This window comes from Tenrec ecaudatus, chromosome 3 (genome assembly GCF_050624435.1).
Source record: "Tenrec ecaudatus isolate mTenEca1 chromosome 3, mTenEca1.hap1, whole genome shotgun sequence".
Classification (NCBI taxonomy): domain Eukaryota; kingdom Metazoa; phylum Chordata; class Mammalia; order Afrosoricida; family Tenrecidae; genus Tenrec; species Tenrec ecaudatus.
In genome coordinates, this window is record NC_134532.1 from 122,612,337 (window position 1) to 122,673,284 (window position 60,948).

Genomic DNA, 60,948 nt, shown 5'->3' on the forward strand with positions numbered 1-60,948 from the left:
GTAATGACTCAGTAAACAAAGGACTGCACTTGAAGTATTTAGAAGCAAATTAGACTCATCCAAAAGGAGCTGAGAATTGCTGATGGGGTTAGACACCAATGAAAGGCAGAGGAGGCTGTGAAGACTGACCATAGGTTTCCATTCAATGACTAGTGCTTCTTTTTGGAATCTTCCCAAATTCCACCAACCCTCCTTCTGTTATTACAACCCCCACATGGGCTTCAGGTTTGGAGATCATTAGTCTGCCAGATACAAGTTCAAAACAGCATCTGTTTACCTCTGTATTTTTATTAAAAGCTCACATTACCACCCAGCTTCGGATCATCATGAGATACTAAGGATACCACACAACGTTTATACTGTCCAGTCACAAGGAAAGCAATTTGATAGGGAAGGAGGTGGTGGGGGTAAAGGCGAGCTGAGACCAAGGAGTTCAAGAAGGAAGAGAATGTGTGGAAACTGATTGTGGTAGCAATTGTGCAACACTGCTTGATGTAATTGAACTATGGGATGATATGATATCTGTATTAGCTCAAAATAAAATTGTTTTGAGAAAAAGAAAAGAAGCTCAACCTTTCATTTAGCGTCTATGTTCTAGTCAAGAAAAAAAGCACATGTTTGCTTACTACTTAACTGGGTTGGCTAGGGGAAGGTTAGCAATCTCTTTCCAAGCACACTTGGCCTGAAGTATGCACATTGCTGGTTAATACCAAAAAACTCAACTGCCCTCGAATCCATTCTCACTCATAGCAAACCTACATAGTCAGTAAGAACTCCAGGGAGGCTAAAGCATCTTTGTGGGAACTCAAAAATGCATGTAGGGCTTCCACTGTAAATGGTAACCTTTCACAAACGTAGTGCTGAGTTTACACTCTACTACATAACTCACGAATGGGAGAAGCATGCATCACACCCACCACTGGCAGCCTGGCTGTTTCTGTCTTCCCGTCTGACACAATTTCTTTTCTTCGAAATGAAAATCCTTGCTCTTAAAGAATCAAGGTTGACATTTTATGTTGTGTGTGTGTGTGTTTTGCTGCTACTTTGCAAGTCAGTTTCAGGGTAGCTATTTTATACAATGCTTTTCAGATTCTGGGGAGACATGAAAACTATATCCGTTTATCAGGGTTGTATAGTTTATTAAAAGATCGGTGTTAGGTGACAGATTGAATTTGCAGTCTACTTCTGGTCTGGTATTGACTGGTTTCTCTCTTGAACTTTGTCTCCAAAGTCCAGTTTAGAGAGAATGGAAAGTACAAGTATTCTCAGTTAACCTTTAGTTTCGAAAGTATAATTAACCCTGAGTATAATTACCCTGACTTTCATCTATACTGATTTCAGAAATATGGTGAAAGGGAACCAAACAGGCTTGTCCGGTTTTGATAAGTATAACCACTCAATACCTGCCATCAGGGATCCTTTGAAAGAAAGGTATTTCTCTGTAAGCTGGATACAACTCCCTTGTGGAAGGTGTAGGATCTACGGAAAGCTGTGGCTAGCTTCATTACAAGTCCTAGGGCAGAAGAAAGGTTGCAGTTCTAGAGTACTGAAAGTAGTGTTTGAAAAAAAACTGCTATTTTCTCCGTTGACTTGGCATAAATTATAAGAGGGCACAAGGGGCACCCCTGCCTTGGTCACAATGGAAGACTGGTAGGTCCTGATTGTATGTTGTTCATTTCAACTGTTATAATGTCTCTCTGAGTCAAAATTTACTTGACAACAATGGAACTTGCCACACGGTAAAAATGAACTGTGATGTAAATTTAACGTGCATCTAGTTTGGGTTACAATATTGTGTACAACGTAAGAGTTTCACAAGTTCTCCTAGCTGGGAAAGGAAACTGGACTAAGGGAAGAGAAATTTCTTGGGATTAGAGTGGTTGAGAGTAGAAGACAGAATGGAAGACAGGGCTCTTCTGAAAACACAGAGGCCAAGCAGGAAATCCAGCCTGAGAATCTAGCAGCTCCCTGTCTGTCTGTATGCTGCTGCAGGCATTGCTGAACAGTCTTAAGTGAAATGGAGAAAAAAAGGCCTTGACGCGGGGCTCTCATCACTGATGTCAGATGGGTCTGGGCTCAAAGCCGAGAATCCCAGAAAGATGTCTACTTGTGTTTATTGACTATACAAAGGCATTCCATTGTGTGGACCATAATAAACTCTGGAAGCCCTTGAGAAGAAGGGGAATTCCAGAACACTGCCTTGTGCTCATTCGGAAATTGTACATGGATCAAGCGGCAGTTGTGGGAACAGAACAAGGAAACACTAGATGGTTTAAAATCAGGACAGGTGTGTGTCAATGCTGTATCCTCCCACCATATTTGTTGAGAAAATCATCAGAGAAGCTGGATTATATAAAGAAGAGGGTGGCATCAGGACTTTAGGAAGGCCTATTATCTTCAGTATGCAGATGACACAACATTGCTTGCTTAAAGTAAGGAGAGATTGAAGCACTTGCTGATGACTAGCAAGGACTGTAGCCTTCAGGGTGGATTGCAACTCAGTGTAAAAGAAGACCAAAATCCTTACAACTGGACCAATAAATAACATCATGATAAATGGAGAAAAGGTTGAATTTGTCAAGGATTTTTTTCTTACTTGAATCCACAATCAATTCTCATGGAAGCAGCAGTCAGAGAGCAAAAGACATTGCATTAGGTAAATCTTCTGCACAAGGCTTCTCTGGAGTATTGGAGAGGAAGGATATTACTTTGAAGATTAAGGTGTGGCTGAATCAAGCCATAGTATTCCCCGTTGGGTCATCTGCATATGAACGTTGGCGGCTGAATAAGGAAGACGGCACACAAACAGATGCATTTGAATTGCGGTGCTGGAGAAGAATAGTGAAAGTGCCACGGACTGCTAAAGGACAAACCATTCTGTCTGGGAAGAAGTAAGGCCTGTGTATTCCTTAGAGGCAAGAATATTACGACCCTGTCTTACATACTTCGGACATATTGTCAGTAGAGACCAGTGCCTCAAGGTGAACATCATGCTTGGTAAAGTGGAGAGGCAGTGAATAAGAGAAAGTCCCTCGGCAAGATGGATCGACACAGTGGCTGCATCTGTGAGCTTGGGCCTAGGAACATTTGTGAGGCTGGTGCAGCACCGTGCGGTGTTTCATTCTGCCATGCCTAGGGCGACTATGGGTTGGAGCTGACTCTACGGCACCTAACAACGACATGCAGGAAATATGCCCACATACTTTCAGTGTGTGCAACACTTTCTATTGGCTTCTGGGCCTCTGAATGCCTCTTCTCCAGATTGAGTACCCCCGGTGGCACAGGGGGGTTATGCATCGGGTTCCAGGTCAGCGTTTCAAACCACCAGCCACTCCACAGGAAAAAGATGAGGCTTTCTGCTTGAGTAAAGATTTACATGCTTAGAAACCCATGAGAGCAGCTCTCTGCTTGATGGCAGTGCGTTCTGTTTCCATGCGTCTGAGGCACTGGGGGCGTGGGGAGTGCAGAGGTCCGACCTCCTGGGATTGTCAGCATTTCTTCCTGCTGCTCTGCTAACTGATGCTCCCATTTCTAAGTGGGAGGTTCCGGTGCTCACAATCTAGTCAGCAGCAGTGAGAATGCCATCCTTCCCTCCTTTAGGCCCGGGCCTAGCGCAATGCTGTGTCCACTGCTACTGGGCTTTTCAAGCTGCCCACGAGATAGCCAGTTGCTCTAAAGGCAGCCACCAGCAATGAAGTTCCCAACACCGTGTGAGTGCTTGCTTATTCTGTGTTTGGGTGGGGCCTCTAGAGTCCTCAGGTCCTAAAGGCACCTCGGGTGAAGAACCATTGCCAGGGGTCCTCCTACCTTAGTCCAATCTAGGAAGTATGCCCAGTTCCTTACCACAGTTCTTAGACTACATGGCTTCTAGCATAGACCCCGAGAGGAAAACGGCTTTGGGTATGTGTAGGAACGGTCGGCTGGTCCAGTGTTTCTTGGCGGGTGACTAATTAGTCCCCTGTGCCTCTGTTGTCTTTGCAGCTAAAAGCATTGTGAGATAACTCAGTTCTTTATGACTTCTTTAAGACTCTCTTGAACCCTGCATGTCCTTGTGCTTATCTTAGAATATAGTGCTTTTAGTATTCAAGTGTTTAGACAGTGGGCCGAGTTCAGTAATGTTTGCACAGATCAAAGGTTCAGAATGTTTTTTAGAGCAAGTGCTTTCATGTTTGTTTTGTAACCATTCCCTTGAAAGAAGAGGATAAAAACCAAGCTTTGAATATGCTCGGTGCTTCCTTCCATCTGACTGTTGTCCTCCCAATCCCATGCTTTGTACATGTCTCTTTTTCCTTTCATCCGCACACCTCATTTCAGATGCAGCTTGATGTGGGATAGCTGGTCTATCACCCGCAGGTATGTCAGGCCAGATCCCTCCGCACTTAACCCCTAGCGTCTTGGAGGTGGGAACATTGGAAGGAAAAGAAGTTCAGAAATTCATGGTAGCAGATAGCGTCATAGCCTCCCTTCGGCTGCCAGGCCTGCGAGTCTCCTCAAGGTTCCCTCACTTCCCGTCTTGCAGGCTCCCTTGGTGCTGACAAAAGGCCCAGGGGCCACCGTTGGAAGCTGCTCCACAACTCGCGTCCACTTTATCTGCTAGTAAAGACGCTCCATCCCTGGGATCTGCCCCATTCCTTCCATAGATAAGTGTAGTCTGTCTGCCCGAAATCCCATCAGCTCAGAGTTGGGCGACCACCGCTCTGAACGCGGATGCTTCTGTGCTCGCAGTGGGTGGAATGGGCAGGAAAGAACCACAGACACATGGAAGTTTCCAAGAAGAAAAGAGGGACCATCAGAGCTAGTATCCTTCTTAAAGGGTGACACTCAACCTCAACTTCCTAGTTGCACAATGAAGATAACTTCGTGCCTCTCTCCTCTTACTGGGCGATGGTGGAAAAGAGTAAAGACAGGGAAGATCATTGGACTCTGAGTGACCTTGATGGGCATTTGCTGGGCGCTGATGCCAGGGCCAGACAACAGAGAAGCCGAAGAAGCACTGCGAAGAAGCTGACGAGGATACTGTTAGGAGGTGAAGGATGAACTTTAAAATGGAAGAACTTTAAAACTCCTTCAGTGCTCCACCTTCAGAATTTTGTTGGTCTATTAATCTCGCCACTGAAGTGGTGACCTCAGTTGGATCAAGGGCTCCAATTGGGGCTGAGTGGTTGAGGGACAGGGTTGTTTTCACACCCATCCTGTGAGTTTAATAGGGCGAGGGAGAAGCGAAAATCGGTGTCGCAGACTTGAATGCTGCGCTCACGAAGTCTGTCCGCATGCTTGATTTCCATCTGACAACTCGCTCTGTGAAGCTCATTTCTCAAAGAAGAAAATCTTCTCATCTCGACATCTCCCGACACTTCCACTACCCCAAAACTCCTCTGTGGGATCCTTTCATAGAAAATACTGAGCTACTGCCTTTAGCAAACAAGTCTGAATTACACACTTAAACTAGAATGCCCAGGGTTTTATGGGAAAGGAATTGAACTGAAAACATGGGGTGAGCAGAAGCCAGATTTCCCCTAACAAAAGCAGGATCCTGTCATGAGCTGTGAGCATTGGAAATGACCTTGGATTTCTCAAGATACATCTTTCTGATACTCTCTGTGGGGAGTCCCTGGGTGAATAACATGCTTGGTACTGACCAAAAGCCTGAGGTCTGAGTCCCTCAAGAGGCTGCGTGGAAGAAAGACCTGCCTACTGCTGAAAACATGGCCGCTGAAAACCCCCTGGAGTGCAGTTCTACCCTGACACACAGGGTGCTGGCCACGAGTTAGAGTACACTCAAGGTCAACTGTAAAAAATATATAGATGAGGGGTATGGAAGATAATTGCTAATTATGTCTTCTTACTATAACCTCTCTGCTCTTCTCATCAGATGCTCCACTCTGCAGCAGCAGATGTGTCTTTTTACTACAAAGCCTCCTAACAGAAGGAATTGTGCCCTGCCATTGTGGTAGAAAAGCCGGAAAGCACTGTGTACACCAAGAACCAGAGGTGTTTCATCTCTGGTTTGGAAGAGATTTAATGGGGACCGTGTCTCCCATCTGGCATTTGACTTCTTTCCATTTGGATCTGCCAGGGGTTACATGACCTCTGCCAACACATCTCCAAGTCTCAGGAAGCACGAACAGTGCCGATCAATGTGTCCCACAGCAGGAATCTAGGGCAGGTGTTCACCAGATGAGCCTCAACATGGCCTCCTTCCAATGTGGAGTCTTCACTCTGACTGTGGAATGGAGCTGATCGTTTCTTTTTTGCTTCCCACCTGCAAACCCTGCTTCTTAGACGACAACCGTCATTCTCCACCTTCATCCCCAGTCTCTTTCGCTCCAGAGAATATGCCTCAGATCTCTGAAGGTCTTTGGGCGTCCAGAAAAGTCTATGTCCTGTGAGAACACTACTGTCTACGATGGAAAATACACTTAGAGACAAGCAGAACATTGAGAAATTCAATTTTATAACAGTTACTATAAGTTTGAATGGGTTTTTTTTTTTAAACAATTTATTAGGGGCTCATACAACTCTTATCACAGTCCATGCATATACATACATCAATTGTATAAAGCACATCTGTACATTCTTTGCCCTAATCATTTTCTCTTGTTTTCTCCTCTTTTCTTTCTTTTTTTTTTTTTTACATTTTTTTTTCTTCTTTTACATTTTATTAGGGACTCCAACAACTCTTACCACAATCCATACATATACATACATCAATTGTACAAAGCACACCCATACACTCCCTGTCCCAATCACTCTCAAGGCATTTGCTCTTCACCTAAGCCCCTTGCATCAGGTCCTCCTTTTTTTCCCCCCCTCCCTCCCTTTTCCCCCCTCCCTCATATGCCCTTGGTAATTTATACCTCGTTATTTTGTCATATCTTGCCCTATTCGGGGTCTCCCTTCCCCCCTTCTCTGCTGTCCCTCTCCCAGGGAAGAGGTCACATGTGGCTCCTTGTAATCAGTTCCCCCTTTCCAACCCACTCACCCTCCACTCTCCCAGCATCGTCCCTCACGCCCTTGGTCCTGGAGGTATCATCCACCCTGGATTCCCTGTATCTCCAACCCTCCTATGTACCAGTGTACAGCCTCTGTCCTATCCAACCCTGCAAGGTAGAATTCGGATCATGGTAGTTGGGGGGAGGAAGCATCCAGGATCTGGGGGAAAGCTGTGTTCTTCATCGATATTACCTCACGCCCTAATTAACCCATCTCCTCTCCTAAGCCCCTCTGTGAGGGGATCTCCATTGGCTGACACTTGGGCCTTGGGTCTCCACTCTGCACTTCCCCCTTCATTTAATATAATATATATATACACATACATATATACATATACACATAAATACACATAAATACACACACTTATATCTTTTTTTTTTTTGCATGATGCCTTATATCTGGTCCCTTGGGCACCTCGTGATCGCACTGGCCGGTGTGCTTCTTCCATGTGGGCTTATTTGTTTCTGAGCGAGATGGCCGCTTGTTCACCTTCAAGCCTTTAAGACCCCAGACACTATCTCTTTTGATAGCCGGGCACCATCAGCTTTCTTCACCACATTCGCTTATGCACCCATTTGTCTTCAGCGATCCTATCATGGAGGTGTGCAGTCAATGATATGATTTTTTGTTCTTTGATGCCTGGTAACTGATCCCTTTGGGACCACTCGATCACACAGGCTGGTGTGTTCTTCCATGTGGACTTTGTTGCTTCTGAGCTAGATGGCCGCTTGTTTATCTTCAAGCCTTTAAGACCCCAGTCACTATCTCTTTTGATAGCCGGGCACCATCAGCTTTCTTCACCACATTTACTTGTTCACCCATGTTGGCTCCAGCTGTTGTGTCGGGAGAGTGAGCATCATAGAGTTCCAATTTAATAAAAGAAGGTATTCATGCATAGAGGGAGTGTTTGAGTAGAGGCCCAAGGTCCTTCTGCCACCTTAATACTTGACCTATAAATATAGACACAAAGATCTATTTCCCCAACCTCCTATATATATTTGCATGTACATGTCGTTGTCTAGACCTCCATGAATGCCCTTTGACTTCTAGCTCTTTCCTCCATCTCCCTTGACCTTCCTCCTGCCCTACTACCATGCTTCATTGCCACCTGGGCTAGAGTATACCTCTTCTCTAAGCAACCTTACCCTTGATCATTTCCCACCAGGCCTGCCACTCCCCCTTCTCTACCCTTTGGGGTCCCATGTTTTTCACTTGTCCCTGGGTTTGTTAACACCACTTCCTTACCCCCCCCTACCCCCCACCCCAAGTCCCCCCGGAACTGTCGGTCCCGTTGTTTTTCCTCCAGATAGTTCATCCAGCCTGTCCTATTCAGACAGACCTGTGGAGTCACTAACATGCACGAAAACTAGACAGAGGAACACAAAGCAACAGTATATAACCAGACAACAAAACAACCAAAACAAACCACTGAAAAAGAACAGAACAAAACAGTTCGCAAGAGAAAAGCTTGTAGTTAGTTCAGGGATCTTTGCTGGCCCTTAGGAGCGTTTTCCAGTCCAGTCTGTTGGGGCACCACGCCCTGGCCCCAAAGTCCACTTTCAGCATTCCCTGGGGACCTTGCCACTCCATTCCCTTGCTGTTCCGCTGCACTCCCCCAGTGCATTGCCTCGGTGTGGTGGGATCAGGTCAGGTGCAATTCCCACACTGTGTCTCCGGTTCTGTCCCCTGTATCGCCCTTAGTCACTGAGGGGCATCATGTCTCATAGTAGGGCCAGCCATGTTGTTCTCTCTGTGGACTGGCTGCTCTACTCAGGAACATCATCCTCACGGCCTGGTGGGCCAGGCTGTGCTCCACTCTCTCCTCCTGCCCCTTCATCTGCTCCCGTGTGCTCTGATCAAATATGTCCATCTCCCATAGCTGCAGGGTCAATGTCGTCCTTTGGAACAAGTTCTTTTCGGGGGAGGGGCAGGAATCCACTTAATTTATGGTGCTGGGGCCTGCCTCCCAGACCTCTCCACCGGTTCCGTCCTCCACGCCGGGATAATGCATTCACACCTTGCGACACTGGGTTGAAGTCTGGTCCCACTTTCCCTGTGGAGATATAAACAATACCCTCCCCTTGGGTGGATTAATGCCCCATTTCTGTCATGCTGATTGTACTTACCTCAGGGGACTCATGTTGTACCTGTCCCTTTGGGACTGGCTTACCTCGCTTAGCATAATTCCTTCCAGCTCTTCCCATGAAATAACGTGTTTCATGTGCTCATCGGTGCTTTTCAGTGCTGCATAATACTCCATTGTGTGTATGTGCCAAAGTTTGCTAATCCACTCGTCTATCGATGGAAACTTAGGCTGTTTCCAAGTCTTTGCTATTGTGAATTGTGCCGCAATAAACATTGGAGCGCATATGACTGGTCGTGTTTTATTTGCTGCTTCAACCGGGTATATGCCCAGTAGAGGGATGGCTGGGTCGTAAGGTAGATCAATTTCCATTTTCTTTAGGTATCGCCAGATTGCTTTCCACAGTGTCTGTACAAATCTGCACGACCACCAGCAGTGGAGGAGGGTTCCTATTTCACCACAGCCCCTCCAACACTTGTTGCTCTCTGATTTACTGATCTGGGCTAGCCTCAGGGGTGTTAGGTGGTATCTCATGGTTGTTTTGATTTGCATTTCTCTTATGGCAAGGGACTTCGAGCACTTTCTCATATATTTATTGGCCATATTGATCTCCTCTCTAGTGAAAGTTCTTCTCATTTCTTTTGCCCACTTCCTTAGGGGGTTAACTGTTTTCCTCTTTTTGCAGGTCATGATGGTGTTGTAGATTTTAGTAATGAGCCCTTTGTCTGACGTGTCATTACTAAAAATCTTCTCCCAGTCTGTGGGTTGCCTTGTCACCCTCTTGGCAAAGTCTTTCGAGGTGCACAGGTGTTTTATTCTTATTAGATCCCATTTGTCGATTTCCAGATCACCTGTGTGTGTCCCCTTCCCTGTTGCAGTGAGCCTATGTGCTCCCTGGGCCAGTGCTCTGAGATTAGTCCCGATTCCTTCCTTAATGGTCCTGATGGTTTGGGGTTTGACTTCTAGATCTGTGATCCACCTTGAGTGTATTCTTGTGCATGGGGTGAGGTAGACGTCTTGTTTCAACTTTCTACATGTGGATATCCATTGTTTCCAGCACCACTTATTAAAGAGGGCATCTGCTTCCCACTTGACGTTTTTGGGACCCTTGTCGAAGATCAGTTGTCTATATGCTGATGATTTTACTCCTGGGCTTTCTATTCTTTTCCACTGGTCTGAGTGTCTATCATTGTGCCAGTACCATGCTGTTTTGACCACTGTAGCTGTGTAGTAGGCATTAAAATCAGGCAGGGCGAGTCCTCCAATTGTGTCCTTCTTCTTGAGGAGTTCTCTGCTAATTCTGGGTTTCTTCCCTCTCCATATGAAGTTGGTGGTCAGTTTTTCCAATTCTTTGAAGAAGGTTGATGGTAATTGGATTGGTATAGCATTGAACTTGTAGAGTGCTTTAGGAAGAACTGTCATCTTTACTATGTTCAGCCTACCTAACCATGAGCAGGGGAGCTTCATCCATTTGTGAAGGTCACTTTTGGTTTCCTGTAATAGGGTTTTATAATTATGCTTATATAGGTCTTTAGTATTTTTTGTTAAGTATATTCCTAGGTATTTCAGTTTGTTCTTGGCTACTGTGAAGGGTACTTCCCTCTTAATCGCCTCTTCCATGGCCCTGTCCGATGTGTATAGAAACCCTACCGACTTCTGTTTATTGATCTTGTATCCTGCTACCCTTCCGTATTCCTCTATTGCTGTAAGTATTCCAACTGTGGAGTTTTGGGGGTCTTCAATGTATAGGATCATGTCATCTGCAAATAACGATAGTTTCACCTCCTCCTCTCCCAACTGGATCCCTTTGATGTCCTTCCGCTGTCTTATGTTGTTAGCCAGAACCTCCAAAACGATATTGAATAGAAGAGGGGACAGGGGGCATCCTTGTCTTGTACCCTTTTTCAGTGGTATTGTTTGAATGGGTTTTTTTTACTGTCAAGCATTGCAATGATTTCCTAATATAAGAGGGCATTCTAATGATCTATGTTTTCTATTTTTATAATACCTATTGAGCCTTCATATAGCTGAAGGTCCTCATCTGAAAAAGGGAATGGTGATAGTTATTTGTCTTAAATGTCTCTACTTGATCACTAGGATCTAATATCCATTGCAATAGCTACACAGAACTCACAGGGGGAAATGATGAGAAATCCCTTGGGCAGTTATAGTCTGTCCTGTAGGCTCACTACGAATCTTCATCAACCCAAGGGCCGTGGGTTTGGTCTGGGTCCGATTCAATAACAATAGATGCTTGTGTGAATTGACAGTATTATCTCATGGAGTACAAGGAAGGATAAAAACCCAATGGCCAGGTCAGAAAGATGCCTGGACCTTGGCAACACTTGGACCAGGACTGGAACCCGGTCTTAGTGAACGCTCCTTCTCTCTGGTTCCAATCTGCTTCTTCATAGGGGTTGGCGTCTTGGTCTGTCACTGCTGTCTGGCTTTCTCCACATCTCATGAAACAGCGAGGTTTGTTCCGTTCTGCCATTGACTTCTGCCTTCTTGATGAAGGAGTTCTCCACACGTGTGTGTTAGTCTCTCAGCAGATGAATGTAGTATTATCCCAACTGGTACAATTTTAAGAAGGAAAAGGTTACACTGAAGACATCCTGCCTTTTGCTTTTCAATCTCTCACCACTCCCTCTTTAGGAGCTATTCTTACAAATGGGTTCTTCTCACAACTAACCGAAAGCTTGGAGGTTGGAACTAATGCAGCAATGCCACAGAAGGCAGTCCTGGTAACGTGCTTCTTCAAGAATCACAACCAAGCAAATCCTATGGAGTGACACGCTACTCTGGAACATGAACATATAAGGCCACCATGAGCCAGCGTGAACTCTGACAATCAGTTGGGTTTGGGTCACAGTCGTTTTAGTCTCAGAATATAGCAAACTTTCTTCTCCTCCAGGGAAATGTTGAACATTAACTCATATAAAAAATTTATTTTAGTTCCTTTGTAAGGGAAGTAGCAAGGATGGCCATCTGTGTATTTAATTTAATGATGATTTCAAAGGACGGCTTGCTGATTGAATGACACTTCTGACATTTTTTATTGCTCTATTACAGAACCACAAACAGGACTGTGGGAAGAGCAAAAAAAAAATGTTTTATTAGGGGCTCATAGAACTCCTGTCACAATCCATACATACATCAATTGTATAAAGGACATCTGCACATTCTTTGCCCTCATCATTTTCAAAGCATTTGCTCTCCACTTAAGCCCTTTGCATCAAGTCCTCATTTTTCCCCTCCCTCCCCCATTCCCCCTCCCTCATGAGCCCTTGATAATTTATAAATGATTATTTTGTCATATCTTGCCCTGTCCGAAGTCTCCCTTCACCCCCCTCCTCTGTTGTCCGTCCCCCAGGGAGGAGGTCACATGTAGATCCTTGTAATCGGTTCCCTCTTTCTAACCCACTCTCCCTCTACCTTCCCAGTATCGCCCCTCACACCCCTGGCCCTGAAGGTATCATCTGCCCTGGATTCCCTGTGCCTCCAGCTCCTATCTGCACCAGTGTGCATCCTCTGGGCTAGCCAGAATTGCAATGTAGAATTCGGATCATGATAGTGAGTGTGTGGGGGGTGGGGGGGGTGGGGGGGGAGGAAGCATTTAGCAAGTGGAGGAAAGCTGTATTCTTCATCGGTGCTACGTCACACCCTGATTGACTCATCTCCTCCAATAGAGCCCTCTGTGAGGGGATCTCCAGTGGCCGACAAATGGGCTTTGGGTCTCCACTCTGCACTTCCCCCTTCATTCACTATGGTAAGATTTTTTTTTTCTAATGATGCCTTATCCCTGATCCCTTTGACACCTCGTGATCGCACAGGCTGGTGTGCTTCCTCCATGTGGGTTTTGCTGCCTCTGAGCTAGATGACCACCTGTTCACCTTCAAGCCTTTAAGACCCCAGACACCATCTCTCTTGATAGGCAGGCACCATCAGCTTTCTTTGCCACATGTGCTTATGCACCTGTTTGTTCTCAGCGACCATATCATGGAGGTGTGCACCCGATTATATGATTTTTTGTTCTTTGATGCCTGATAACTGATCCCTTCAGAACCACATGACCACACAGGCTGGTGTGCTTCTTCCATGTGGGCTTTGTTGCTTCTGAGCTAGATGGCTGCTTGTTCGCTTCAAGCCTTTAAGACCCCAGACACTATATCTTTTGATAGCCGGGCACCATCAGCTTTCTTTGCCACATTTGCTTATGCACCCGTTTGTCCTCAGCGATATGATTTTTTGTTCTTTGATGCCCGATAACTGATTCCTTCAGAACCACGTGATCACATTTTTTTTCACCAGCTGAAGCACATCAACAGGAAACTGCTTGAAATTCTAGCTGGAGACAGAAGAGGACAGGGAACAAGAGATACCATTACTAGTATCATATGGATATTGCCTATAAACAGAATATAACAGAAAGATGTTTACTTGTGTTTTAGTGACCATGGAAAGGCATTCAACTGTGTGGATCATAACAAAGTATGGATAACATAACAAAGTATGGATAGTATATATCTCAAGGGATAGTCATTCTAATAGAACAAGGGACAATTTTGCCATTTAAAATCAGAGAAGGTATAAATCAAGGTTGATTCCTTTCACCAGGCTTATTCAGTCTGTTAGCTGAGCACAGAATTAGGAAACCTCAGTTACAGGAAGAAGAATGAGGCATCAGGATGGGAGGAAGGCTTATTAACCACCTGCGACGTACAGATGACACAACTTTGCTGAAAGCTAGAGAACTTGAGGTATTTGCTGATGAAAATGTTGTATGGATTACACTCTGGGTAAAGAAAACAAAAATCCTTACAAGTGAACCAACATACAACATCAGGATCAGCAGACAAAACATTGAAGATGTCGAAGAGTTTGTCTTGCTTGGATCCACATCAGTGTTCATGGGAGCAGCAGGCAAGACATCAAATGATGCATTGCATCGGGCAGGTCTGCTGCACAAGACCTTGTTAAAGTGTGAGAGAGCAAACAGGTACCTTTGGAGAGTGAACCTGATGCAAGCAGTGGTATTTTTGATCATCTCATTGGCATGTGAAAGCTTGGCAGTGGAAACGGAAGAGAACTGATGCATTTGAATTATGGTGCTGGCAAAGAAGACTGGAAGTTCCATACACTGCCAAAAGAACAAATCCAGCTGGCTGGTAAGAAGCACAGCCAGAATACTCCTTAGAAGCGATGGTAGTGAGACTTTGTCTCAAATCCTTTGGACATGCTCTCAGGAGAGACCAATCCCTGAAGAAGGGTGTCATGCTCGGTAAAGGAGAGGGTCTTTAGGCAAAAAAGAGAAAGGTCTTCAGTGAGATGGATTGGAACAATGGCTCCAACAATAAACTGAAATATAGCAATAATTGGGAGGGTGGGGCAGGACTGGGCAGCAGTTGTACATAGGGTCACTTTAAGTTAGCACAGAACAGACTTCATCTAGCTGTGGGACGAGAAGGGGCCCCAACAAATCATGACAGCTGGGTAGGCACAATTGTACAGCGATAATAAGTAAAGATTATAGTAAAGTCATAGAGAGCATGAGAGGTAGAGATTGGACTAATGGAGTCAGACACAATTCATGGTAGCATGCTCACCTCAGCCCCACTTGGTGGTCCTCATGGGGGGAGCCCAGCCTCAAGAGCAGGGGAGAGCCCTCACTTTATTGCTCACCAAGGGTTATGTCTCCTTGGGGGGGGCATGATTACAGGTAACCACACATCTCAGGAAGGGGCAGTACAATAGGCATACACATCATAGGAAGGGGATGTAGGATAGGCATAAGCGTGACAGGAAGGGGTTGAGCTACGGGTGTGCCCATAGGAATGGCAAGGTCTAGGGGTATACATGTGACAAGATGGGCAGACCCTAGATTCATGATGGCGGCCTAACCTTGGTCATCCTAGGACAGATTTGACTTCTCTGGGGTCTCCTACAAGGAAACAGACAGCTACTATCCTTATCAGAAAGGAGTGGGCCCTACTTGTTGTGGGATAAACAGTGGCGTCTGCTTGGTCTAGATGGCTGATAACCCTTAGGGAGAATAGCCTTGACCTACTTCTGATGACCTCCAAGTGTATAGTCATTTGCAAGCAGCTAAGTTTGGCGTATATTTGGGGGAGAAAACTTGGGAGAAACCCTTCTGTTTCCCACAATCTAGCAACAACCATCAAGATGCCATCAACCCCTCCCTCTGCCTGTTGGTTTGTTTTATGAACTAGGGAGGCCATGAGTAGTCAGTCTAGTCTTCTGTTACAGCATTCTAGTTCCCCATGCCAGGGGGGAACATTCTATTCCTGTCCTCAGTCGAGGTTTGCATGCTGTAATGCTGCTTAACAGGTGTTTGTAGAGCTGCCCGACTAAGATTAACTAAGAACGGCCCGAGGTTCAGGTTCTACTTTTAAAAATTAGCTAAGGAAAAGTCTAAGGTGTTCAGGCATCGTATCCACAACCAATCAGGGATGGCCCACGACCAGGTAGCATTTAGTTCCGTTGTGCATGAGATTGTCATAAGTTGAGGACAGCTTAGTGGCATCTGGAAACTACAAAGGAGAGCACACCAGCGAAGGTGGCTTATTATCATTGAAGAGTATGGTTATGACCATTTGTCACTAATATTAGAAGAGATATCCAGAAGTCAAGGCAGGCCTTCAAGAGCCCTGTGAGCTAGCAGTGTGAGCACTGACCCATGATTCTGGAGGGCTGCTGACAGTGGGAGACCTCAAGAAAGGGTAGCCATCAAACCCAGATGCACTGACAGTGCGTCAATTCCAATCCAGGTGTGCACAGTAGAACTGCATTCTCCAGGGTTTCAAAGCCTGCGATCTAGTTTAAATAGTTGACCAAGGGGACCTCTAAGGGGACTTCAAGCAGTTCCCTGCCCAATCATTAGCGCCTCCTTTCACATGCAAAGATTGCACTGCAGATCATTAAGATTTTTGTTTTGTTTGGAGTTCAATAGGTGTCAGGATTCACTCAGTGGCAGTTCCTTTGCTTTTTTTACAAATGTGTGAACCAGAACTGGGGCTCACAGACACCCTTCCTAAAGCCTAGGTTTAAGGACTTGAAGAGGCCTGGTGGTGGAGTAGTTATGCACTATGCAGGGGCAGTGTATTATTTAATGTGGCTCTTCTAGCTAATGTCTCGAACCCCCACCAAACCACCTCTCCCTGCATGGATTTGACAAGAAGGTGGTAGAAGATACTGCTAAGATTTACCTGTGAGTGATTTCGAACAGGTTTCCCTGGGGGGTCCATCCATCTATATCTAATGAGCCCTTTGAGAAGCAGATCTTGTTACAAGGGATCTTGTTACCAGAAAAAGTCAAGAGTGGAGCATGTCCCCTGGACCCGAGATTCCTGTACAGTGAACCCCCTGGATCTGGAGGACAGCTACCCCAGCAGAGGAGCAGCAGAAGAACCAGAAGCCAGAGCCTGGAACAGAGAGATGAACTTCCAAATCCACAGAGCAAGTCGAGCTGAGTGCTTTTGTTCAAAAGGCCAGCTTGTGGAGTGGAGTGTCTCAGGAGGTTGGGGTGGCGGACCCACTGAGGTAAGGGTTGAGGCTTATCACAAAGTAGTATGCCCTTTGGGCATTGATTGGCTGAGAACACAACTGTGGACCATTAAGAACCCGATGGCTTGGAGCCCTGCTCACTGGCATGACCATTTGTTAACTGCCCCAAGACACCCTTTAATCATGAATTGTGCCTGTGTGTTCTGTGTAGCGATTGCAATGGATATTAGAACTCAGAGAGGTAAAATAGTGTACAGTCATGAACACAGTACATGTTGGGTTGCTACCCATAAGGTCCACAGTTTGAAACCACCAGCCAGGCACCTCGAGGGAGAAAGAAGAGGCTTGCTAACTCCCACATACGGTCCCTATGAGCGGAAGCTGACTCAGGGGCAGCGAGTTTTGAGCATTTCAATCAACTGCAGAAGGCTTTTTTTGGAATAAAGAAAAGTTCTAAGTTCCAAAGGTTAGAGCTTCATGTAAAATATTTAACCTCAATCTCCCGTGATTCTGACCTATTCCTGCATTGTGTCAATTAAAAAAAAACAATAATACAGAAAAATGTTTAATTAAGCTTTGTACATTATAGATTGCACAATCAAGTCTAGGGTGAAATAGAACAAGGTCGGTTTGACTGACAAGGTAGCTAGCATCATAAGAAAACACACTCTCAATAAATAAAGGTCCATCCAAGGAAACGCCTCACTGCCATCAAGTCACTCCCAATCCGTAGCAGCCCTGTAAGTCCTGCAGGAGCTGTCCTGCTGTTTCCAAGACTGTCAGCATAATTCTCAGTCAGTTTGTGATGACTGGAAATCATTACAAAGCTTGGTTAAGGGTTCTCTGGAGAATAGAAAGTGGCTATTTGTTTAGATTGTATATACTATTCCTTGCAATAATCTGGAAGCAAATTATTGCATAAGAACAGGTGAAATTTAAAAAAGAACAGATGAAACTATTGGGATGAGAATGGGTGAGTGACGCAATGTTGACACAGCACTTCAATGAAAGTTGTTTGAACAGATTATTTATCATGGAGGCCAACTTGGATTTCCCTGGAGGCAGAACACAACACTTGGGCTACTAACACAAACGACACACACAAGCAGGTCTTGCTTCATAGTCCAAACTGCACGCTAAGTGGAAATTCTTAAATCCTGGTTTCCAGAGCTGTATAAAAAAAGTGCCCAGATACACTAGATATGTCAACAAATATCTAAGAATTTTTCTTACCAATAAAGGCAAATCATAGAAAATGTTAGCTAATCTTTTTGTACGTATCGTATTTAAGATCTACCGCTCATCCAGAAAGCCAGGAATTCGAATAGCCTGAGTGGTATTTAGTTGCCAGAGGATGGAGCACTTCTGACTCCAAACAAAAGTAATGCCCTAATGTCAAGCATAAATGCCCTCCTCGGATGCCTTGTCTGGAATCTGAGTTTAGGGAGAAGAAGAAATAACTTCAGGAACAAGTATTTCCCTTGGGTCTAAATTCAGGCCTGATGCAAATGGAGGTAGCAAGTCAACTTTTAGAGGAGGCTCTATTCCCAGCCCTGACCTCTAAATCCTCAAATAAAAATTAAAACCAGAAAACAGCGCCCTAGAGGAGTTGTGGGTTAGTTATGTGAAATGGTACCTTCCCCTCATATAGCACCAATGGCCACCCAAACTGTGAATGATTTCCAAATCTTTTGAGCGTGGTCTTTTGAGCTCTCTGTACAATCATATAAATTTTCATTTATTTTTAAATCAACTTTATTGAGGCTACATTTACATTGTACAGATATTTACATTGTACATCCATTTTCAAGGTATAACTCGGTGACTTTTAACCAGCGTAGAATAGTTCCATCATCTTAAAACGGTTCCCTGTGCCCCTTTGCATTCAGTCCATCCCATGTACTAGATGCAGGCATCCGTTTATAGATGTGCTTTCTTCTTCTACAATTTCACACCAATAGAACCATGCCAGTAAGACCTCTCTGGTGCCCAGCTTCCTCTCTCAGTGTAATGATGTTCAGCTCTATATTCATATATGTTGTATGTGTATCAGTTTACTGGCTTGCTTTGCTTTAAGAGCTAGTCATTGTATGACTTTACCATCATTTGCTTATTACACCAGAAGACTCCTATCTGTGCCAGTTGTTGCACCTTTGCTTAGTATAAAAAGGCAACATAAACCCTTGCAGATGAGTGTTTCTGTGAAGACACGATCTCATTTCTTTGGAGTAAATAACTAGGTGTGGAACTCCTGAGTCATTCCAGTGGATGATGACCATTATACAAATGGCCATATGGTTTATTTTTCTTTTTAATATTTCACATTCCCAATCACTCAAGACTCACTGCCATCAAGTCACTACTGTATCATAGTAGTGGCCTTATGGGAGAAGGTAGACTTGCATCCCGGAACTTCCGAGCCTGTGACTCTTTACGAGAGTGAAAGCCTCACCTTCCTCCCTCAGAGGTGAGTTTAGACTGCTGGCCTTATGGATAGCAGCCCAACAGGTAACCACGGGCCACAAGGGCCCAACATTCCCACTAGCAGTGTACACAAAATTCCAGTTGCTTCATAGCCTCCCAACACTTGACATTGACAATAAATCCATGAAACCAAACCCACTGTCACTGAATCAATTCTGACCCACAGCAATTCAATCCCGGGTTTCAGAACTCCTGGGTAACACATCATAAAGCCTAGGTGTAATCAATTGCAGGGAGCCCTGGTTTTATTTCTGGGGCAGACAGCCTCATCTTTCTCCTGTGGAGTGACTGTTGAGCTTGACCTGTCAGTCTTGAGGATGGCAGTTGCACACCCATCAATATTGACCGCGGTCTGTGAGGAAGATATTTGACATATAACAAAAATAAACCCCCATGGGACACCTCTAGCACCCGGCGCCAACCATTACATTTACAATATGACTGGCAACAATTCCATTTCCTGGCCCTTGTTTTCTGAAACATGGCTTATATATTGCATTAATTTATTTATATAAAAATACATATTATAGCCTATCCCTTATTGGCAGGTCTGATTAAGACCAATTCTCACAGTGGCAGGGTGGAGGTGGAGAAATGTAAATGTTGATGAGGGAAAACAGAAAACAAAAACTATTGTCACTGGGTTCGTTTCTGCTCCTAGCAAACCTATAAGACAGAATAGAACTGTCTTTTGGGATTCTGAAACTTTCAATCTTTATGGAAAAGATAGCCTATCTTTCTCAAATAGAGCAACCGGTAGATTCAAACTATTGACTAAGTGTTTAGCAGCCCAACATATAACCACTCTGCTACCAGGGTGCCTTAATATTGCTGAGAGCATAGGGGTAGTGGAGCTAGAGTAAAGAACAGGAAGAGGATGTGGGTTATAGATGAAATTTCACTACCTTGAAATTTTTAATGCTCCTGAGAATTGGTAGACTTCAATGATTTCAGCAACACATCCATCCAATAACTTAAAGTTCTAAGTAACCAGAAAAAATATTATTAATTTTTGACTGAAAGAAAACATGAATAAATTTAAAATATCTGTAACAAAATAAGGAAATACAATCTCTAATATGTGAGTACTCCTATGAATGAATAATAAAAAGATAAATAGTCCAATAAAATGGGGTAAGCATCAAAACAGGAAATTTATAGGAAAGAAAATGAAAATGTAATATATCAACAAGCATAGCAAGTTCTATAACATGTACTACTGAAAGAGTGAAGAAGAAAGACTCTTATGGAAATCACAGTAACGTGCATTGGTTTCAGAATGTCAACCCTCACTATTTATAAAAAAATTTCATATGTATACCTTTCACTCAGTAACATTACACTGAGGAATATATCTTATTGAAACAAAAGTACCAGTTGAGAAAAATTTAGAGAAAAAAATATCGTGAACTCAGCAACATGCACACGAGACCCCAGGTGGTCTGTTTCTGTTAGGTGCTGCCGAGGAAAGTCCAGGTCCTAGAGACTCCGCACGACAGCATGACACGCTGCTCCGTCTCGTGAGAGCATCACGCTCATCGCTGCAGCTAATGTGTCGATCCATCCCTTTAAAGGCCTTTCTCTCTTTCCATCGCCTCTACTTTACCAATCCTGATGTCTTCTCTGGGCACTGGTCCCTTCTGAGCACACGAAATGAAGTTGCACCCTCGTCATCTCTAAGAAGCATTCTGGTTAGATTTCTTTCCAGACGGTTTTATTTGTTCTTCTGACAGTCCAGTGAAGATTCTCCAGCAAAACCATCTTTCAAATGAATTGACTCTTCTTCAGTCTTCCTTATTCATTTTCCAGCGTTCAGATGCACATGTTTTTGTGGTTGCTAGGGACCACAGAGTTGGTTCCAACTCACAGCGACCCTAAGTACAACAGAATGAAACACTGTCCAGCCCTGTGCCATGCTCACAAAGTCTGTAGTGACAGCCATTGTGTCAATCCATTTCATCACTGGGCGTCTGTACGGAGCATGATGATCTCTTCAAAGCACTGGTCTCTCCTGGTAACATATCCCAAATACTTGAGACTGAGTCTTGCTATCTTTACTTCTGAGGAACATTATGGCTGTACTACTTCCAAGACATATTTTTGTATTCCTTTGCCAGTCCATGGTACTTTCAATATTTCCAAAGTGTATAAGACAAAGCCTTGTCATCTTGCCTCTAAAGAGCACTCTGGCTTTGTTTCTCCCAGTACAGATCTGTTTGTCCAAATTGTAGCAGTCAATGGTACTGTCAAGATTTTTCTCCCGCACAATTCAAATCCATGAATTCTTCTATGGTTTTCTTTAGTCAATGTCCGACTTTCACATGCATATGATATGATGGAGAATACCATGGCTTGGGTCAGGAACACCTTAATCCTCAAAGGTACATCCTTGCACTTCAATACTCTAAAGAAGTCTTGTGCAGCAGGTTTGCCCAATACAAGCCATCCTTTGATCTCTTGACTGCTGCTTCCATGAGCATTGATTATGGATGCAAGTAAGATGAAATCCTTGACAACTTCAAACTTGTCTCCTTTTATCGTGATGTTACCAATTGATCCAGTTGTAAGGTTTTTGGTCTTCCTTACATTGAGTTGTAATCTATCCAGAAGGCTACAATCCTTGATCTTCATCAGCAAGTGCTTCAATTCCTCCTCACTTTCAGCAAACAAGGTTGTGTCATCTACTGTGGGCTGTTAATAAGTCTTCCTCCAATCCTGATGCCGCACATAACACAGCTTCTGGAAGAGTCTGCCTATAGGATCTTTCAATATAGCACCTCAAGGCTTGAATTTTTCTTCAGTTCGTTGAGCTTAAGATATACTATGCTCTTTTTGTTTTGTCTTCTAACTCTAGATCTTTACATATTTCATTTTAATATTTTGTCTTCTCATGCTGCCCTTCGGTTTTTCTCTTCAGCTTTTTACTTCATGATTTATTCCATTTGGTTTTGCTATTCTATGATCAAGAGCAAGTTTCAGAGTCTTTTCTGACTATTATTTAGATTTTTTCCCCTTTCTTTTCTCTCCTTTTATGGCCTTTTGTTTTCTTCATGTATGATGTTCTTGATGTTATTCCACAGCATGTCATGTATATATGAGGTTATTGAAAATATCAAGCTTGGTCAGGTGCACGTTTTTCTTCAAAGTGACACCTTTGCTTTCTGACACGTTAAAGAGGTCTTTGACCTCACCCTCCTGAAGAGATCACTGAAGATGTGGGTGCTATAGCAAAATGTGGTGAAGAAACTAGATGGTGCTTGCTATCCGAAGAAATAGGTCTGGGGTCTTCAAGACTAGTCCTCAAATAAGCAGCCAGCTAATATAAGTGAGGTGTTAACTAAGTCCACATCAAAGAAACACACCTGCCTGCGAGATCCAAGGAGTGCAAATAATAACATACAAATCTGAAAGAGGGAATAGTGTCATAACTCTAAATTGTGAACCCCTGCAGAAAGCTATGGATGACAGTGGAAGCCCAAAATCCATTTTCAGGGTCTCCACATGGATTAAGCATCTAGAAAATTCCCTCTGACCCTATACTAGGGATGTGCATAGCCTTGCTATCAGACAGAGACCATTAAAGTCAATGATGGCAGACATAGTTAGATTAAGATGTAATGTGTTATCATTGATCTCCCTTTGGACACATTTAAAGTTGTCTTAAGTGAAGGGGAAATACACGTGGATACTCACAGAAATGAGTATCACCATTAGTCAAGGACATAAATAGCCTTGCTATCATGCAGAATGCATTGGAAAGCAGATGCAGACGCAGTTAGATTACATTTTAACACTTTATCATTTTACCCATTTTAAATTTCTTCTAGTGTTTAATATTTTCTGCTTTATTTTTGATTGAGGTTTTTCTCTGTTTTATTTTGTTGCTGTTGTTGAGGGTATTTTGTGTGTTGTTTTTTTCTGTCTGTAAAATCCAGGATAGGTAAATCTATAGCGAGAGTAACTGGATTCATGGTTTGGGGGTGTGGCAGAGAAGGCTGGGAATGGGGAGCTAATGGCAATGCGTACGAGAGTAACTGGATTCATGGTTTGGGGGTGAGGCAGAGAAGGCTGGGAATGGGGAGCTGGTGGCAATGCGTACGAGAAAGCAGAACAGGCTCTAACAATGATTGCGGTGATGACAGCGCATGTGATGATGACAGCGCAGCTCTTCTTAATACAAATGCACCACCGAATTGTATGCCAATAAACCTATTTAAAAGAGGACTTTGGCAGCAGCTTTTTCTCAGTGCAATACATTAAATAAGTTATAGTACATTCATATTTTGGAATAGTAAGTTGCCATTAAAAATTAATTTCCTCTATGTACACTGGTGCAGATAGGAACCAGAAACACAGGGAATATAGGACAGATGATCCCTTCAGGACCAGTGAGTGACGATACTGGGAACATAGAGGGAGGGTGGGTTGGAAAGGGGAAACAGATTACAAGGATCTACATGTGACCTCCTCCCTGGGGGAGGGGCAACAGAAAAGGGGGTGAAGGGAGACGTCGGACAGGGCAAGATATGACAAAAAAAAATTTATAAATTATCAAGGGCTCATGAGGGAGGGGGGAATAGGAAGGGAGGGGGAAATGAGGACCTGATGCTAGGCGCTTAAGTGGAGAGCAAATGTTTTGAGAATGATGAATGTACAGATGTGCTTTACACTATTGATGTATGTATGGATTGTGATAAGAGTTGTATGAGCCCCTAATAAAATGATTTAAAAAGTTAATTTCCTCTATCAATCAGAGAAGTTCATAAGCAGGACTATATTTCAGTATCATTGGATTTCCTTGTAATCATTTATATTTTATATTTTTCATTTAAAGAGATATATCTTAGAAGAGATCCAAGGTCTTCTAGAAATTGCCATGGCTCGAGAAAATTAGCATCCTGATCTGGAGACATGCATATGATAACTATTAATAAGTAAGTACAGGAGATCCATTTTTGTCACAGGCAAAACAGAGTAAATGCAAAAGCGTTATCTGTGTGTATATTACCTGAAAGAACGGGAAAAGACGATCTGGAAAGATACAGAACAGGCTGTCAGTCACTATTCCTCCAGGCTGTGTGACTGAAGAAAGTTGGATGCCATCAGCTCTTTTTCCCTACAACTGTTTCACTGCTTTGTTTTTCGTTTGTTCCATGATCACTGCTAGCAGAGGAAAACTATTGAAGTTCAAGTTTTCAAGGACTCAAGTGTAAGATGCGCACTAGACAGAGACTAGTGCCAGTACTACTTAGAGGGTCACCTAAGGTCTTCAGAGTGTGAAATCTAGGCTTTTCTGAAGGAAGCAAGCTGAATATTGTCACATCTTCTACAGAAAACTTTGAAAGAAAAACTGTGTGGTATAATGCATTACTTTATTTACGTACTGGACTATTGTTATAGACTCTAGAACAACACTATAAATAGAGAGGTGTTTTTCCCCTAAACTGTCATTCTTTTTGTCCCCACACTTTTATTGGCAAATAATTCACATATCATACAATTCAATAGTTCAAACATATCAAGAATAGTACAATCATTACTCCAATCAATTTTAGAACACTTTTTCATGTTAAGTCACTTTTAAAATGAGCTATGAAATTACCATCAGTTCTAGTGTGCCCTCCTCACTCCCACATACATTGTTTGCTCCCCAAACTCCCTCGCCCTCCCTATCTTCCAACCCCCACCCACCTCTCTTATAAACCCTTGCCTCGGTTATTGTCTCTACGCATCTACTCCTTCGTGCTTCACAAACTGGAAAAAACAACAGAAACAATTAAAAAAAACAGAAAGAAAGTGTTGAAGGCCATTAAGACTCAGCCTTGAAACGGCTGAGAGGTCTCATGACCTATGTGTCAGTGTTTGCTGATTTCTTCTGTGACTCTACGTTTTGAACAGACTGTCAAGGACAAGAAAGTATGCAAGGTCTGGGAAAAATAGGTGGTTTAATTTTCTCAAGGATGTCTGGCTTGGCAGAAGATAGAGTTGCTATGTGTATCAAATGTGTTTGCTTAACAATGAGATAATTAACCCCGGGTTGTTTCTGCATGATATAAGGAGTGTGTAGAATAAACTCAGGTGCTTCCGTCCATCAGACTGCTGCCCTCCCCATACTTTCTGTCTCTCTTTTTGTCCCTCAATCCTCACTCCCCCTTTCAGGACTGTTCAACTCGTCGGCTGGATCCGACAGAAAGTAAAGTGGTAAGGATAAAATAATAATAATACAATGATAAAAATAAAAATGATGAACAAGAAAGAAAAGGCCACTATCAATATTTAAAATCCAGGAAAGAAATTTTTGTCACAGAACAAGCATGAAATATTTGCAACTAGAAAAACTTCAGGTGAGGTCAAGAGGGAAGTATCAAGTTCAATCAACTAGAATCACTATTACAATGATCACTTTCTAATAGTAAAGCTGTTCGTGACGCTGTTCGTGACACTCCCTTGCCTGTGGTTGGAGGGGATTTGCCAGCGGCTTGATCTGACTAGTTACTCTGCACATGGGCTTGGGGCCCCCGCTGTCTCCCATAGCCTTCTACAAATTGGGTGTTCACAATTTAGGCTCTGACATTTTTTCCCTTCATCATATTTGAAGTTTGTTATTGTTGTCTTTGGGTCACACAGCTAGCGTGCTTCTTTCATGTGGACTTAGTTAATGACTCGCTTAGATGGCTGCTTGTTCGAATACAAGCCCTTAAGGCCGCAGACATATTCCAACTGATAGCCAGTAAACATGGAGTGTTAAGGAGTCTTGGTGGCACTGCCATGTAAGCCATGAACTGCTAATGGCCATTGGGGGTGGTTCAAGCCCACCAATCTCTCTGAGGGAGAAAGAGGAGTCTACTCCCACAAAGATTTATAGCCTCGGAAATCCTACATGGACTTGCTATAAGTCAGGATCAACTCAAAGGCATGGAGATATTTTGGGTTATTTCTGTATCAAGTTTAAAGTATGCAGGTTTATGTATTTAAGAAATGAAAAGGACAACATTTTCTGAATGAACCAGAAGAGTCATGGATTCTTGCCCTTCCCTTCAAAGGGTTTATCCTTTTGGCTTCTCTTTTAGATCAGGTTCATTTATTGTTTCTCTTTTAGATCTTTCGTCCACATATGTTCACAGAATACAGGTAGAGAAGATCTCTCTGTGCTGAGGACTTTGAACAGCTGACCAGAAATGACTGCAGAGCCTGATATTGCAGATTCCCTAAGTACACACCCCCAGCAGCCAGCTCACCCTAAGCAGTTGAGTTCATTAGTTTATTGTGCCAACCTGACTGATAAACACATGTGGGATTAATTGAAGGGCAGAGGGATAAATGGCTCAGTGAGCCTCGCCTTTCCAGTTCTCAGGTCTCTTTCTTTGTGAGGTCGCACCAGCGTGCAGCTGTCTTAGCAGTTCTCTGTTTCAGCTAGCAAGACTGACTTCCTACAAGACATCCCCAAGGAGAAGCCACATGCGGCCCTGGGTGTTGGAGCAGCTGTGTGGAGACCCCTGCCAGCACTGAGATGCTTACACATTCACTGACTCGGCTTTCCTCTGCAGTTGGCATCATTGTGTCTGTTTTGTGAGATGGAGGAGAACTTTGTGGATTGATGTTAGACATAGGGATTAATGGGTTAATGTAGAACTTGTGGTTTGGGCAGAACTGGGTTGGGATGTTTTCTTGATGTGCACTTAACCTATATATAAAACTCTCTCTTTTATATGAGTTTCTGTGGATTTGTTTCTCTAAAATACGCAGACTAATACAGGAGTCTTCAGTGCCTTACCCTGAAATAGGAGGAGACAACCATGATTACCCAAAAGGATGAGAGATGGAAATCGATTGAGTAAGCAGAAGGAAAACAGAATGGAAGCAGCAAAGATTGTGAACCGAGGCACCTATACACATAGAGATGTTCTACATACGTATAGATGTACATATGCCCATCTACATACTACGTAATGCATAATGTTCAGAGAGGCAAGAAGGTACACATTGACAAAACATACAAGGTTACTCTATGCAAATTATCAAGGGTCAAAATGAACTCTTGATCATGAAAAGCAAATGACATAAATGGAAAATGAAATAGAAATGGTGGAAGATGAAATCAAGGAAATCTCCCAGACAACAGATGGAAACATCAAGGGATAGGCAGTGGAGTGAGGGAAGGAAGTGAACAATTAAAAGGAAAATTAAACACATTTCATAGCATTATGCAACTATGTGTAGGACTGATATGTTGAGTAACTATTACATAAGGAAAGATTGCAAAGCGGCTGAAACTCAAACACCTGGAAGGATGGTGAGATGGGCGGAAGTGCTCAGGACAGCCGCTCCTCAGAGGCAGAAGTAGGCCCTTCAAAGCTTCGCAGGTCAGGTGTCTATCAAGTCCATGAGCTTGGAAAGCAGCCGAGGAAACTATTCTGTGTAGTTTTCCTTCTCAAGTACCTTAAACTCCGGCACTTTTCACTTTAGCAAATCACGGCATTCAAAAGGTTTCCCTCTATCTTGGTGAGCAGTTACATTTACTTGAAAGTCGGTTTCCAGGCTCACTCCTGGTGCCACAGAAATTCTATCTGGCAGCTACTATGGGTTGGAGTCGACTCAATGGCAGTCCTTTGTTGCCGTTGGAGGTGTGTGTGTGTGTGTGTGTGTGTGTGTGTACCATTTCCATGTGTCAATACCTGATGGGCATGCCACTTAGAGTCCTTCAAGTTTTCCTAAAGTCAAACATATTGACTAAAATCAAATCAAATAGCCTATGTCAGCCAAAGAAAACATTTTTCTTCTACTTAGGCTGGGACATTTGAAACTCCCTTGAATTTTGAATCGCAAGTACTTTAATTTTCCCTTAACGCTCTCTTCTTTGACCTTTCTTCATTATTCCTATGACTCGAACTAGAGTAGCAGACAGAAGTTGAGGATTTGGAGCCAGACTTCCTGAGTTCTAATCCTGCACCTGCCATCCACTAGCTGAGGGACCTGGTTTGGGGCTCCCCTTTCTTAACTTTAAAATGGGATAATAATATTACTTACCTCATAGGGCTGATTTGGAAATAAATGTTGCAATAAATCAACAGCTGTTAAAATCAGGCTGGTTGCATGCAACAGGGCACATAATTGTCAACTCTTTCATTATCATTATCATAGCAGGCTTAGAAATTTGATCTCTCAGGAAAACATAGAATCTTATTATTTCTGGCAATTTACTTAATCATGCCTACCTTTAATTTCTTTACCTATATGGTATAATTTGTATAATCTTCCTATTAAAAATTAACTACAGGATATCAATAAAAGACCCAAAGTCCACTGCTACCAAGCCCATTCCAACTCATAGTGACCCCACAGGTCAGAGTAGAACTGCCCCCAGGTTTCCAAGGCTGTCATCTTTCCAGACGTGACTGCTGCACCTGCCTTCTGCTGAGCAGCTGGTACTTTTGAATCACCAACCTTCTGCTTAGCACCCGAACACTAAAGCACTGGGCCAAGAGGCTCCTGGTCTATATAAAGCACTTGCTAAACAATCCATAAAGCTGACTCTCATTGAAATCTGACCATTCGTGGAGATTACGCTATACTATGGAAAGCCACCCTAGAGTCTTCCTTCTTAAACAACAATTTTCCAATTTTTAGATTGCACCTACCATTTCCTATTGTTGGAATCATGGACTGCAAGCCCTTTTATATCATTTTAAAACCACTATGTAATATTACCACTATGTAATAATTTCCATTTCTTTATCATCTCAAAAATTATTATTTGCATGGCATTTCATCACAACTGACCTATGATTTTTCGCCAAAGCATTTGCTGGACATTCAGATTCAGCTTGGAACTCATGCTGTAGGGGGTGGGACGGGGTTTTAACAGCTCATTGGGGCTATTTGTGCACACATGCTCATATCTGCTTCCCTCTAAATACCTTTCAGGAAAATATTAACTATGGTGAAATAAGAAATTTGGACTGCATGATTTCTGAGCTCTGGCCAGTGCTAGGATCTTTTTAGGTCCTATAAAATGTGGGCCTGCCTTTGTGGGAAAAGAGATAGCTGAATGTCTGACTCAAACTCTCTTATGTTCACATTCCTTTTACATATCACTGGAAAGAACATAAGCGTCTGAATCAAACAGTCATGTCTTAGAATGTTTCCAAGGTCTAAGACATGTCTTGGCATGTTACCGTTCTTCTTAGACCTGCATAATTGAAGCTTGAACCAGACAAGTGTTATTCCCTTGACAATTCCAGAGAAGTATGTCCTTCATGTTAAAGTACCCATGTAGACAGATTGCACTGAATTATTAGATTGAACTCATTGTGGGTAAGAAGACCGTAAATGTGGGGAGAAGGCTTGAGGTTTGTTAAAAAGGTCAAACTCCAAGTCTCTGTCACATATCCACACCAAGTTTTATTCTCTATTTGTCAAAATGGTAATTATTAATTCTCTCACTCAAAGTCTGTTCTTTCCAGAGCTTTCTCAGAACCCATTGTTCAGAATGCCCTCCTTCTGATATAGCAGTGCCCAGATATGTTGATTTGGGTCCCTGTATGTCTACATCCGTCATCGATCTTGAACTTCCCTTTATGAGCAAAACTGTAGCTAATATTGATTTCAGTGGTCCTACCTGCCAGGCTTCATAATAAGCAGTTTACAGAGTGTTTCCTGGATTCATCAAACTACTCTTTGAGGCAGTATTATCCTTCACCTCACTTTGCAAATAAGGAAACTAAGGCAAAGTACCATGAAATGTGTTCAAGTCCATACAGATGACAATGAATAGCGCCTACCTGAATTCAAAGACCGTGGCATGACACTGACAGTTGGCATGAAGAGAGAGCTTCTCTTATTTATCATTGCTGCCCCGGTTCCAGCCAGCGGAGGACCTGCCACAGGGAGAGGGTCAGTCAGCCATGACTGGTACTGAGTGGAGGCCAGGGCCAGGGAGGGCCTTTGTGACGACCTCTGGGGTGCTATGACGAGAAGGAGGATGCTGGCCAAACACCTTTGTTATTTGGTTCACTCTATAGTTACCCAATTTCCTTTTCCCTTCTCCTATCCTCCCGTCTAATGCCAGCGAATGGATTGGAAAATTGGGAGCTTAGTGTAGACACCGGGTTAATAGAACTCTGTGTGTCCTGTGTGAGCCTGAGAGCAGAAAGAACATGAAATGCAGGGGAAAGAGAGAGATTAAAATGTAGGTATAGAGAATATTTCGCCTAGATAAATCAAGATGTTGTCTGAAATTGACTTCCTTCAAACAATGTCAGGTTTTGAATGCTGGTTCAAAATATTCTCCTGTCTGATTTGACTTGGTCGAAGAATAACCTGATGGGCGTGGCTTGCAGCACCGGCTCACGTGCGTAGAATTGGACGTTACATGAGCAAACAAAATCTCTGCACACTGGATGTGCTGTGTACTTCAGCAGGGGAAGCCAGCGCCGATTCACCAGCTCCTCTAGCTGCTGCAGACGGCAGAAACAACATGAGCACCAGCAGCACAGCAGGAAAAGTAAGTGAGCCAAAATTGAAATATAGCCTCATGACTATCCTTGATAGAAGGATATAGCGTGAAATGACTCATTTAAATTCATATCCAACGTTAGTAATACGATCCTGACATATGCTGCATACACAGGATACATCAAGCTAGAATGGAAATTCCTTATTCCTATGCATCTGTAACAAGGCAAAGCATCTGCACGTACTGAATTCTTTCTCACCTACGTTAACTAAATGCTCAGTAGTTAAAATGGTAGTGGATAACTAACTAGCCATAACTAACTGTAACAACTCTTAACATTGAAAGTATGTTTGATCAAGAAATTATATTTTATTAAGAAACTATGCAAAGGGCTTAAGTGGAGAGCAAATGCTTTGAGAATGATTGGGGCGGGGAATGTATGGAAGTGCTTTATACAATTGATGTATGTATATGTATGGACTGTGATAAGAGTTGTATGAGCCCCTAATAAAACGTTAAAAAAAAAAGAAACTATCATTGAAATGTGCTATTCTTTGTAATCATGTTCTTTTTATGAAGTGGAAAGTTCAATCTGACAAAAGTTTCATGAAAGGAATCTGATTCGAGGACTCTGAAATATCCTTTGAACCTTACTATGAAATCTCTTAACAAAGGAATATGGATTTCAAAGCATTAAAAAACCCTCATATAATATCTGATCTGTGATAGTAGTTGCCTTTGAATTGCTGTTCATGGTTATGGGGTTTATGAGGGTTTAACAGGTTATCACTGAGAAAAGAGATGGTCAGTTGTTCCATCAGGATGGCTTCCTCTCGGCTATCTGCACAGGGGGACCTACCTCTCTCTGACCTTCAGCTTCTGCTGTGGCCCCTGCTTGGGCAAAGTTACAAAGTTCTTTCAGGCCTGCAATGAATGCCTTAAGCACATGCCATTCTGCACCCCAGTCAACAGGGCAGCTTCCTGCCCCAAAGCACCCGGCATTGCTCCATGGGTTGGGAAGTCCACTGCTCCGTCTCAGGCTGTCGTTCCTGGTTCTACTGCTGCTACTGCTCTGGTGTCGCAGCTGTCTCCTGCATCAAGTGGCTCCATGCACAGGAGTCTGGAGGGCCTTGATGTTTCTCCTTTACTGGTAGTGAGACCCTCCCTCCTTCTTCTGATGCAGTCCCTTTCATATCCAGCAACCTAGCAATAACAATGCACCCTGTTAACAACCACTCACAGCTGAATAATGTAATCCAATCAGTATATTCCCCACCCCTTTCTTACCCCAATCCATCAGGGTTCACAGCCTCAGGGGTTCCACCTTTAGTCAGACCAATAAGTCTGGTCCTGTTCATGATTTTGAATTGTTCTACATTTTTCTCCCATGCTGCCCAGGTCCTTCTGTCTTCCCAATCAGAGCAGTAGGCAGTAGTAGGCTAGGCACAATCGAGTTTCTAAAGGACATTCTCATATTGAAAATATGCACTTAACCTTTTAAAAACATGTGAGGTTGAGCTGTACTACTGAGAAATTTAAGCACAGAGGTCTCTCATTTTTTAATTATTTAAAATTTTATAAATAAATATATTCTTATGTAAGTGTGTGCTTGTGCTTTTCACCTTCAATCTTTACACTCTGTACTGCTGGCTCACCCCTAATCTGGGAGGCGTTCCTGCACAGGAGCTGGTGAGAAAAAGATTGCCAAAGCTAAGCTTCAAAAGTGGGAGGGAGAAAAGCACACAGAAGTGCTAGAAGGGAAACTCAAGCCAAAATGTGAGACTCCGCCCTAGACACAGGCAACTGAGTGCCTCGTGTGAAGTCAGGCTGCGTTGGCATAAACAAAAACTTGAGTAAGAGGGTTTGTAACGAAATAATATTAACTGAGAACCTCATATACAAGTCGATATTTGTGGGTAAGCAAACAATTTCAGGGCAGCATTAGGAAATATAGGTTATAAACAACCCTAGAGGGTAAAAAGTTTTATATATCTCAAGTCCTATTTTGGTTATTTCTGTTTCTCTTTCTGCATGTTGCTGTTTTACACATTTGTAAGTATTTTTTTTCTCCTCGTATATCACAGGTGTTCTATGGAGGGGTTGTTGGTACCCATCATGGGGCTAGATGTTGCTCATACCAAGGTGAAACTCTACTGTCCTTGACTTCTAAATCAGTGGAGTGCTCCTATGACCTTTATCTCTGGTTTCCCAGGTCATAAAATGCAAAGCCGCTGTGCTGTGGGAGACCAACGCACCCTTTGCCATGGAGGAGGTGGAGGTTGCTCCCCCCAAGGCCAATGAAGTTCGCATCAAGGTAAAGCAGTTTCCCCATTTCTATCAATTTTATGTTTGAAATGTTTAGAGTATAATAAACGGCAAAGATAGTCAAAGCTTCTTGAAGAGTTCCTTTGTAAGTAGATTATGGTAATCCAGACAATAAATTTACATGTGTTGCCAAGGAAGACATAAATGCATGCATTGTTAGATTTAATAACTGACCAAAGTGGGCGCACCACATAATTCCAGTGAAATAAAAAGGAATGTATGTGTTTGTACAAAAAATAATGAAGTGAAAATACATATTAATATTTTAAAAATTGATTAGCACTAGAGAGTAGACTTTGGATGACTTTGTCTTGTTTCTGATCTTTAGTTTCCACTTACCAAAAAAGCATGCGTTCTTGCTTATTATCTAAGACTTACATATTTCATGAATAATTATTTCACAGATTATATCGCAACATTTTTAAAACATGCCAAAATGGAAAATAAAGTGTAACTTTTCAGGACAAACTGGATCTTTGGGGGAAGAACATGGATTAGTTCCAGTGTCATTGGAAACATCTCAGCGCTGGCAGGGGTCTCTCTGTGGCTTCTCTGGCTTCCAAAGTCTGGTTGCATCCATGTGGCTTATCTTATGCAACGTCTCCCAGGGAGTAGCAGAGAGAGGGAGGTGTCTTCCGCCTCTAAGGAGGAAGTACCAGATTTCCCAGAATTTCCAGGAGAAGGCCATGCCCACAGAAGTCTCATTGGCTATCTCCAGATTGACAGCCTACACTTGACAGCCTACCCCGCCCCCCGCCCCGACACTTGATCCTTAAATTGACCCCAGATAGGGGGCTACCACATCCTCTGTAGCATATACTTCTAGGGTAGGGAAGCGGGGCTGGGATCGAGGGGGGCGAGGGGAGGCGCAGTTTGGCTCTGACTGGCGCCAGCCCTGTAGACCGCTCTGTTCATGAGTTTCTCCATGTGGTTGCATTGTCCTCGAGGTTTGGCGCACCATGGTGGGGTCTGCACCCCCACTCCCATTTCTCAGTGGACCATTGTTGTACTTATCCTTTAGTGAGTGGCTAACTTTGCTTAGCATAATTTCCTCCAGCTCTTCCCATGAGACGATGTGCTCCATGCGATCATCGGCACTGTTTAGTGATGAGAGCACTCCGTTATGTGTGTGAGCCAGAGTTTTCTTTTTTTCCCTCCAGGATGGCCATGATCTTTGCAGTCAGGTCCATGCAGAGAGCAGGAGGGAGAGGATAGAGGAAAGCCTATGGAATATTTCAATTATTTCCAAGGCTTTTTCTTGATTAGTTTTACTTCTTGTTTGCCAATTTGGATGCAGGTTATTTCCTTTTGTTGTCTAATTGCGCTGACTAAAATCTCCAACGCAATATGGAATAAGAGTGGCATTAAAGGGCCTCCTTGTCTGATTCCTGTTTTCAAGGAAATGCTTTCAGTTTCTTTCCATTGAGCGAGATGCTAGCTATTGGTTATGATGAATGCTTTTATCAGGAATGAGTGTTGAATATTGTTAAATGATTTGTCTCTATCGGGTGATATAACTATGTTGCTTTCCTTTTTCTTTATTTCATATATATGATGGATTACGTTGATTGTTTTTCTAATGTTGAGCTGTCCTTGCATACCTGGTATTAATCCCACTTGATTGTGATGTATTATTATTATTATTTTGATATTTTCTTGTATTCTAATGCCTGGAATTTTATATCAAGAAGTAATTACATATCAAGAAAACACACTAGCCCAGTCCAACTCAAGTCCATAAAGCTGAACTAGGCTACAAGTCCCTCTTCAGATTCACACAAGATTCACACATGCAATGATGCAGAATGCAGGAACATCACAGGCCAGTGCATGCACCGTCATATGGATTCAAGGTCGGTGGAAAACATGGTGAGGCTCCAGCAGCTCTCTAGGTGGTCAGCATGCAGGAAAGTGAAAGGAGACATACACACACAGAGACTGGTCTCCATAGACCAATATATCTCATTCGCACCTCCAAGCGAGGTCATCAGGTTGCTCCCAGATTGACAGGCTAAACGTCACTCCTACACTTCAAGTTGACATGAAATGTAACTACCACACCAAACATTCCCCAGGGTCTGGTCTTTCCTGAAAACATGTCCACAGTCTGTAAGGCGACGTCTCGTGATCCTTGCCTCTAAGGAGCAGAGTACCCTGGCTGTATTTCTTCAAAGACAGACCTATTTGTCCTTAAGCAGCCCATGGTACTTTCCATATTCTAGCACGACACCTCCAATGTATCGATTATTCTCCTGTCTTTCTTACTCAATGTCCAACTTTCACATGCCTGAGGCAATGGAAATGTCTATAGCTTGCCCCAGGCACACCTTAATCCTAAAAGAAACATTCGTGCTTTTCAATGTTTCTAAAAGGCCTTCAGGACCAAGGGTGTGAGGGACGATGCTGGGAGAGTGGAGGGTGAGTGGGTTGGAAAGGGAGAACTGATTACAAGGATCCACATGTGACCTCTTCCCTGGGAGAGGGACAGCAGAGAAGGGGGGAAGGGAGACTCCGGATAGGGCAAGATATGACAAAATAACGATGTATAAATTACCAAGGGCATATGAGGGAGGGGGGAATGGGGAGGGAGTGGGGGGGAAAGAGGACCTGATGCAAGGGGCTTAAGTGGAGAGCAAATGCCTTGAGAATGATTGGGGCAGGGAATGTATGGATGTGCTTTATACAATTGATGTATGTATACGTATGGATTGTGGTAAGAGTTGTTTGAGTCCCTAATAAAATGTAAAAGAAGAAAAGAGAAAAAAATGATTAGGGCAAAGACTGTACAGATGTGCTTTATACAATTGATGTATGTATATGTATGAACTGTGAAAAGAATTGTATCAGCCCCAATAAATTGTTAAAATAAAAAAATAATAAATTTAAAAAAAAAGGTCTTGTGAAGCAGATTTACCTAATACCACTCGTCTTTTGATCTCTTGATGCTCCTCCATAAGCATTGATTGTAGATAAAAGCAAGAGGAAATTCTTGACAATTTCAGCCTTTTCTCCATTTACCTATTGGTCCAGTTGTGAGGATTTTGGTTTTCTTTACATTGAGTAGTAATCCACACTGAAGGCTGCAATCCTTGAGTTTCATCAGCAAGTGCTTCAAGTTCTCCTCACTTTAAGAAGGCAAAATTGTGTCGTCTGCATATCTCATGTTGTTAAATAAACCTTTCTCCAGCCCTGATGCTACATTCCTTTTCATATAATCTAGTTTCTCTCATGATTTTCACAGCATACAGATTGAAAAAATATGATGAGAGGATACAACCATATAGCGTACCTTCCCTGACATTAAACCATGCAGTGTTCCCTTGTTCTTTTCACACCGTTGTCTCTTGATCTCTGTACAGATTCCACATGAGTGCAATCGAGTGTTCTGGAATTCCCATTCTTCTCAAGGCTATCCATAGTTTGTTATTATACACACAGTCTAATGCGTAGCATAGACAACAAAACACAAGCAACCATCTTTTGGGCATTCTCGGCTTGGAGCCACAATCCATCTGACATCAGCAGTGATAGCCCTTGTTCCACATTCTCTTGTTCCACATGATCTGACCTAAACTTCTGGCAGTTTTCTGTTAAGGGATCACTTCAACTGTTGTTAGATGATCTCCAGCAAAATTTTACTTGGAAGTGATATCAATGCTATTGTTGTATAATTTGAGCATTCTGTTGGGTCACCTTTTTTTGGAATGGGTACAAATATGTTTCTCTTCTAGTCAGTTGACCAAGTAGCTATCTTCCAAATTTCCTGGCATAGGCAAATGAGTGCTTCCAGTGCTTCGTTTCTATATTTACAATCTCAGAAACCCACATTGGCAGTTCTACTCTGTCCTTAAGGGTTGCTATAAGTTAGAATGGACTCAATGGCAGTGAAGTTGGTTTTTGGTTTGTGATGTTAGTGTTGTCTGGGTAGACTAGAGAAACAAATTCATAAAGACACATATGTCTATAAGAAAGAGGTTTATATCCAAGAGCAATCGAATATTGAGAAAATATCCCAATCAAGTCCATAAGTCTGATATTAGCCCATCGGTCCAGTACCAATCTATAAAGTCCTCTTCAGACTCATGAAACACATACAATGATGCTGAATACAGGAAGATCAAAGGCCAGTGGGTTCAAAGTCTTGTGGATCCAGTGGCAGTAAGAAGCATCTCAGCTCTGGTAGAGGTCTCCACGTGACTTCTCTAGTTCCCAGGGCACAGGGTCTATCAGCGTAGTGACATTGTGTCTTTTCAGTAGAGCATCTCTCAGGGAGTAAGCAGAGAGAGAGCGTGTATTTACCTCTTTCCTCCAAGGAGTAAATCCAGGAGTTCCCAGAATCCTTAGGAGAAGACCATGTCCACATAAAGGCCTCATTGGCTATGACCCAATTGACAAACTAGACTCCACCCCTTCACTCTTAATCCTCTGAAGTCTCAAATTGACACCAGATTATATAACTACCACAATGTTTTTCTCATTTCCATGATGTTGGCTAAGGTATTGATTTTGGTTCTTTCTTCTCCTCTAATGTGTGTGTTTATTACTATAAATTGCCTGTTCTTGTTGTGTCACACAAAATTTGGCTATGTTGTGTTTTCCTATTCAGTTGTTTCAAGAAATGTTTTAGTTTCCTTTCTTATTTCTTCATTTAATCAGTAGTTTTAAGCAGGGTGTTGTTCATCTTCCATGTGATTTCCCTCCTTTTTTTCCGGTTACTCCGATACCTTTTCTTTTTCAAGAGTGTCCTTTGGCTCTGTGAATTGGTCACTCCTTTGTATCATTCTGTTTTGCTTCTGCATACAAACAGAAATTGACAGCCGGGATTAGCAAAACCCTTGAGAAGATCAATTTCAGGGGATTCTGAACATTCAGTTCATCTGCATGCCATAATCTTTTATCAATTCATTCATTCTCTCCTTACCCTGTAGATGGTGGCCACAGGAGTCTGCCGTTCAGATGACCATGTTGTTAGTGGACAACTGGAAATGCCTTTCCCTGTGATCTTAGGCCATGAAGCAGCTGGCATTGTGGAAAGCATCGGAGAAAGTGTGACTACAGTAAAACCAGGTATAGGGTCCACACTCAAGGACTGTGTCTCAGTATGTGTCACACAGGAGCATCCATCAAGGATGAAGAAAGGAAGGCAATGAAAGATGAAAGGCCTCTTGCAAGCTCATAGAAGGATCAAATAGCTAAGTTGAGTCAGGAACCGGGACTTCCTTCTTTCCTCTCTCCTTACTTGGCTTTCTTCATATAGGTTGGTACGTATATCTTCAGGGGCACATTTGTTCTCTCCAATCACTATCTGCTACATACACAACTGGCTGTTGATGAGATCGTATGGATATGTGAAGACACCAGGCCTAACATCATGGAGTTCACAGCCTTAGACAGAGAGCACTACCTTCACATGAGAACAGGGAAACTGCTCTTTGCTGGGTTTGCCAAGTCAAGCTGTGAGGTGAGGACTAAGTCAACATGGTCTCTTCTGAGGTAGGAAGTGAAGTCCATTTCACTTCCTCTGCCTCTATGGCCTCCCTTCGTGAACATGGAGCAACAACAACAAAAATCCATATAAAAGGAAATTAAAGTGACCTAGCATAACAGAATTTCTAGGAGGAAAAGTTAATGTAATTAGCTGCTAATTAAAACATTGGAATTTTGAGTCTACCCAGAGGCTTAGTGATCTACTTCCAGAAACCAGCTATTGAAAACTCTATATGAAGTCACTATGAGTCTGAATGACCTTCATGGCATCTCTTTCTCTCTCTCTCTCTCACTCTTTCTTGCTCTCTCTCTTCCCTTCCCTTCCCTCCCTCCATCTGTTTCTCTGTCATCCTTTCTTTCTTGGTTGGTGGAAGACATCCTGCAATAAACTACATCTGTTTCATTATCTATAACCTTAGTTTATATATCTTATTACAAATTGTTGCCTAATTTATTTTTAACATTGATTGCATCTGAATTTTATTGCTTTGATGCAAATCCTAAAGTTTTTAGCGGTTAATTCATCAGACATGGACAACCTATTGCTTATTCATAGTCTGTTCTTAGTATTTTTTGTGTGTTTCTTTTTTGATTAGTTGGGATTTAATACATATAACATATGATCTTAGTATTGAAACCTGTTCACTATGAGTGACGCTGCTGGTATTTGAAATACCCATGACATAACTGCCAGCATCACAGCAGGACACAAGCCACTACAGCATGACAACCCAACAGACAAGTGATGGAACCTGCCTTGTGGGAACCGTACAAGGGAACACCGCATGGTTCACAATCAGGAGAGGTGGGCATCAGGGTGGTATCCTCTCACCATACTTACTTAATCTGTATGCTGAGCAAATCATCCGAGAAGCTAAACAACATGAAGAATTCAGCATTGGGGTTGGCCTAAGACTTACTAACAACCTGCATATGCAGAAGGCACGGACTTGCTTGCTGAAAGGGAGGAGCTTGCTTTGAAGCACTTGCTGATGGAAATCAAGGATTGCAGCCTTCAGTATGGATTGCAACGTGATATAAAGAAGACCAAAATCCTCACAGCTGGACAATAGGTAGCCTCGTGATAAATGGAGACAAGATTGAAGTTGTCAAGGATTTCGTTTTGCTTGGATCCACAGTCAATGATCATAAAAGGAGCAGTCACGAGGTCAAACATGGAATATAAATCTGCTGCACAAGACCCCTTTAAATGTGGAAAAGCACGGCTGTTACGTTGAGCACTAAGGTGCGTCTCACACAACCCATGTAATTTCCTTTTTTCCCTGTTAAGCCATTCATTTATATAGTTTAATAGTTTTATTGACATCTGAGTCTCATACCATGCACTTCAATAGTTAGGTCATATCAAAACAAGTGTATAATCATCACCAAAATCTGTTCCATGATATTTTCTTCCTCCTTGCACTCAATGCTATTAGGTCCCCATTTCCCTCCATCCTCTCCTCCTAGACCCTCAATAAGCCATTAATCTAGTTCCTGTCTCTGAAGATTTACTGATCCTGGATTTCACACAGCAGCAAAAAGAAAATCAACAACAAAATGCACCAGAGAAAAGTTTCAGTCAAAAGAATGCAGAAAACATTAAAAATCAGAACAAATTTAAAATGGGTTGAAAGGGAAAGCAAATGATAAGGTGTTAGATTTTAAACTAGTTCTGCAACAACCCACTTTCAATTGCACTCTGCACAATAGCAAGGTTTTTCACATCCCTGGTCCATGGCCAGAGGGGATTCACCTGAGACTAAATTGCCACAGTGTTTCAAACACCTCTTATCCATGTGAAAGTTGGACATTGAATAAGGAAGAATGAAGAAGAATCGATGCATTTGAGTTACGGTACTGGAGAGAAATATGGAAGTACCACGGACTACCAAAAGAACAAATAAATCTGTCTTGGAAGAAGTATAGTCCAAACGCTCCTTAGATACAAGGATGGTGAGACCTTCTTCTCATATATGTTATCAGGAGACATCAGGAGATAGCATAGGTATCTAAGCTTTTATTTTCACATACCTATTTTCAATTAAATATGATGGTTTGCTGGGATTCTCTCTCTCTCTCTCTCTCTCTCTCCCTCTCTCTTTTATTTTGGTCTTGTAAAATAGATTTAAAAGTAATTTAAAGTATTTTTTCCTTAATTCTGAAAATCATTTTAGTCAGTATAGTCACCCACCCTCCACTCCCATTTACCACTAATTTGTGAACAAAAGATAATAATAAATAGTCTGGTTTAGTTTCAGCTTTTGCATTTCCTTTAAAAATATACCAAAATTATATTCTTTTTGTTGTTGCTCTGTCCACTACAAGAAGAAAAATAGATCATTTATATTAAAAATAGATAATTCATAAACTGATTAGAAATATTTGAATGTCAGTTCTTTCATTTTATTTTTTAATCATTTTATTGGGGGCTCTTACAGCTCTTATAATAATCCATACATCAATTGTATCAAGCGCATCTGTGCATGTGTTGCCATCATCATTTTCAAAGCATTTTCTTTCTACGTGAGGCCTTGGTATCAACTCCTCTTTTTTTCCCTCCCTCCTCCACCCTCATGCACCCTTGATAAATTATAAATAATTGTTATTTTAATATCTTACACCATCTGCTGTCTCCCTTCGCCCATATTTCTGTTGTTTGTCCCCCTGGGGGTGGGGAGGGGAGGTATACATTGATTGTTGTGATTGGTTTCCCCTTCTCCGCCTTTGAAAGTCAGTTCTTATTCTTTAACAAAGTACCTGCCTCACTGCTGAGGACTGAGGCTTTCAAAGGAATTCCTTTGTCCCATTCTTACTTTTCCTTGAAAAATGAAGAACAACAATAGACATTCAATATAGACAATCATACTGATCTTGAACAAAATTAAGAAATTCTATAAAGGATGATTATCAAAATTTTTATTTATCATAGTCCAATTGATTATAAAACCAAAACATCTAGTGAAACTATGGCAGCCCATTTGCAACTATAACTTATAGTTACACTTATAGTGAAAACAGTAAAGGTTTAATTAGTTAAGAATAAAATGCCAAGACATGTATAAAATTATCAGTTTAAATATAGGTAAACAATAAGAGATACTTACTAATGCAATAGAAATGGTTAGAAGTCTGGTGTTTCCTATATTTATAGATCTTCTTTGGGAATCTTCAAGCGTATACCAGGTGGCTTCAAAAAGTTAGTGGGAAAATTCTATTCCCTTTCAAGTCTACATCTCCCCAAACATTTGGAAGCTCCCACCTACAGAGCCAAAGTGAAAACCGTGTTCAAAGGCATAGTGGTGACTAAACTGTAGTTGTTGGGACACGGGGCAAGGAGGCATGACTAATCCACTGAATGGTAGTGAATTTGGTTTGGAAGCTTGAAGTGCTTGCTCTATTCATACTTGGGTATACATTTAAGAATTTGTCTTATTCCCCTACAGGTGATAAAGTCATCCCACTCTTTACTCCCCAATGTGGAAAATGTGTCGTTTGTAAACACCCAGAAGGCAACTTATGCTTGAAAAGCGAGTAAGTTTCTGAAACTGTCCTTGCACAACTAGCAAGGTCATATGTGTTGTGCCCCTGGCTCATGCCTGTGTGTCTCTGTTGCACTGTGCAGTCTGAATAAGCCTCGGGGGACCATGCAAGATGGAACTGTCAGGTTTGCCTGCAAAGGGAAGCCCATCCACCATTTCCTCGGCACCAGCACCTTTGCTGAGTACACAGTGGTGGATGAGATCTCAGTGGCCAAGATTGACCCAGCTGCACCTCTGGAGAAAGTCTGCCTCATTGGCTGTGGATTTTCTACTGGTTATGGATCTGCTGTCAACGTTGCCAAGGTAGGAAAGACAATAAATGATTGAGGTAGTTTATTGTGTCAACCTGGCCAATAAACACATGTGGAGTTAATTGAAGGGCGAAGGGATAAATGGTTCGGTGAGCCTCACCTTTCTAGTTCTCAGGTCTCTTGTTTTATGATGGTCAGACAAAGGGGCATCTGCCTCAGCCAGTTCCCTGTGTCAGCTGGCAAGGCTTACTTCCTGCAAGACATCCCCAAGGAGAAGCCACATGGACCTACCCCAATGCAGCCCAGGGTGCTGGAGCACCAGTCTGGAGACCCCTGCCAGCGCTGTTGTTAACACATTCACTGATTCAGCCTTCCTTCTGCAGTTGGCGTCATAGTGTGTGTTTTGTGAGATGGAGAAGGACTTTGTGGATTGGTGTTGGACATATGCGTTAATGGATTAATGTTACCCTTGTGGGCTTGGGCAGCACTGTGTTGGGATGTTTTCTTGATGCACACTTAACCTTTATATAAAACTCTCTCTCTTTAAAAAAAATCATTTTATTAGGGACTCATACAACTCCTATTACAATCCATACATACATCAATTGTGTAAAGCACATATGTACATTCGTTGCCCGCATCATTCTCAAAACATTTGCTCTCCACCCAAGCCCCTTGCATTAGGGCCTCATTTTTCCCCTTCCACCCCTCTCCCCACTCCCTCATGAACCCTTAATAATTTATAAATTATTATTTTGTCATATCTTGCTCTGTTCCATGTCTCCCTTCCCCCATGTTTCTGTTGTATGTCCCCCAGGGAGGAGGTCACATGTAGATCTGTGAAATAGGTTCCCCCTTTCCAACCCACTCTCCCTATGCCTTCCCTGTATCACCACTCACACCACTGGTCCTGAGGGGATCATCCACCCTGGCTTCCCTGTGTTTCCAGTTTCCATCTGTACCAGTGCACATCCTCTGGTCTAGTCAGATTTGCAAGGTAGGATTTGGATCATGACAGTGGGGTGGGGGTGGTGGGGTGGGGCGGAAGTATTTAGGAACTAGAGGAAAGTTGTATTTTTCATCATTGCTACATCACACCCTGGCTGTCTCGTCTCCTCCCCAAGACCCTTCTGTAAGGGGATGTCCAATGGCCCAAAAATGGGCTTTGGGTCTCCACGCCGCACTCCCCCCACTCATTCACTATGGTAAGATTTTTTGTTCTGATGATGCCTGATCCCTTGACACCTTGAGATCACACAGGCTGGTGTGCTTCTTCCATGTAGGCTTTGTTGCTTCTGAGCTAGATGGCCGCTTGTTTACCTTCAAGCCTTTAAGAGCCCAGACACTATATCTTTTGATAGCTGAGCACCATCAGCTTTCTTCACCACATTTGCTTATGCACCCATTTGTCTTCAATCATCAGATCATGGAGATGAGCATGTAATGTAGTGATTTTTTTTGTTCTTTGGTACCTAATAACTGATCCCTTCAGCACCTCGTGGTCACACAGGCTGTGTACTTCTTCCATGTGGGCTTTATTGCTTCTGAGCCAGATGGCCGCTTGTTTACCTTCAAGCCTTTAAGACCCCAGATGCTATCTCTTTTGATAGCCGGGCACCATCAGCTTTCTTCACCACATTTAGTAGTTCACCCACTTTGTCTTCAGCAGTTGTGTCGGGAAAATGAGCATCATAGAATTCCAATGTAATAGAAAAAAGTGTTCTTGCATTGAGGGAGTACTTGAGTGGAGGTCCAATGTCCCTATGGTACCTTAATACTAACCTTATAAATATATGCACATAGATCTATTTCCCCATCCTCGTGTATAAAGATATTTGCATATGTACATATCTTTATCTAAACCTCTATAAATGCCCTCTGCCTCCCAGCTCTTTCCTCTATTTCCTTTGACTTCCCTCTTGTCCCACTATCAGGCTCAGTCCCTACCAGGGTTTCAGCAATTCCTCTTAGTTACATTACTCTTGATCATGCCCAACCAGGCCTCCCACACCCTCCTCCCCACCGATTTGGATAGCTTGTTGTTCCCTTGTCCCTGGGTTTATTAACACCACTACCTTCCCCCCCCCCCATCTCCCTGTCTCCCATATCCCCACGGAACTATTGGTCCCGTTGTTTTCTCCTCCAACTGTTCATCCAGCCTATATTATTTAGACAGACCTGTGGAGATAATAACATGCGCAAAAACAAGACAGAGCACAACCAAGCAACAATATACAAAACTCTCTTATAGATGAGTTTCCATGGATTTGTTTCTCGAACATACCCATACTAGCACAGTGATCATACGAATGATGCTCAGATTGTCAGCACCCAAAAGGAACCCTTTATTCTCAGGAGTCCATGATCACTCCTCACAGATGCTAGTAACACCATTTCCCCCGTTATCATAACAGGACTGAAATATACCATAGAATTGGGAGTGTCGATTTCATGAAGAAACCCGATCCCAGTAAAAATGGACAGTGTGTCCTAGAAAATTCACCAGCTTACTACCGATGGAAAAATTGTTATTAATTAAGTAAAGGTTAAAATTCCTTTTGTGTATTTATTTTTCTCTATTTTATCTTCCTGGAATTAAAGTTAAGACCTAGGAGTTCATTTAGTCTTTCGTTCTACATGTAAAGAGCACCTATGTGCATCTGCACAGTATGTTCTGCTAGTGTCTGAAGTGGCAAAGGTAATTAAAATGAACGTTTGCCTTTAAGGAGCATCTAGACTGTGGGTCTCTTACTTTCAAAGCTAAGATCAACAATAAATTCCAAAGCCCTACCTGATACACCTTCAAATCTACTGCCACCAACACTAGCACTCTGTAAACTCCCTAAAGAAAGGTAGTGGAGCTGTAGTAAATATTTACTACACACTGTTCAAAGATATTACTACTATGCCTTCTCTCTCTCTCTCTCTCTCTCTCACACACACACACACACACACACACACACACACCTTTTCTTTAAATATTTGGAAACCACAGTCTAGTATGACCTCTTTGATTTGGAAATTGTATGAAACAGAGGACCAGGGGCATAAAGCTAACTGCTTTAAAGCTCATAATTGAGACTAAAATATCTTTCTTAAAACTCCTCCTGAATACTAAATCATATTACTTAATTACAAGCACTTTTATATAACAGCCTTTGTTTAACTTTGTATTGTTCTCAAGGACCTCCTTCAGTTTGGATACCATTTAAGTGAGTGAATGAGTGATGGAGCAGGAGGAAGCTTACCTACTCTGAAGACTGCCTAAAGAAAACATGGTTTAAGCAATAGTTCAAAGTCAATTTGAACACGTTTAAGCATATCCTTTCCAAATTAGTGACTCTAATGCTAATGTACATGTATTAGAGTATACAAGTATAATCTATGTATACATGTACAATTGCGTCATCTATTTGAGCAGATAACACAGAACAGAAGCTATCAATCACAGTAGTGGATTTTATTTATTATTAAATTGTAGACAAAATTTTATTAAATTGTTGTTCATTGGAGATTTCAAAAGCAGAGAAAAAGGGAACCTGCGAAGATCACATAGTTTTCAGGTTATATTATCTTGAAGTTGCCTATTGAATCTTCCCAATTAATAGGTTAGGTTTTAAGGTAAGGATAACAATTCTATTTTTTACAATTAATTTCTATTCTCATGATACTGCCAATTACTACTAAAATTAATGAACCGAGGAATTAATTATTGAGGTATTGTTGGGTTTTTTAAGTCTCTTGGATTTTTTTTACATATTTATTTCTCCCCCAAATTATTTCTATATGTATGATGAACTGAAGCTGAATATCACTGGTTTTGAACCACTGATATCTTTCAACACTGGAGCCAATTAGAGTTCAAAGATCACCTAGTCTGCTGGTTCCCTAACGGGGCTGTGCACTGAGTCACATAGGAAGTTTTTAAAAACATGGATGACTAGGTCCCACCTGGCATAACCTGTAGGCACTGAGCTATTTTAATACCCCCTGGGTCAGTCTAGGAGCCGTGGTGCTGCAGTGTTTACCACTTTGGCTTGAATCTGAAAGATCAGTAATTCGAAACCACCAGCCATTCCACAGCAGAAAGACAGGGCTTTCTACTCCCACAAAAAAGTTAGTCTCCGAAACTCACAGGCTCAGTTCTACCCTGCCCTACAGGATCGCTATCAGTGGCCATCACTCCAGTGGCAGTGAGAGGTTTTTTCCTATATCAGTCTAATATACAGCAAGGTTGGAGAACCACTGATGTATATAAGCCTCCATAATTTAAGTCAAGGAACTGAAACATACAGAGATTTGACAGCAGGCTGGGCGTGAGAGTCCAACTATCTGCTTTGTCCTCAGCTGGACAAAGTCTGGCATTTTATTCAGCTTAAACTGTTCCCGAAAGTCCGCCTCCATCCACGCTGGTGTTTTCCTAACCGCAGGTCTCCAAGGGCTCCACCTGTGCTGTGTTTGGCCTTGGGGGAGTCGGCCTTTGTGTGATCATGGGCTGCAAGGCAGCAGGAGCAGCCAGGATCATCGGAGTGGACATCAACAAAGACAAGTTTGCAAAGGCCAAAGAGGTGGGGGCCACTGAGTGCATCAGCCCACGGGACTTTAAGAAGCCCATCTCCGAGGTGCTGAAAGAAATGAGCAATGGAGGTGTGGACTTCTCGTTTGAAGTCATTGGTCGGCATGACACTTTGGTATGTATTACAACATGCTTTGAGATGAGTTCTTATGCAATCGAGTCTGTATTTAGGCAAGAGAATCTATCTATCTATCTATACCTAGATAATATGTTCAAATAGTATTTTTAAATGATGCGTGGCAATTGTTCAGTTCCTGTTTGTTACCTAACCCAGCTGTTGGTTGATTTGGTTCCAACCCATGTGTGTCAGAGTAGCATTGTGCCCCGTAGAGTTTTTCCAGAGGTAGACCACTAGACTTTGCCTTTGGCTGAAAAAGAACACCAGTCTTTTGGCTAGTAGCTGGGTCCATGACCTTTTTCACCACCAGCAAGTCAGTCTAATTGTTTTATTTATTTATGATGAGAAGTCCTTCATTCCAAATAATACTTTCCCTTTAGAAAGAAAAATTGTGTTGTTGAACCACTATATAACCACTACTGGCTTAGTAAAATACATTCTCCACCCTTAAGGAAAGGCAACTGTTGTTCTGAAATCGGGCACTTTCTACTTCCTGGTGTTGTTAGGTGTCTTTGAGATGGTTCAAACTCAGAGTGACCCTGCGTTCAACAGAATGAAGCACTCCCTGGTCCCTTAGCATCCTCGCCATTGTTCTGATGCAGGAGTCCATTGTTGCAGCCACTGTGTCAATCCATCTTGTCAAGGGCCTTCCTCTTCATTGCCACCGTTCTACTTTACCAAGTCCTTTTCCAGGGTCTGGTTTCTTCTGATATGTCCAAAGTATCTGACAAAGTCTCATCATCCTGGGTTCTACGGAGCCCTCAGGCTGTCCTTCTCCCAAGACAGATCTGTCTGTCCTTTTGGTCCATGATCGTCTTCCCGAGGACCATAATTCAAATGCATTGATTTTCCCTTACCATATTCCTAACAAAAATAATGGAACACCATGCTATAAATTTTAATGAATGATTATCTTTTCATGCATAATACTTTGGCCAAGAGAAATAAACAGCAACTTTAGGCCAAGAATCATTTTATTAACAGAAATTAATGACTAGACAAAGTATTAGCTTTAATGTATCACTGTGCTTCCTTACAGCAGAGAGCAGAGCCTGACACAACATAGCTACTCAATAGCTATGTGTTAAGGTGAATGCTTTCAACAGTCAGCAAATTTTACCACACACACACACACACACACATTAGTTAATCCGTATCAATAGCATGGTTTGGGTATTATATGAGATAATCTAACCAAAACACTTCGCACAGGGCCACCTGGCCAACAGTGATAAGCTCTCGATAAATGTGAACCATCATTTTTGTTATAAAACATTGTTGCCAACCTGGAAGTGCTTCTCTCATGTTAGAGAGGTGCCTGACCTTGCTTGCAAGTAGTGGCAAGCACCACTAATAGCAATGAAGACCACATCTCCAGCTACATTCAGTGAACCAGACTGCTCTAGAACCCAATTGAAGAAGTCCTCACACCAACCAATTCCATTTGTTGAAATTCTCCAGGTAGGGTCAGCAGCAGCAGACATAGGAAGCAGCAGATTCTTGGCAGCCTTGACTTAGGATAACACATCACAGACACCTGGAATTTAAAGAAAGACTAACTTTGTCCAAGGCTGAAGTTCTGCTTCCTGGTCATTTTCTATTGCCACTCCCACCTCACCTGACTTTCTCATGTGAAACTAGACTGTTACTTTATTTGACAATACCAAGTGTCTATGTAATTAATAAATGAAAAGATTAATTAACCATCTCAGTCGTGTGACATTAAAACATTTCCCTCTATTTCAGGAACCTAGCTGTTTATGTATGTCTTTATTGATGTTTGTGGAGCCTGGTGGTTATGCATGGGATTGCGACCTGCGTGGTCAGCAGTTAGAAACCACCAGTAACTCCATGGGGAAAAGTCATCCCCAAAGAGTGACAGGCTCAGAAACCCACAGTGGGGTCACTACCATTGACTCGAGGGCAGTAGAGTTCGGGATATGTTTGCCTTCCTATTAGTTTGTGCGCTCCAAACTCATTCACCAAGCCTTGCCTTCAGAAAGTATTTTCTGAGCCCTTTGTAAAGTCACTGCCCTGCCAGAGACCCCAAAAGGAGCAAAGAAACAGAACAGATCATCTCTCTCCACCACACATTCACAATCGATCTGACTAAGCCAGTGTTACATGAACTCAGTGTGGATCGTGAGTGGCAATTGTCAAGCTCACCTTAACAATGTTGGATATTAATTATATTCCAGATATCCGCCCTGGCATGCTGTAATGATGCATATGGTATAAGTGTCATGATAGGGGTACCTCCTAGCTCTCAAAACCTTGAGATGAACCCTGCGCTACTATTGACTGGACGCACCTGGAAAGGAGCCATTTTTGGTGGTATGTAGATAGACTGGAGGATCAGTCTTATAATTTTGGTTGTTCGCCCCCCGCTTTTGCACATGAAAAAGCCAAATTTTGAGAACCAACCAAATTAAAAATAAATTAAATTTCTTGTTTCATCTATAAGAATTCCTGATGGCACTATCAGGTGAAGATTGAACTATTAACACAAGGTTGATAGATCAAACCCACCAGCCTTCTGATAGGAGAAAGTTGAGGCTGTCTACTCCTGTGGAGAATTACAGCCCAAGACACATTACATAGGGTTGCTAGGAGTCAGAATCGATTCTCAGGCAGTGGGTTTTGCATTGTATCTATAGGCTCCAAATCCACTGTGGTGGGAGTTGTTAGATGTCATCAAGTTGACTTTGTTTCACAGAAGTCCCATGTGACAAAGAAGAGCTACCCCCATAAGTGATCTAGGTTATAATATTAATGGGATGAGCCCTGATGGCACAGTGGTTAGAGAACTCTGCTGCTCACACTGACATTGGCGATTCAAACCCACTTGCCATACTACAGGAGAAACACTGTGCTTTCATAAAGATGTACAGCCTTACAAACCCCATGGGCAATTCCATGAAAAGAGTCACCATGAGTTAGAAAAAGCTCAATGGCAGAGGGTTTGGATGGTTAGAATCTGTATGAAACCACCCACCTTTTAGTTAGCAACAAAGTGCCTAGCAACAAAGGTCCTTAGGGGTCTTTTGCACATCAACTGGATGTAAAAACAATACATCCTATTCTTCCTGGATCCTCATAAACGAACATTCTTCAGCACCACCTCTTTTCATACTGTGACAGCAAGACACTGAAATATGTAGTACCAACCAAACCAGTTGCCCTCAAGTCAATTCCAACTCATGTTGGCTCATGGATGCCAGAGAAACGTGCATTAGAGGGTTTCCATGGCTGATTTCTCAGGGGTAGAGCACTTGGTCTTTCTTCTGAGGCACTTCTGAATAGACACAAACTGCCAGCCCTTGGCTAGGAACCATGCACATTGACTGATTGCGCCACCAAGGACTCCAAAGTCCCTCGCAGGACCCACAGCATGGCTGCACTGTGCTCGCATGTAGATAAACGCGAAGTTTGCTCTTTAATCCTGGGTAGATGCATCAGTACTATAATTTCTCAGTGGGTGAAGACAGAACTTTGTAAAAATTTAAATCAAACAACTTCAAAACGATTTTTGAAGAACCAAGTAATAGAAATAGCATCACTTTTTTAACATCACTTTTTATAAACATGCATTTTCGTTCTCTTTAGAACGCTCCTCCGATCCTTCCACACTTCCCCCTGGCTGACCCTAACAATGACGGTTTCTTCCTTTCAGGCTTCAAAAGTAAAGATTCTGTCCCCAAACTGGTGAGTGACTTCATGGCTAAGAAGTTTTCACTGGATTCAATAATAACCCATGTTTTACCTTTTGAAAAAATTAACGAAGCATTTGATCTTCTTCGCTCTGGAAAGAGGTAGAGTTTAAGTTTGGGTTTTTTGTTTGTTTTGTTTTGTCTTCATTGTAATTGGTTGGTTAGAAAAAATATTTATCTCAGAGATTTGATGCATTGAACAAGAAGGATGAGAACATGAAATGCTTTGGTTTTCCATTACCAGGTCAGCTTTACAGGTAGAACATTTAGGAAGAGTTGCTAATCATTTACAGTTCTGCTGAAATCAAATTTTGTTGGTCACAGGGACTCTGACTGACCAGAGCCACCCCTACCTTCCTTAGCGAGCCCTAGCCCTTTCGAGGCAGGAGCATCCGAGGCAGGCGGTCACGGCTAGAGAGTGGCGCAGGCCCAGCCTCTCCCTGGTGGGTCATGGACGCTGCATCATCAGCATGTCCCCCAAGCGCTCCTTCTGGGAGTCCTTGGAGTTACCTGAGTGTTGCTTTCCATACAGACTTTTTCACTTGTTTTTCCTTGCTAGGGTTTTCTTTCTTTTTGCTATTTACGATGAATTTTTCACAAATAAAAAAACACTATAAGAGAAAGGGTGCCCTTCCTCTAGTTCCTGAACGCTTCCTCCCCTCCCAATTATCATGACCCCAATTCTACCTGGAGGACCTGGTTATACCAGAGGATGCACAGCGGTGCAGTAGGGATCTGGAAACACAGGGAATCTAGGACGGACGAACCCCTCAACACCCGCGGTAGGAATGGCGACACCAGGAGGGAAGGGGGTGTAGAAAGGGAGAACCGATCTTGGAGATCTATGTGTAACCTCCTCTCTGGGAGATGGGCAATGGGGAGGTGGGTGAGGGGAGATGCCGGGGAGTGTAAGATAAGATATAATAATTATTTATAAACTATCGAGGGACCAGGGTGAAGGGGGAGCGGGGAGGGAGGATGAGGGGGAAGAAAAGGGAAACCGAGCTGATTCCAGGAACCCAAGTGGAAGGTGAATTTTGAGAATGACGAGTGCAACGAATGTATAAGGGTGCTTTGCTCAATTGATGTATGTCTGGATTGTGATAAGAGTTGTATGAGCCCCAATAAAAAGATTTATTAATTTTTAAAAAAGAGAGAAAGGGTGCACCATGCTATTTTAAACATCCATCTTCCATTGTCGCCAAAGATGAAAAAAAAACAGGTTAACCCCATTTCTTCTACCTCTAATAGTTACCTTTGGTAAACACCTGTCAGAGGAATTTTGTCGTCTACATGTGTGTGAGACACGACAACTAACAAGCAATTGATTGTGGTCCGTTTCCACCTGCCTTTTGGGCTTCCTCACTCACTTCGCCTCATGAGGTTTTCAACTTTAAATAGTGTTTCTTAAGTGTCCACACTTACCTTTTCAATAAGAAAAGATTAAAAATTATAACACGTAACGTGGACAAGGGTAAGGAAAATGGGCACTTTCAAATGCTGTTTGCAGGAAGATTGATTATTACATCCTCTGAAGAAAACCATTTAGTAATGTATCCGCAATTTATTTTTAAAAACTTGAAATATTTTGCCCCACAAATTTCATTTTTAGAAATCTATTCCACAGAAATGATCAGATGTGCCCACCGTCATTAATCCCATTCCCGTGATGTCGTTGCTACTGTTAGTTGCCATTGAGTCCATTCTGACTCGCAGGGACCTTGAGCACAACAGAGCAAAGCACTGCCCAGCCCTGTGCCATCCTCACAACCATTGTTACCTTTAAACGCGTCATCGCAGCCCCGGTGTCAGTCCATCTTGTTGAGGGCCTCCCTCTTTTCCGCAGCCCCTCTGCTTGAACGAGCATGACGTCCTTTTAGAAGGACTGGTCTCTCCTGAGAACATGTCCAAAGTGCATGACACAAAGTCTCCCCATCCTTGCTTCTAAGAAGCATTCTGGCTGAACTTCTACCAAGACAAATTTGTTTCTTCTATTTTGGAAGTCCATCGTGCTTTCAGTATTCATTAGAAGCTCCATAATTCAAATGCCTTTATTCTTCCTCCATTTTCCCTATTCAGTGTCCACCTTTCACATGTAGATGAGGCCATGGAAAATAGTATGACTTGCTGGGGGTGGGGGGCGCGGGGGCGCGGATAAGCGGGTAGAGAGGAGAAAATGAGGAGCTGATGCCAGGGCCTCAGGTGGAGAGTGGGTGTTTTGAGAATGATGATGGAGCCTATGTACAAGTGTGCTGGACACAGATGATGTATGTATGGATTTTAAAGAGTTGTATGAGCCCCTAATAAAATGATTTTTTTTAAAGAAAATAGTATGGCTTGGATCAGCTGCACCTTAGTCCTCAAAGTAGCATCCTTGCTTTCCAGCATTCTAAAGAGGTCTTCTGCAATGAGTTTTCCCAATGAAGTGCATCCTCTCATCTCTTAATTTCAGTTTGAACATTCACTGTGAACCCAAGCAAGGTGAAATCTCTGATAAATCTTTATGGAAGCAGACAGCCTTATTCGTTCTCATACATGCATATTTTAAAAAATCAAAGCAGCTTTTTCTATAACATCCAAAGTTGCAACATCATAAGGTCCAACATTAAGGAGCTAGTTCAATAAGGCTCAGCCGTGTACTAGAATCAATAAAGTCACTAAGAGGGGAAACTTCCATTTCACTGGGAAAGTCTTGTGACACAATTTTAGGTTATAAAACAGAGAAGACAAATTTATATATGATGTCAAGCAGGAACAGGAATAATTGTATAAATGTCTAGGGAAATGTGATAACATTTTAAGAGGATATTAACAGCTTCTCTCTAGATTATATTTTTACCTTTTGACACTATCCTGTATTTTCCAACTTATCTATATGTATTTATTTTACAAGATATGCATATAAATAAAAAAAACATTAAAAAGACATGGAGATCCTTTTTTCAGTATTTACCTTTCAGAGGATATTTTAAGAAAGATTACTAATTTCAATGTAATGTTACATTTCTATTCTCTCAAAGATAAGTATTCAGTTTAATTATCTATGTCTAGGAATATTTAAGCATCTCTCTATTAAGTCTCTATGAAGCCTTCAACAGAGTCTTTATTAAATTATCAATTACTTCAGGCAAGCTACCTATCATCTTGTCATCTTTGCAACTTTGTGTTTGAATCCCAGCACTCCATACCAGGTGCACAACTAAGAGCAAGTTATCTACCTTTCGGTTATTTTTAATCTCTATCAGGGAAACGATATTAGAACCTGCTTCCTTATGACGATGGGGAAATGGATCTATGTGCATATATTTATAGGTTTAGTATTAAGGTAGCAGATGGACATTGGGCCTCCACTTAAGTACTCCCTCAATGCAAGAATACTTTGTTTTATTAAACTGGCATTCCATGATTCTCACCTTCCTGACACGATCGCTGAAGACAAAGCAGGACATAGGAAAATGTGGTGAAGAAAGTGATGGTGCCCGGCTATCAAAAGACAGTTTCTGGGGTCGTAAAGGCTTGAAGGTAAACAAGCAGCCATGTAGCCCAGAAGCAACAAAGCCCACATGGATGAAGCACACCAGCCTGTGTGATAATGAGGTGTCAAAGGGATCAGGGAAAAGGCATCAAAGAACAAAATAATCATATCATTGTGAATGAGGGACAGTGCAGAGTGGAGACCCAAAGCCCATCTGTAGGCAATTGGACATCCCCTTACAGAAAGATCACGGGGAGGAGACAAGCCAGTCAGGGTTCAGTATAGCAATGACAAAATAGATAATTTTTCTCTAGTTCTTTAATGTTTACTCCCCCCCACCCCCACTATCATGATCCCAAGTCTACCTTACAAATCTGACTAGACCAGAGGATGGACACTGGTACAGATAGGAACTGGAAACACAGGAAATACAGGACAGACACGGGAAATCCAGGACAGATAAACCCCTCAGGACCAGTAATGAGAGTAGCACTACCAGGAGGGTAAGGGGAAGGTGGGAGGAGAAAGGGGAATCAATCACAAGAATTTACATATAAGCCCCTCCCTGGGTGACAGACAACAGAAAAGTGGGTGAAGGGAGACGTCAGACAGGTAAGACATGACAAAATAATAATAATTTACAGATTATCAAGGGTTCATGAGGGAGGGGGTAGGGAGGGAGGGGAAAATGAGGGGCCGATACCAAGGGCTCAAGTAGAAAGCAAATATTTGGGGAATGTTGATGGCAACAAAGGCACTCAGGTGCTTGACACAATGGAGCCCCCAATAAAATGATTTTTAAAAGGAAAAAAAAAAGAACCTGCCTCCTAATGTTATTTTGGTTGAGGTCTGAATGGATAAAGCATGAAAAGCAGCTACAAAATACATGGCAATTAGCAGAAGCGTGTTATACCCCCTTTGTTGTTTCATATAATAATTATGCGAGGTTCTCAGACTCTTTAAAATGGTCTTGATGAGAATGCTAACTAATAGCAAATAAAATCAAAATCTCAGGCATCGTCAGCTTTGATGATTCAGTTTAAGGTTGGAGGAAACATGAGGATCAGGGGAAGTGAAATGGCCCTTTCACTTGAACACATGGAGATGGGGCTAGAGGCTGGGAACTCCTTGGACTTTCACAGAATATTTCAGTGCTGAAACACATCTCTCATTTTCTGTTTCAGCATTCGTACAATCCTGACCTTTTGAGCCAATGCAGATGCGTTCCCTTGTAGCTGCCTCGAGTGCCAGCCAAAGATGCCTTTATTCTGTTCTTCGACAATTTGTGCTTCAAGAAATTCCATGTGAGAGCTTTCTCAAAGGGGAAAATTAAAATGCTGTGAAATAATTTTTCAAGCAAATGTTTCAAATCCAAATGAGAGCTTTTTGGGTCAATGAGGCCAGTACACTTTTCTTCTTAATCATCAGGTTCGTCTTACCGTTCTCATTGGGAAAAGGCATTTCCTGTGACTGCTTGCACTTGTTGTATCTTGACTGCCCTTCCTCACTGAAGCCCACTAGAAGGAACCCTCATTATTTGCGGCCCCAAACCAAACAGGATGGGCTATTGACCTTGACGTTTTTCACTTCCACTCTATTTCCAGATTTCATATTTTCCTTTTTAAGAAATGTATTGAAATCCTAGATTAAAACTACAGTATAAGAAAAAAAAATAGATGCAAACTTACAAGTGGAAAAGATCTGAATTTTGAAATCTAAGAATTTCCTGGCCATGTGAGAGAAATGCTACACTGTTTCATAAAGCAAAGGGAATTGCTTTGTGAAACCAGAGTCCCTTGAGGACGCCAAAACTCCCATTTCAACATGCTATCAATCAGAGCGTGCACCAGCGGGGAGAGATGGAAACGATGCCTTCCTTGGTACGCAGACCGAGATGGAAGATCGGTCCAGAAACAATTGCTTCACATTCTGTAACATTTCTTTAACAAAGGTTTCCATAATTTTGTAGCAAAACTTTTTAATATTACCCTCATGTGTCTTAATTATGGTTCCTTTTCCATGTCTGTAATTCTGCCTAGGACAGTGATGAATGGAACTGCCACAAATCATAATCTCGCGATGATTTCCTTTGTTTTCTGGTTCATATCATGGAGCTATAGCTGTACATCAAGGGATCCCTTTGACCTCTCTTCTGTGTACAAGCTGATGACAACCATTCATAAGGATTGTCTTTGCTTTGCTTTTGTCCTGTTTTAAAGTTCAATAATTAAAAAAAAGACTTTATAAACACATTTGAGTCTGAGGTTTTTTCTCCCACCACCGCCCTCCCCAACAATCCTTTTTTTTTACTTTTCAAATTGTATATGTTGCTCTAGGGAGAAAACTCTGTTGGGTAAAATTATAGAAAATTACTCAGAATTTGAAGTAAAAAGGAAGATGTCTATATTTGATCATTGTTACAAACCAAAACAAAGACTGTTTAGTTCATTACACATAATCACTGTATATGCAAGCTGTAGCAAGGGTTCTCTGGAAATGTTACAGAATCAGTTTTATTAAATTAAATAAATAAATTCAAATGCTTCACAACACTGAGGAAGTGGACCGTTGCATAAAAATAGAAATGAGAATTGAAGCGAACCAGTGGAGAGGCCTGGGGGGCCGGCCCCAATCCCAACTATTAAGTGGACACCGGCCTCTCCTCCCAGAAGAATTTATTAGAATGACAGCATTGAATCTGCAGCTCCGGGAGAGGGACACATCTGATCGGAGCACATGGGTGCTGATGAAGGGGGAGGAGGAGAGAGTGGAGCACATCCTGGCCCACCAGGCCTAGAGGATAATGACCCCAATTAGAGCAGCCTGTCCACAGAGAGGACCACATGGCTAGCCCCACTATGAGACATGATGCCCCTCACTGACCCATGGCCCTGCGGGGGACAGCACCAGAGACTGTGTGGGAATTGCACCCTATCTGATCCCATCACACCAAGGCAAAACACTAAGGGGGTGTAACCGAACAGCAAGGGAATGGAGCGACAAGGTGCCCAGGGAATGCTGAAGGTGGACTTTGGGGCCAGGGCATGGTGCCCCAAAAGACTGGACTAGAAAACACTCCTAAAGGCCAACAAATGATCCTTGAACTAACTACAAGCTTCTCTTCCTTGTTGTGTTGTGTTGTGTTTTGTTGTCATTGGTTTGTTGTATATTGTTGCTTGGTTTTGCTCTATCTTGTTTTTGTGCATGTTATTATCTCTGCAGGTCTCTCCAAATAAGATATGCTGGATGAACAATCTGGAGGAGAAAACAATGGGACTGACAGTTCCGAGGGGACATGGGAGATGGGGAAGTGGAGGGAAAGGTAATGGTGTTAACAAACCCTAGGACAAGGGAACAACAAGTAATCCAAATCGGTGGTGAGAAGGGTGTGGGAGGCCTGGTAGGGCATGATCAAGGGTAATGTAACCAAGAGTAATTGCTGAAATTCTGGTGGGGACTGAGCATGATAGTGGGACAGGAGGGAAGTCAAGGGAAATAGAGGGAAGAGCTGGAAGGCAGAGGGCATTTATAGAGGTCTAGATAAAGACATGTACATATGCAAATATATTTATATATGAGGATGGGGAAATAGTCTATGTGCCTATATTTATAGGTTTAGTATTAAAGTAGCAGAAGGACATTCATTGGGCCTCCACTCAAGTACTCCCTCAATTAAAGATTACTTTCTTCTATTAATTTGGCATTCTATGATGCTCACCTTCCAGACACAACTACTGAAGACAAAGCAAGTGCATAAGCAAATGTGGTGAAGAAAGCTGATGGTTTCCAGATATCAAAAGATATAGTGTCTGGGATCTTAAAGGCTTGAAGGTAAATAAGTGGCCATCTATCTCAGAAGCAAAAAAGTCCACATGGAAGAAGCATACCAGCCTGTGTGATCACGAGGTGTCGAAGGGATCAGGCATCAGGCATCATCAGAACAAAAAATCTTACCATAGTGAATGATGGGGGGAGTGCAGAGTGGAAACCCAAAGCCTATTTGTCGGCCACTGGAGATTCCCTTGCAGAGGGTTCTTGGATTGGAGATGAGCCAGACAGGATGAGATGTAGCAACGATGAAAAATACAACTTTCACCTAGTTCCTAAATGCTTCCTCCACTCCCACCCCCACCTCCCAATCATGATCCCAATTATACCTTGTAAGTTTGACTAGACCAGAGGATGTACACTGGTACAAATAGGAACTTGAAACACAGGGAATCCAGGGCAGATGATCGCTTCAGGACCAGTGGTGTGAGTGGCAATACTGGGAAAGTAGAGGGAGGTTGGGTTGGAAAGAGGGAACTGATTACAAGGATCTACATGTGACCTCCTCCCTGGGGGATGGACAACAGAAAAGTGGGTGAAGGGAGACCTCGGACAAGGCAAGATATGAAACAATAATAATTTATAAATTATCAAGTATTCATGAGGGAGGGGAGAGTTGGGAGGGAGGTGAAAAAATGAGGAGCTGATGTCAGGGGCTTAGGTGGAGAGCAAATGTTTTGAGAATGATGAGGGCAATGAATGTACAAATGTGCTTTACACAATTGATGTAAGTGTGGATTGTGATAAGAGTTGTATGAGCCCCTAATAAAATGATTTTTAATTAATTAATTAAAAGAAAAAATAAATGAGAATTGATGGGGCAAGGATACATCAGGAGTAGAACAGGAGCTATAATTGAGCTATACATTGTTGTGATGGGGTTAACAGGCATATATATATATATATATATATATATATATATATATAAAAGCTTGGCTTGCTCATTTTATTCACTTGGGTCTCAGGGTCCTAGAGACCATCTGTATGACATTATCACAAAGATTAAGGTCAGAGCCCCTTATTAATTCACAAATGTTAGGTCACAAAGAAAACTCCAGGGAGAGACAAATCTCCCTGGAGGCAGTGTCTTGTGTGGCTCTCTCTGTTGCTTAATGTGTCAACAAATAACTGGGTGTGTTGTGAGTGAAAGCTGCCCAGTGAGAGAGATCGCTTCATGGCGACTCTCATATAAGCACTCCGCTTAAAGGCTACCCTTCCCCAGAAACCAGTAATTGTCTATCCTTGCAGAGACATTCAATTAACTTTATGAGATAAAAATATATCTTCAAAGTTTATCATAAATTAAAATAATAATTAGAGTTAGCATCAACTCCTGATAGCAAGATGGGTCACCAAGTTTCAGGACTGGTGGGAGGGAGAGGCTAGGAATTAACTCCAAGAAGCAAGATGGTCACCAAGTTTCAGGACTGGTGGGAGGGGAGGCTAGGAATTAACTCCAAGAAGCAAGATGGCTTTGGAGCCCGTGTTCAAGTCTTGGGGATTAAAAGCCAAAGAAAATCTGGAAAGAAGCAAATTCCTTCATTAGAGGAAGGAAATGCTGAGGCATTGGCTTTTATCTTTCCAACTATAATGAATACCAAAACGAATGTCAAGCCATCCATGACCTTTTTATTTTTTAAAATAACATCTGCTCCCTTCCCTGTTTCCTTTGGACACATTCCAAGACAAAGGTCATTCAAACACTGGTTGACTTCGGAGCTAGGGAGGAACTAGAGCCTCCCAGACATATCTGTATCACCATCTCTCCAATAGTTCTAGGGAAAGGGAAGGGAATGGAAACGGAAGGGGATCTGCAAAATCAATATCCAGAAAAGGCAGAAATACTTACCTGGAGTTTGTGTTTTGTGGTTAGCCTGTGACCTACAGGGAAATGTTCCTGTCTAAAGTTAAATGATGAGCCCAAGTCTGAAAGAACACTGGGGAGAGCACCCCAGACAGAGGACTCGCCGTCAAAGAGCAGAACCTGTTTAGAGAATGCAAAGTATTTAGTGCCACTGACCCACAAACCTCACAATGGGAGTTATCTGGGGCCTGGAAATAACTGTTGCTGAGTTCCATGCAAGACCTTTAGGTTTTGTCCTTTGGGCAATTATTGTCCTAATTTTTAAAATCAGATTTGTGATAATATCTGATGGATACATAAGAAAACTCATTCTTGAAACAGTAGAGAAAAGAATGCACTTGAGGAGAAGAGAGAGAGAGAGAGAGAGAGAGAGAGAGAAAAGACTTTAGCCACGTGCAGTCAAGAGAAAATGGCATGCATCTAAATAAGAGCAGAGTTCATCAGGAAGGAAAGTTTCAGCTAAATGAAACATTCTTTGAATGTACAGGTGACTTAGCACCAAGATATAGTGGGGGGGAGGGGGTGTGGACAAGGGAAGGGGCAATGGAGACTTATTCTTGATAACTGGGCATAGACACGTTCACCAACCAGGGATTCCAAAACACCACCAGATTTTTTGTGTGTGTGGAGACAATGGTTATGAGTTTAGAATTGGATTTGGCAGGTTGAAATTCCTCTAGGATTTTCAAATGAAATTATCTATACAAAGAAAATCCAAAAAATAAAATGAAAGACCTAGAGGTGCAGGAATGTGAGCCGAAGGAAGCATTTATAGAGACGATGGTCTAAAGTTATCAGAAGTTGCCAGAAAGAGGCAGGACCTAGCTCATCTGTGCTACCAGTGTGGGCCCCAGGGACAACAGGAAAGTTCTGGAGGAAGTAAGTATCTCCGCAGTTTCCTGATTTAGTTGTCCCACGGTCAATAAAAAGACACAACTCCCTTGGCAGGCCAGGTCCTGACTTTCACTCCTGGAAGCTCAGTATAGAACACTTTTCTCATCCCTGTCATTGATTCTGCGTGCTACGTATCTCTTAGTACAATCCTTCTGGGTAAACTAGCTTAAGAGGATTATATTGACCATGTTGATGAACTTTGGCGAGTACAAGGCTGTTAGCTCTCTGGGCGTAGGTAGCATTACTTCAGTAGAGCACTCACATGCTGCCGAGTAGAACTGCACCACTGGGCTCTATTAGCTTCAGTGTAATCGGAGCAGGTCATCAGGCTCATCTTCT

At 42.4% G+C, this 60,948-nt stretch overlaps 1 protein-coding gene across 1 annotated transcript; it reads left to right on the top strand.

Annotated features, from left to right (window-relative positions):
• The first annotated feature begins 30,578 nt into the window (after positions 1-30,578).
• Positions 30,579-55,232, top strand: LOC142443538 (alcohol dehydrogenase E chain). The gene is made up of 9 exons (XM_075544868.1): positions 30,579-30,587; positions 32,752-32,853; positions 37,793-37,931; positions 41,798-41,885; positions 41,977-42,196; positions 46,575-46,835; positions 49,037-49,172; positions 50,512-50,650; positions 55,208-55,232. Exons 2-9 carry the CDS (start codon positions 32,803-32,805, stop codon positions 55,230-55,232), a joined length of 1,059 nt encoding a protein of 352 aa, XP_075400983.1. The 5' UTR covers positions 30,579-30,587; positions 32,752-32,802.
• Positions 55,233-60,948: the final 5,716 nt, after the last annotated feature.

Coding starts and splice junctions, on each gene's coding strand:
- LOC142443538 (XM_075544868.1), top strand. CDS start 32,803: ATGGAGGAGGTGGAGGTTGCTCCCCCCAAGGCCAATGAAGTTCGCATC. Junction 41,886..41,976: donor AACTTATGCTTGAAAAGCGA/GTAAGTTTCTGA, acceptor TGCACTGTGCAG/TCTGAATAAGCCTCGGGGGA. Junction 46,836..49,036: donor TTGGTCGGCATGACACTTTG/GTATGTATTACA, acceptor ATTATATTCCAG/ATATCCGCCCTGGCATGCTG.